The 72,089-nt window shown below is 38.1% G+C and overlaps 1 protein-coding gene across 1 annotated transcript; it reads left to right on the top strand.

The window, feature by feature from the left end:
* The first annotated feature begins 28,243 nt into the window (after positions 1 to 28,243).
* On the top strand, positions 28,244 to 64,780 carry LNPK (lunapark, ER junction formation factor). Its single transcript, XM_084264863.1, has 13 exons — positions 28,244 to 28,284; positions 31,848 to 31,929; positions 33,156 to 33,197; positions 34,840 to 35,027; positions 37,682 to 37,740; positions 40,814 to 40,854; positions 47,549 to 47,629; positions 47,718 to 47,769; positions 54,281 to 54,499; positions 57,191 to 57,296; positions 57,970 to 58,040; positions 59,280 to 59,450; positions 63,849 to 64,780. Exons 2-13 carry the CDS (start codon positions 31,903 to 31,905, stop codon positions 64,043 to 64,045), a joined length of 1,254 nt encoding a protein of 417 aa, XP_084120989.1. The 5' UTR covers positions 28,244 to 28,284; positions 31,848 to 31,902; the 3' UTR covers positions 64,046 to 64,780.
* Positions 64,781 to 72,089: the final 7,309 nt, after the last annotated feature.

Genomic DNA, 72,089 nt, shown 5'->3' with positions numbered 1-72,089 from the left:
AAATGTACTTACTCATTTAAATGTGAGTGTATTTAACTGCTAGACAGATGGTCTACAGTGTGCACAATTATAAAGCAAGGGTTTGTGTATGTTGCCATATTTTAGACTCCAGATTTCCTGCTTCCCTATACATTTTTGCAAGCGGTTTATTTTTCCACACAAAATACTAACACAGGTGGAGAAGCAGTCTGGAATTCATTTCTTCTGCTATCAGAGATCCAGAGCATGTTCCTTCAGGCAACCTTCTTAATTTTCTGACAGGGATTTTAACTACTTTGGTACTCCAGGTTTTTAGGGCACTTTAAAAACCATTCTGAAATACTCTTTAGCGCACTGGGATCTTAAATATCTGTCAGATATTTCTGATCCTGTTCACTTTATTGAGTAAATGCTGAAAGAATATCTTGGTGCTGCATCACCAAAACTGAAGCAGCGATGAGAGCTGGCAATTTTTTAAAGCTGTAGTTCATTCACTATAAATGAAAGGAGGTCACAAAAAATGCAGAGAGTTGGGAAACACCAAAACCAAGGTTTGCGTTGCAAACAGACTAGGTTTGCTGTAGGCCAGTGTGGCCCAGGCACAGAGGAAGTTGTGTTCACTCACTGATCAGCTAATTAAGTCTGTGCATTTATCTTGCCCAAGTTGGGCTCTTGGCATTATTTCTCACGCAAGATTCTGATTCTGGGTGTGATACTGATTGGGCAATTCTCTGACCAGACTGTCCACATTGTCCCCGCTCTCATTGCTGCGTACCTCACAAACATTAACAAATGAACTTGCAGAGTGACTCTACAGAATGGGGATTAGATTCCACTTTGTAGCTGGGATCCCAAAGATCAGACACACGTGAAACCTGCATTCATTTTGTCTGTCCCATGGAGGATACCGAGCTGATAATTTTGGTGTAGTTACTGATGTTACTGTGATTTGAAATCCTTAACATGGAAAATAGTTTGTAACCAATTATGAAAAACTGGATTCAAATGTTGTGCTCAGCGTTGTATGGAAGTTCTATAGCAAGTCAGAGGTTGAACTATACTAATCAAGGAAGCATTCGTCTATCCCATGAGACCGTTCCTGCCCCTGCTTCACAAAGCGTTTCTAGCATCATTTAACTTCTCCAGCAAATGGCTGGGGTTTTACTGACATCAGCCTGCCACTGTACAGCCCTGAGTCACTTTCCAAGGGATGTGTATCTGCTCCAGGTGGGTTCAGCTGCTCATGCAGCACCAGAGATTAGGATTTTATCCTCCATGACTGCATCGTAGTGCAATCACAGCTGGTGGAACAACGTGGGATAAGGTTGCATTAATCACCCTAAACTTGTCAGTTCCCAAGTTCTGGATTCTTGATTTTTCCAATCATAACTTTGTTTTGCAATAGTTTTTTGCATACAGTTTTCTGGATTAAAGACTCAGTAAATTATCAGTCCTTTGCCCAGAAACCTCCCACCATGATCTATCAGTACCTGTGCCCATGCTGCGTGGACCTGTTAGGATAGCAAGCAGAGGGGAGTAGCATCCATACTTCCATCAGGGGCTCCATACGTACTGCTATTTACTAAGAGGAGAAGAACATCAGACTTCAACTGTCAGATCAAGAAGCGAGTCTGTCGTAAAGGACACAGACTTTTGATGCTTCCACGAACTCTGACCCCTTCTGTTCACATTAGGTTTTGCTCATCCCCTTCCCCCAGTGCAGTTACAGATGGTCACTCTTTCTGCTGATTGTCAGAGCTTAGACCTTTGATTGTCCCTAATAGTCACCGTGGGCCTCATATATAATTCAGTGAAATATCTGGGATTTGGATCAGACCTATGTACCTGCAACTGGGTTATATGATTTAACAGTTTGTTTGAACAAAAAAGTCAAGTTGCCTTTTTTGCTAGTCACTTTTAGCCATTTTCCAGAAATCTGGCTGTGCTTAAAGTTTGACCTGAGGATGAGCCACCCAGGTCAGGGGAAAGGAGAGAAGACTGGAAGAAGCGTAACTTTTTCACAGGCTTGTTAGATGCATAATTTAGAGTTTTGAGAGACCTGGGTGTTGTTAACACGAACAAATAAGCGAAGGATGGACTATCATTGTGGTTTGCTGTAGGCTTAGTCATTGTCACCGTGGGTTTTTCATTAGGCACCCGGCAGAAGCAAGTCCTAACAAGCAACAGAGTTAAAAGGGACATGAAGGATTTTTTACAAAATGCAGCCTGCTCTGCTGACACAAACTATTCAACTTAGGGGGACCTGCTGGTAGATCTGCAGTTACATGTTTGCAGTTCTGATACCGTGTTTGAGGAAGATACAAAAGGCATGTTGAGGCACTCAGCTCTTACATGACATAGAACAATCCCATCTCTGACTAATTTTTCTTCATCCACCTCTTTGTCCAATGCTGGGATACTGTGAATGCATAGTAGATTGGTTTCTCTGGGTTTTTGGTCAGATGGGTTTCTTTTTATGCCCCATGAGGTTTGTTTCACTGTCCAAACCAGGGAAATGTAAACTCTGCAACAAAGTGTGATTATCATTTGGGAAGAAACAAGACATTTTCAGAAGGAAGTATGGAGGTCCCAAAGCTCATCTGTGTATGAGAAGGAAATATGGCCAAGGGACTAACTGAATTCTGTGGCGTGGTCTTCACACAGATCAACAGGCACATTGCGTTGGCTTCAGTGTCTCCCAAATTTACTTTTGGCTACACTTCAGTGTTGATCAGCCCCCAGCCACACCACAGAACTATTTCAAACATAAACCAGAGATCATTTTATCCATTCACACTTAAGATCTGGAAAACAGAAGTGGGTATGCATCAGAGCTGTCATTCCAGCTCTTGGGGTTTGTCCAGCTGTGGGGGTTTGGGAAACTGCCATTGGAAAGACTGTAGCACTTTTATTAACTCTTAAGAGCTGGTCTGTTAAAAAAAAAAAATGTCAAAAATGTGAAATTCACATTTCTGCCAGTTTGTCACTTCCTAGACACGTATGGAAAATACTTGAGAGAGGAAAGTATTAACAATCAGTTAATTATCAGATTCAGACAAAGCAAAATTGGCGTGAGTGGGGGCTTGTGTTTTAGTATCTTCTCTGACTATTCGTGTGCTTACTTATATTTACAGAGTTGGCTATGACCTAATATTGCATACATATGTGTGCACATATGTAATGATATGTATGGAAATATAGGTATCTTAGGAAATTGTATAAATTTAAAGAGAGAAGATCACAACGGAGGAGGTGGTTTAGTGTGAAGGGATTTGATGTCTTTGAGAGAAAACAATGTCATTTTCTTAAAAAAAAAAAAAAAAAGGTGGCTCCTATTTTTTATTGTCCATCCTGGCCCTGCTGATCTTTGTGCTCTGTTCCTCATGGCAGATTACTAAACCACTGGAAGGGGACTAATCTGGTCAGAAATGTGAATGAGAAAAACAAGTAGGACAAAGTATTCCTGACTCTCATTTGCAGTCACTCAGCTTCATAGAATGTTAATGTTTTAGAAAGCTAGGAGTGAGTACAAGTTGTTTTTCAGACATGCACTGAATCATTTCTAGCTCCTAATAAAGCATTATTTGGTTGACAGTGTCTCTTAAAATATTGTTTGTGAAGCACAGTGTTACTTCATGAAATTTGCCATTTTGCTCCATGAAAAATAGCCCTTTTTTCTCAGAAAAAAACCCCAAACAACTCAACACAGACTTAGCAGCAGAATCTTTAATGTCAAGAAATGGGCAAGATGTCAGTTTTATGTGGCATCAGAAAGACAGATATGTATATTTCACCATTTCTCCTATCCTATTTATGATTGTTGCAATCACAAATAATGTAGCCTCGATCTAGTATCTACTTGCCCTGTGTGTATTGCTGCATCTTGCTCCAAGGGTAACAACGCTTTGTCCTATCCATTTCACTTCCTCAGGTTTTTATCTAGCATTTAACTCTCTCTCTTTTTCTGGAGCCCAGGAGCATGATGCTGTGGTACGTAGCACTCCCCTTTCAGGAAACTCAGCTGCTATGCAAAGGCCATATCCAAACATCCATATACAAGATTAACATATGTGACATGCTTCCCATTAAACAGCTGGAATTCACAGCTCTGCATGTCACAACTTGGACGGCACAATTCAGATACTAAAACTGGAGTGTGATGGAGGGTGGCATGCAGTGTGCTAGAATATGTCACAGTGCCTTCTCATGTTCTGGAAAAGCACCTTCTGTATCATGTTCTGAAACTAAACTCTTTTTTTGACTAAAATCAATACAAATCTTAGCTAAAATTGCATTTAGCTTTCATTAACTTAACCTCAGGTCACATACTGATGTACAAGCTATTATTTATATTCGTGTAGAAAAATGTATTGCTGTGCAGATAGGTCTGTGTAATGAGTTTGTGAACGAATATTCCATTTAGGTTTTCATAGACCTTTTGTGAATCTTTGAATGTTGGTTGTTCTGCGAATATTCCATTTAGGTTTTCATAGACCTTTTGTGAATCTTTGAATGTTGGTTGTTCTGCTTGAATAGATGATTATGCATATAAGTTCCCAGGCTCATTTTTGGTCAGAACATGATTTTTTGGGAGCTAAGCTTTTTTGGGAAAGTTTATCTTCATTTGCCTCTTTCTCCGTGTATTCTGTGTCACCTCCTAATTGCTTTCTCTTGACAGACCTCTGGACAATGCCCTACTAGGCTTACTTTGGGCTGCTACTAGAAGTTTTCAAAGTAAAACCTTTTCCTGTCCTACAGGAAATGAAGCATATGAATGCTCTTTTGGTCAGCTAAACTATTAGCCTGATGTCAGACTATATCAAAGAATAAACTGTACTTTCTCTTTTGCAAAGCAGTGTGCAAATCTAGCAGGAATCGTTTCCATGTTATGATCCTTATATCTCATCTGAATGCTAAATGCACGAAACTGGTTATTGATAATGATCCGGTTTGGGTACTAAAATATTTCAAAAATTTGCCCTCTATCTTTGAAAATACAACAATATTTGTGTAGTCATTCTGGTCTCACATAAATGTTACTCCAAGGATTTCTCTGTTCTAAGAGATCCTCTATAAGTTATCTCCTTTTTGAACTTTTCAGTCTGGAAGGCAGGGACTAGACCCAGCTAGTGCAAGAGCTTCTGTAAGAATTTTTATTGCATTACTGAGCCCACCAGGAACAGTGCCTTCTACAGGTTGAAAATACTGATGAGTTACAGCAAGAGAAGATAAATTATTACTTGAGTTTGGTTTGAAAAGCGTTCACCTGAGAACAGCTACTTTCAAAACTAGGCAGCAGTGATACTGCAGCAGATCGAAGTTAGGAAGTGTGGCTGGATGTTGGAGCAGCAGTGCAGGTGGGGTTTGCTATAGGATCCTCGTGGAGCATTAAGGTGGATGACATTTTGGTTGTGGCTCTGCTGGATCTCCCACTGCCTCCACCTCAGACCTGGGATCAAAATCAAGCGTGATGTCAGCAAGCACAATTTCTGAGATGAAAGATATGACAGATGAAGCACCTGGGGTAATGGCAACTGCAGTGCTGAAGGAACCCATGCAAGAAATGAACTACACAAGGCACTTTGCTGTGCTTGGATTGCATACAGCATTTGGGCTTGAACCCCATTCATCTTCCTGCACCCCTTGTAACATGTAACATATTAACACCCTTGTTGGTCACACTAAACAGATGAATAAACAGTTATTTTTTCCTGAATCTATTACAGCTGCCCTTTTACATGTAAAGATAGAAGGATTCACTGGAAAAGCAGGTGACTGAGGTAATATCCTGGCCCTAGATATTAATTATAGAAAAAATATTTTGATCTATACTTGACTTGCCAACAGTTTCAGCACTTGACCTACAAAAAGGGCTGTCAGGGACAAAATAACCCAGGCCCATTAGCAAATCCTCTGATTATAGCCTTTTACAATCTCATTATGACTGGCCCTGAGACAACATGTTGCAATGCATCTCTCGCTGGACAATCAGAGTGACTCATTAGAGCTACATGGCATGAATGCAAACACAAACAGCACCTTCCCACTCCTCAACCTCCTTTGAGTCAAGCAGTATCTGCGCTGCCCTGTCTGCAGCTCGTGTAGTCACACTCTAATGACCTTTAAACAAACCAGGGGTGTAACATTACATGACCCATCTAAAATCCTGGGTAAATACACCATCTCTTGATTGAACTATCTATTGTTACTCCATGCTGAGAACCCTCCTACCCTGGATACGCTGCCAACATCCAAGCCTGATGAGTTTAAAGCTAGCTCAAGAGTGCCTCCATTTGATTGTGTTTTAGAGATGTCCTTGAAATTGTCTGTGCTTTTAGATCTTGCTTTGTGTTCCTTTATCTGGTGAAGCATTCTATAGTAGATTCTATTGTTTCCCTTTAAATACTACTATAAATACTATTTTAAATAAGGAAGTTGCATATTGTCTGACAAAATAGACAGCTTGATTAATTGTTTCATATGGTACAGTGTTTCTATTAAGTTTTGATTAATTTTTGGTCATCCTTGGTCCACATTTTCAGCAGATATTTCAGTGTGGATTCAGACTATAGCTACTAGGACTGAACTGTTTTGAGTGCTGATCTCAGTGATGCTGTGAACAGAAATGAAATCAGGTCCCTTCTTTGTCTCTTTTATACCTAAGAGAGAATAGGCAGCAGTATATCAATATGGAAATAAATGCTACCGTATTACTTAAGTCTTAGATGATACATGTGACCTGAGTTGGTGTGTGGATAAACAAGGATTTGGGACATAAACTGGTAGTTCCACTCTTTCTCTGAGTGGTAGTCCAAGTGCCTGGCCAGAGCTGTTCATGCACGTGAAGTTGATCAGATGTCTACAGCCTCTGACAGTCATTAAACCCCAGGTTTAAATGTCGTGGTAGACACATGTTGAGATTCATTTGATGGAGGAGAAAATGAATTTGATTAATTAGTGTGAATGCATATACCATAGAGTTGTAGTTTTGTATGCTTCTGCAGAGGATATTCCAGTTGTCCACCTTTTCCTCCTTTGCTTCACATGGTAGGCTAAGCTCAGAACACATGAACTAACCTGGACAGCATCTTCTTGCACACCGGTCATAAATGGGCATTCAGCCCACAGGACTGAACTAGAGCTAGCGGAAGTCCTTCCACTACTTGCTAACGGAGGCACAGTCTGTGACTTTTGGGGTCAGGCAGGCAGAAGATGCTTCTAGGGGTTATTCGAAGCTGCTGTGACATTTCTCTCTTGCTCTTATAGAAAAAAAAACCAACCCAAAACTTTCTCTGTTTAAGTGAAATATTTTTGTTAAGGAAATCAAAGGGATATATTATGGTATTGTCAGGTTAGTATGTTCTTTCCCACATGAGCCCCCATCTCCTTGAAAAAGAAACTGTGATATTCTGCCAGTTGTGTCATCCAACTCAAGGCTCAAAGTAAGTTAGAAACGGTCTCAAAATGAACACAACTAAACCAGTATTTAAATAATTAATGGAAAAATAAGTATTTTGTCAGTGGTACAAACTATTGCATGTTGTGGGATTCCAGCAGGCGTTTTTCATTACAGTCGGCACTTTTCAGCTGAGTGCTAATCTCGTGGCACTGGCAGGTGGGAGGCCAATGTGAGAGCATGAAAACACTTCTCAGTCATCTTTCATATAATTTTAACAATCAGAAAAAGTTTTATTATTTAAACAGAGCTTTAATATAAACTTCATATTAAACTTTGCTTAAATAATAAAGCTTTTTTCTTCTGACTGTTAAACCGATATTAAAGCAGGTTGGAAACGAGTTTACAGTTTCTTTCACCAGGTTCTCACACTGCTAATACACATTTATAACTGCTCCCCAGCCTGTCTCTTTTGTGTATTATAAACTTCTCCCATTTACTGTTTGGGTGATACTGAGTACCCCAGCTGAGAGTTCTGTACAGTAAATGAGAGAAATTAATGATGCCCAGAAGAGATCTGCAGGGAAGCCACGATAGCTGTGTTATAGAATTCCAGTGTGCTTCTTGCTGGTGTTTCATAGCTTGGTCACTTGTGCAAACATTGTGTTCTTTGAGTTTCCAATCAGTATGTCCTCAGTTCTGGGGCAAGCAGGAAAGAACGGTTTCAGTCAGAGCTGGTCTTGAAGAGGACAGCATCAAAAAGAGCGACATGAAGCCTCCAGTGCTCAACATGATAAGGCTTTAAAAAAAGGTGCAACCTGCCTGGGGAATGGTGTGAGGTGCTCTGCAGTGTTACAGATGCTTTCTTTTCCAACAAGATGTGCTTTGTAGCTTTGACTGTAGATACACCAGGTATAACTGAAAAATGGGTTAATGAAAGGTTTTTTGTGGACTGAATTAGCACTCTGTCCTTAGTGAGGAGTGTCAAGCACACATTTGGCTCCAGGTTAGCAGATGTTGCAAAGTGGTCTGGTTTATAGTTGCTGCAAGATCCTTTAGTTGCAATTCTTTTTAATTTCCTTATTTTGTGGAAGGATGTTTTAGTAAGTTATGTTGGACCTTTGATGAACATGAAAATAAAATAGTTTGCATTTATTTTGACCCAGCCATTGCAAGGAATTTCGTTCTTCAGGTTGAGGGTTGTCATTCTTATTATGTAAATGTTATACTGATAACTGTACAAAGTATCAGACTTCATATTGTCATGAGGACACAATTGTTTAGTTTTGTAACCCCTTCATAGGATACATCTAGTCCCTCCCCTAACTGTATGTGTATATCTTGCTTGGATTTTGTAACTTCCTCTCTATAGATCTGGCTGTTAAGAAGGTCAAATTAACCCCACATTCTAATCCAACAATCTGACTAGAATTTACATTTCCTACACTCCATATTAAAACACAACACACCACTAAAAGGGTGGCAAATTTACACATTGTCAGCAGCTGCTGTTATTCAAATGAGAATCTGGGGAAGGAGACAGCAATGCTGCGCTGACAGGGACCACATAACCTTTTCTGTCTCTACCCCCTCACTCCCAAAAGACAGGCTGGACTTTTTGTTAGCTGGAACTTCTACAGGCCAAATGAAACTGCTTTGCTGGCTGAAGCAAGACAGCCACCACACTTTGCCTTGGCACAATTTTGAAAAGCCCAAAGGATGCAGCCTAGTGTTTTGAATTTTGCTTGTTAGAGGGCTTCTACCTTACCAATGAACTAGTAATTCTCAGGATTTCTGCTTCCACACCCCTCCTCCCCTTTTCCATTCGTAGCCCCTGAAGACCTTTTCCCGTTCAGCAGTATGGGAACAGCAGGTGCCTGAGATGCTCTGACATGAGTTCATGACTCCCTGGTTGAAAAGCAAAGCACTGGTTGTGCTGCTAAAAGACCGCCTGGGCTGTCTGAGATTTTGAAAAATTCCAGGTTTTGTGGGGATTCTTGCTTCTGTTGGAAGAGAAATTCAGGGTATTCACCATTTTGATGACATGTTGTGCTTCATATAATGTGCCTAGAGCACAGAAGAATAATCGTGCATAAGAAGAACGTCAAATCTAAGCAGAATCCTTAAAAACCACAAAATATTATGGGGAAATTAAGAACTCAGTTATCTTGTGAAGTTGGGTATGAGAATCATCCTTTCTTTTGCTTTTTAAATGTCAGTAGCTCTTCCTCACGTGTGCAAATAATTCTCCATGTACATAACATAATTCAGGAGTATTTGTCTTTTATTGTATTTATAATAAAAATATGTGTACAAGAACATGATGCCTCTATTTCTTCCCATTTATCTTGTGAAGAGTTTAAGTTATGAAATGCATTATTTATTACATATAATTACAATATAACTTTTATAAAGCCTCCTAAATGGATTATTTTCAGTGAAATAAGCAGAAAATGCAGATTTCTAAAAATCATAATCTCTTCCTCTTTTATACAACTCTTCAGCCAATGATGCAAAACTAATTCTGGAAAAATAGAAATGCTCACAGTAATGCTGTAAAATAGATAAGTTGTATTATCTTCATCTGGGAAATGGAAAAACAGCGACATGCCCTGGGTCACTAGCCCAAGACAGGGATTTCACAGCAAAACCAGAAACAAGTTTTGAATCCCAAGGGGGCAGTACTTTCTCCCATTAAACATCTTAAACCTGTTTTCTGCCAAATAATCCTAGCAGAAAAAAAGAAGGGGACAAGGTGTGCGTACGGCTAGTAAAATGTTCAGCATTTTGTGCAAAATCTTGTTGGAGGTTTCATTTGTTCATGACATGATCTGTTGCCCTTAACTACCCAGAAAACAAAAAATGTAGCAAGGCAAAATGATCCAACATGAACATTTGTTAATTTTATTTGTCTCCCTATGACTGAATGTCAGTATTTGCTATTTTTGTTTCTCTCACTTGTTTGGGAGCTCTTTCCTCCTCCACTATAAGCTTTCTCTGCAGCAAGTGACTGAACCAGCCGGGACCCTCAAGAGAGCACTGCCACGCTGTATCAGCACAAGTCAGTCATGATAGAGCAGGCACACCTCTCACCCAGGACCCGAGCTAATGAGTGAAAGCCTAACGAGGTCAATGGGAATCTCAGTTACATATATACTCCTTTGCAGAACGCTGGCTCAAGGGATAAGCACAACTCAAAACATCAAAATAAAGCTTTAGCAGGTGTAAACGAGGCATGCTCCTAGGTAAGTCCCTTGCTAAAGGAGGAAATTTCACTCCAAGGAGAATCCCACCATTTTGGTAATTCCTTCTAACTCAAGGGAAAAACACAAACATCTTAGCATTTCCTAAAAATCCGCGTTCATACTCTGGTAAAAAATACAGTGAAATTGGAATGAGCCATCTGAAATGATTTTCAAGCACAACTGGCAAACAAGGTGTATTTTTTTCCCAAGGCATTTCACTGAAGGAAGCATTCACTGGCCTTTTATCCTTTAAAGTCTGGTATTTACAAGTGGAGCTGCTGGCTCTCTAATTGCAGCCCACAAAAACATCACACAATCTGATCTAATCTCTCTCAGTCATTCCTACATTTAGTTTTCTGTGGATAATTTACATATACCTGAACTGAATTCTAACTCAGGTTAGAGAGGAAAAGAAAAGGACTAAGAAAATCCCTAAGGTGATTTGCATGCAAAGTTTTTCTAAACAAAAAGGTAAAGAAAACACTGCTCCATGCAGATACAAGAATATCTATCCCTACACTCCTATAAAAGGTCAAATGAGAGCCTGTGCCATGACACCTAAAACAAGTGATAACTATTCCCTCAGAATGGGTGCTTTGTACTCTGAGTGGGAACGGTTCCCAGTCACATCAAAACTGTCCTACATATGTAAAGGGCTTTAAATCAGGCAAGATGCGTTTTGCAGACCTGTCCATCTCCTGGCCCACATGAGAGCTTCACCACCTGGCACCCAGTGCAAGCTCAACCTGGACGCTGCCTTGCACCTTTTCAGCACCATGTCTTCTCCCTGGCTTTGGTCAGAAGAAAGCCCAAACTCTAGCTATCCAGTGCTGAGAACCAAAGTTGTAAAATAAAAACCACTGCTGGTAACAGCCATATACAAAGCAAGAAACAGCTCTCAGAGGGTAAATGTAGAGATCAGTTCACCCCTTGATCGGCAGTGAGGAATTTTATTGACTGAGGTCACATCTTCAGCTCCATGAATGAAGAAAAGTCTTCTCAACTTGTATCTTTCTCTGTGTGGATGGAAGATCACTCTCCCTGATTAAAATATATTCCCATCCTTACAGTTCCTGCCAAGCACCTCACCAGTCTGGGGAAATGCATGAAGTGGGAGAAGAGGGAGATGGCATAGTTGGGAAAGGAAGGTGAATGTACATAAAGGGAGTACGAGCCCTGTGGTATTTTCCTGTAGGACAAATATTTAACCCTAGCAGATCATGCCTGTGTGTGGGAAAGCTGACAGGGAAGAGATTTTCAATTTCAAATTCCCCTGGGTAAGTGAAAGACAGATGAACAGAAGTAGCGAATGGAAACAAAGAATCTGACTTTTGCTCGGTTGTGCAATTAAAGATTTTATAGTGGAATCAACCAAGATGTATATCAGAATTAAGAATCCAAGTGTGAATGCTTTTTGCTTTCCAAGAATCAAATGCAGCTTGTTAGTATTAATAACCTTTTAAAACTGGTTGATTTTCCCCAGATATCTATTTCACAGCAGATGAACTTCTCTTGGTTTCATCTGCAGAGTTGACACATGCCAGTGATACACGTGGAACGTACGTTCGAAGAAGCATTTTACAAACCAGCAGTGACACATACTTGCCTTTTCTTTCTGAACATATGCTGTCAGTTTGCTTCCTGGCTGTATGTGTGATATTTTTAAGTTTTCTACTATCCATTAAAAAACTAGCCAAGCCCTGGGACCTTTTGTCTTTCAGGTGCTGATTTCTTCTTGGTAATCTTAATCTGATTATTATTTACTCATTCTTATCCCTTTAATAGTACATTTTAGTTCATGGAAGTTTATTTGCTAACTGAAATTGGGTGATGTATGGTTATAAATCACAATAAACTGGGAGATTAAATATGCCTCATGAAGATTTATCGCAGCATCTCTGTTTCCTGTAAGTTCATCTTTGACCATTAGTGTTACTGTAATTAGCATTTTTAAAGATTCTGGTTTATTTGCATTTTCTACTGCCATAAGACAGCATTTAAAAGCAAGCTTTCTAATCTTTTTTCTCAACACAGCTGCGATGCATCAATGCCTCGCTGTGATAGTTATGAAAATTGCTATTCAACATGTTGTCAGCGTTCTACCTCACACCACTTCAGCGTGTACCTATCCTCCTTTTTCCGGCCTTCAACTCTTTCCCCAGTAACATACCTCCTAATTCTTTCAGCAGAAGTTTCTGACCCACCAGCTACTTTAATTTCCTTATAAAGACTAACTTATAAAGACTAACTGAACTCTCTTAGGATGGTCTTTAGTGCCGTGTGTTGTTCAAAACTTTTTCCCTGACAGTAGAAACCCAAAGTATGGATACTCTTCCCAAAGTACTTCCCTGAGATAATAGTTCCCTTAGAGAACATTGTGTTTAATAACTGCATTTTGAAAAGGTTTGGTATACTTTTTCAGGAAATGCAGAAGGCCTAGTGCAGCTTTATTGCATGGGAGCTCAGGCTGTTGACCATAACAGGAGTTCCAATTTATAGGCAAAAATGCTCTTAATGACACATACGATTTCAACATACACATTTGCTTTTGATTAAACTCTGTAACACATTGGTACACCCATGTAGAACTGACATTTGTCTTTATGAATCTCATGTAAAATGACACTTTGAGTCATGCATAAGGAATTTACAAGAAGAACATGACAAAACAATGTCCTTTTTGTGAATAGAGCCCATATTGTAAGCTTTTATTGCTTTACCAGTAATACATAATTAAATATGTCTACAAAGTCTGGCTTTGATCCTGGGGCTTTCTTCACTGGGTTTAAGCTAGATACAGTTCCTGTATCCATGACACAACTACATAGTAGGTAAGTAAGGTTTATGTCCAGCCTATACTTTAAAATTGAGTCTCTTGTGAATTCATCGTTCTCTAAACATGATCCCAAAGAACAGTTTAAACATACAATAACATTAAGATTTAAAGTCAAAAGGTCTAAGAAGAGATTAAGAGTGGAACATGATTGCAAATGGACAGCACCAGATGGGACACATCTCAAAGAGCAGTTGCTAAAAGGTGGTATGTACCACGGGGCATGTTCCTGCGTGGCCAGGCTGAACTATATACGCAGAACCAGCAGACCAGATTTGCTCCAGGGGTTCCTCCACTAGCACAATGGATTAAGCTCATCCCCAGTGAAGTTATGGAAAAGCTGAACAGGGGAAAAATAAATTTGAATTCCGTAGAAATAGAATGGAGATTTCATTATTAAAAAAAAATTATCTGTGAATCTTCATCCCTTCTATGTCATTGCTTTGCAAATTCCTCTAAGGCTTAACAGCTGACACTTACTTTGGTTTTAGTTTGTCCTGAGCAATCTCTTCACTGAGAAATTCTATGGGGCAAATTAGAACAATTTTGATTGAAGGCAACTAACTCCATCTTTCCGCAGTAAGAAGTGGTTCGATTTTCAGAAGTATTTAGCATCTGCAGTTCCTTCATAAAAATTCTGAAGGTAATAAATATCCATTAATTTTCTTGACAAAATTTAGTCTCCAGTGCCTCTATCATATTTTGCTTCATAGTATTTACTTTCCAAGGCTGATTGATTGGAACTATTCAATTCAGACTTCTTGAGCAATTAATGCCACTTAAATTTTCTCAGGTATCTGCATATGAAACCTGGTTCTCACATGTAGACTGACTGCAGGTATTTTGCAATATTTACTCCAAATTCCCTGTTTTGCAAATATTCTAATAGGACAGTCAAGAGAGCAAACATAAGAGAGAATGTGAATGCTGCCAAGGAGAGTTTGCCCAAGAACATCTGCAAAATCCCTCTCCTGTCCCATATTTTCAAGGCTGCAGTGTCTTACTTTGGACTTTAGAGACAGCTGGGCTGTGTATGGTAAGGTGGGGAATAGGAAAGGTGAAGGCAGCAAAACTGAACAAGAGGGATTTTTGTGTCACATGTGTGGAAATTGAGACATTTCTATGTCATTGTAGAGCTTGTTTTTCTTGGTTGTTTGGATGATGGGTGGGAAAAACCAGAGGTTGTGGAATTCATAAATACCATCACAGGAAAAATGCTGAGTGTTCATAGTCTCTTTTTCCTTTTGGGAAGAGAGTGAGCACTCTTAAGGAGGATCTCAGGCTCCTCAGAGCAGCAGCTGCCTTCTTGCAGAGAACCTTTACCAGCACTGCCTCTTTGTACCGCAGGAAATTCAAAAGTGTTTGATGAAGTTAGTAAAACTTTAATTTGTTTTGATGTTCAGGGTTCAATGTTCAGTTTGTATTCCATGTTCAGGGCTGGTTTCCTCTGAAGAGGCAACCCACAGCACTGGCTCTATTGGTGTATGGCAAAAGCTGGAGCCTACAATGGTGCTGAAGGCTAAGCCTGCCCAGAACCTGATGGCAGAAGAGGAAACACAAATGAACAACCAAAAATTAATTCATGACTCCAGGAAAACACCTACGTTTGCACAGTTAGAGCCATCTAACTGGCTGCATATGAGTTTTAGTCTTCATTTTAAGTACTGAAAATCGTTTCCAACGCCTCCTTAGAAGACCTCATTGTCCATTGCCCTTGATATTCAGGTTTGCACTGTTCACAGTAAATGCTTGTGTATCTGTATTTGACCAATGTTTGAAAATTTTAACTCCAGAAGTTAAGCTATTACACTGATGAAAAAATATGTCAACTGAAGAGGAGTTGTCCTTTAAGTTAGGGATGTGCTTTTTTCCAATTTGTCCAATAAATAAGCCTCTTATTTCACACATCCTGAGTGGCAATGTGTAAGGACTTAGGAAATAAATTCTCTAAAGATCTATCTGCAGTGAACATGTTCAACCTCCCCACAGCAGATGTGCTCTCTGCATTGCCTCTATAAATTTTTAGCGTGGGTTTGAATAGTCTTTTCCCTTTCATTGCAATTGCCTGTAACTGTAATTGTGAATCATGTGGATCCAGGCCATGGCACTGTGTGAGACCTGGGACAATGTTCCTCTGGAATTCCTAAGTTCCCAGTCTGTGCAGACAGCATGGGACAGAAAGGATGAGGACATGGGAATGCCTATGGAGGACTTTGGGTGTGAGAAGGAAAGTTTGGAGTAGGTTTGTTTGTGATGCCAAGAGGATTAAGTTTTTTTAAAAAAACCAAAAGTGAAATCTTAATGTTTTCACTTGAATGATTTCCTGGTAACCTATTCAGATTAGAAACCTTAATTTTTGACTTTTACTGTTTTTCCTTTCAATCAACATCAGATCTTCTAGGTATATTCAGAGCAACCTACTATTATACATAGTGCTCCCCCCGACTGCATTTCTGTGCTTTTTCTGTGTTCGCATTCTTCTTATTTGTGCTTTGTTTTACTGGATTTACAGTGCTTTTAATTTTGTAAAATCCTTGAAATAGGACCTTGTATTTATCACTCACTTATTGAACAAAATCCCTCATGTTGCTGATACAATGGAAAAACATCAGTAATTTACAATCTTTTGATATTGTAAGAGAAGCAGAATAAGCCAAGTGACTGTTTTATTTGTAGTAAATCCCCTTCACTGAGAAATTATATGGGGCAAATTAGAACAATTTATTTCTTAATTACATAGGAAACTACTATTGGGGTTATTCCCTCTAATTGAGCAACCAGATTATGTATATGTTGCAATGCCGCCCCTTTTTCAGTTTGTAGCTTCCTTTTCCAATGTTTTGCTTCAGTTTTACTTGGCCTGGATGTGACATGTTCAGATCTCTGCTTCTCTGAATCCTCCCAGTCCTCATTACATTGATAAACTTGTAAATTCACACAAAAACTGTGGTAGATTTCAGATCCGGCAGGTTTTTTCTAGGTGAGTATTTTCCAGGGTGCAAGGGATGCTGAGCTATCCTTGCACATCTGCTTCACTTTGTCTGGAGAGCTGATTGCCTCTGTGGTCACACTTCTCCCTTGGAGTTTAGACATCATTGACACCAGTACTTTCTTCTGCACCAAAGCTGTTACAGGACTTTTCTCATTTTGTAGACTTTGGATTTTCTCATAACTTTTGGTTTTCAGTTTTTGTGGGAAGGAAGCTGGATGCTGGAAGTTATCAGTGAATTTAGGGCTGACTTCTAATGTCTTTATATGACGGTCATTTATGCCCACTATTTTAAATTAAAGCTATGTTTCCTCTTCTTAATATCTTACCATATTATTATGTACTTACAGTGGTCATGTAAAATAGAATGTGATTGGCTAAAGTTTGCCTGGGAACAGGACAAGCAATAGACTATTCAACTGAGAGATGTATTATGTAGTGAAAAGTGCATCTGCAAAGCATGAAGGCTAAATACTTACACTTTGAGAAAGACCATCGTTTTCTCACAGGACAGAGGACATTTTTATTGTGCTAATAGCTGGCACTTAAAGTTATAGAGAAAAATGGAATCGGGTATTTCTGTAGGAATATTTATTTTGTAAAGGTTGCAAATATAGCTGTGACTTATCCTAGATAACTCATCCTGGAACTAATAGCTAAGCCTTGATCTGGTATTTTTTGACAGAAAAAAAACCTCTTCAGCTTAATTTGAGTTTGGGTATTTCAAAGTGGGTATTTGAACACTCAGAAAAAAAGACCTTTTCATTAATCTATCATTTTGGAAACAGTCACAGTAACCCACAACCACATACAAATACAAAAATCCTAATGGGACTATTTTCTTACCAAGCCTGTAATAGTTTACATTCACCTAATGGCCTGGGGTTATAAGCAAACTACTCAATTAGAGAATTTAGGCTGGTTGCCCACATATTTCAGAGCAAATTATCCCTTCACAAATGCAGAACCCCCTATATAAAACGCCTAAACAGTATTTCCTGTTAAAAAAAGAAAAAAAATACTATTCCCTAAATTCCCACCTTAAGCCTCCTAAGTATTTCTCTTTACGCTAGTGTTGCCATTTTATGGAGAAATATTTGTTTTTTGCCTCACATACCTCAATCTAGACCCTTTTGCTGGAATGTTTTTAACCTTCTGAGCAGCTAATACCACTCTTTTTGTTTCCTTTTCTTTGGCAGAGTACGATTTTATAAAGCATTTCCATCACTCTCCTTATTGGTGATAGTGGAACACAGAGGTCTTCTGAAAGCCTGGCATTTTGAAGCTTCAAGAATATTGAGTCTTCCTCTTCTAAGGGCACTTTGAATTATCTTTTAGTGCTTACTGTTTCTCCTACTGCTTCTTTCATTTAAGAGAGCTTGATGCTTTCAACCTATAAACACCCATTAAAAGTTCCTCACCCTGTTATGCTGAGCCGCTGCTCCTAATTGTGTACAGATGGGTAGATCATTCAAAGACAAAGATTTAAAAAATATAATGAAACAGATATCAACTCCTGATAACGGACCCGCTTCTGAAATGGAGATGTGTGGTTTTGACTGTGCGTGGGAATGAATGTCTCCCTTGCAGTGTCTGATGTAACAGGGCAAGTCCAACTCTGGTTCAAAGTAGGCGATAAGTTTCAGGGGTCTGATGGCACCACCATCAGGGTGGTTTTGAGGCTGTGGATGGAGGGGTTCCCGCCTGTGTTCCTCCCGTTCTGTTGCCTGCTTTCCTAGTCAGGTGAAATGACTTCCTGGGACATGTAATAAAAGCTGAAGGAATTGTTGGTCAGCGGATCTACAAGTGGTCGAGACCCAGACCCTTCTGAAAAAGAAAGTATTTTATACGTGTCTCATGAGTGCCGTCACAATGACGGCACTAGGGAACTAGGGAAGCGCTCTTTCTCTTTTTTGAGATCTGGGGTAAAGAATGAGGGTGCTACTAGTTCTTGTCTTCATGGTCTTTTTGGAAGCTTATGAAGGCTTTTTCCATGATTTCAATCAAGACAGAAGCTTTCTCTACCACAGAGCATGTAGATGGTCTCATGCAACATTCTGCTGCAGCCAAAGAACTGGTTGTGTTCACCTGAAGACAGAATCTAGTTCAAAATGTGAAAATGTATGTTGTGTGCTTTAAGTTAATAACTTAAAAGCCTTTTAGTAAAGCAATGATAGAACAAGGAAACATTTGAATGGCCAAGAAAGACTTCAGAACAGATGAGACTACCGTCTTTTACATGCTTAATGGTTTCAGTTCTAACTGCCTCCCCTTGATGCTTTATGTAGTCCACTCATCCTTAAAGGTCAGAACTTGTGGGATTTCTTCACTACGGCACCCAACACAGGCTGATACTTTTGAAGGTATGTGTGTTATGAAATAAGAGGAACAGAACAATCTCTTGGACTTGCTCAGGTAATACAGCAGCAACTGTAAATAAAAAAACACACTGTCTTGTAACTCTGATAGTCTGCAAAAGTCATGAAGGGTGAGAGTACAAAGAATAGATTAAGATTGCCAAGTAATGAGGGAGATTTGTGTCACAGGACTATCAGAGGGATTCAGGTCTCAGTCTTACATTATATGTGGACCCCTATGACTGCGTAGAAGCCTAATAAAGTCTTGGGGAAGTACCCAGCTAGAACATCCCACTGGGAGTCTGATGAAGGATTAGGGTCTAATTCATCCAACTCTCAAATAGAGAAGACGTAAATTCTATATTAAGGAAAGCACATGATATAGAATAAAAGCAGTTAAGCACAGTATGAAGAAGCAAATACTTGTTTTAGAGCTATATAAACTAATTTAACAAATAGGTGCCAATGCACATAATTTTGAAAGGAATGCTAAAGAAGTGTCTTTGGGAGAGCTTTAAAATCAGCAGACCGCAGGTGGCTATTGCACGAGCAGGCTGTTTCTGCTCTTAGGGAAATCAACAGCAGTTCTACCTGGAGGGAGTCATGAACTCAAGAAAATTCTTAACATCACCAGAAAATCAAAAGGCAAATATTCTTCTTTTTCTCAAATGTGCTCATTAAGCAGGATTTTTTCTATTAAGATGTAATTTCCTTATTAAAAAGCATGGCAAATTACTTGCAAAGCTCAGAATAATATCAAAGGAATATTTAAGCATTTTGGGACTTGGAATCAGAGCAGAAACTCTGGAACAAACTGGGTAAAAACAAAATGCCCAATCTCTCTGTGTGATAGAATTTGATTAAGGTTTATTGGCTTTTTACTACAATTTCCAATTTGACAGGCCCTACTAAAGCTAAAATTGAATTTCATATACAAAGCTTACGTGGTTATGTTTGTTATTAGCATTGTCTTCCCCAGAGATATTTGGATTTTGTTTAACTGAAAAATAAACAAGTTAAATGCCGAATTGCCTCGCTAAGACAGTTATATGATGTGGTCTTTTCCTTTCATTATAAAGATTGTGAGTTTTGGGATACATGTTTAGGAGTTTGTGGTTACTTTACTTTAAATCTAATACTATGGATTTATAATGTTTTTGTTCAATGTTCTGCTCTTTTCATATAAAGTTCTGTGTCCTGGACAATTTATGGCCAGACTTATCCAATAAACAAGTTTGTAGGAATGCATTTATAGATTGTTAGAAATATGTGTGGTGCCTGTACTTTTCTCAGCAATCATGTAATGATTTATTTTTACTGTTAATTTTTAGCTATATTACAACAAAAAGGGAGAGTAATCTGCATACTCCAGAAGTTATTTTCATAAAAACTAGAAAAAATAGGAAGATGCATAGGTCAAGATTAGAAATTTACCTAACAAGTATGGGTGAATTCCTTTGCTCTTGGATGCCAAGTCCAAGCCATTTCAAAGAGATTTGATTTTGCCAAGATTTGACAATTAGTAATTTCAGAAAATCAGATTCCCTTCAGTATCTCACATGAACACACAAAACCTTTCTGTAAATTTTCCTGGTAAATCAAAGAGTAAGCAAACAAACCAAATAGGAAAGTTTATGATCTGTCAAAACTTATACCAGATAGGTATCACTTAGTACATTACAGAACAGGAGACAGATAGTTGCACGTGTGGAAGTTTCCCGGAATCCCAGGACCTGATTTGCTAGCCATGAGTCAATCAAGCATGAAACAGAGACTGCACCAAACTTGTTACACCTTAAATAGAAGGAAAGAAACAAATGGCCTTTAGTAAGACACCAGTTTATTAGCAATGCACCAAATATTGTTATTTTTCACTGATCTTCTCAGTACACCACAGCAATAGTTCTGTTGTGAATATTACGAGAGGCTGTGATGTTTTGAAGAACAAATTACTAAGACAGGCAGTTAGCAAAATGAGAATAAGTAAGTTTTCATTTTGCAGTATGTTGTTTGGCATTAGCATCTACCTGCCTTAAAGTGAAGATAATTAAATAAAAGTGCCAAAGTACTATCCTTAGTAAAGAAGCAAAATCACCAACAAGCATAAAATGTGTTACAGAATTTTTTTCTCCTTGTCTGGCATGAAAGAACTGATCTAATATTGATAAATATATATGACTTAATAAAATAACTCAGACATAACAAAAATACATATTTTCCCCTAAAGCAAAACTCCTAGACTTCACTACATGCTATTTATATTTCCTGGTAACCATTTTTCTTAATAGGACTCAGTTTGATGTGCTACCTGTGTCGGAAATTGAGCCTTTTCTAGAACATTTTTTTCTGGTTTGTTTTGACTAAAAAACCTCAAAGCTTTATTTCAAGTCTTCTCTTCCCCCACATCCCACCTGCACTTTACCTTTGACTTGTCACAGTCTTACTATTCACTGGTTGACTGGTTGATTATGGGTCAGTTTATGACAGGAATATGGAGAGTAACCCAAAAATGTGCATTAGAAACCCAACTGACTGCTTGGAAATAGCAGTTCACAAATGTGTTTTTAAAATTCAAGATATGTTAATTTTACCTGAGCACCTCTATGAAACCAAAGCAGGCTTGGAATGACCTTGGAGTCATCACAGTGATTACAGTAGAAATTCTGGGGTTTGTCCACCTTCTATATGTATTTAATGAAATAGCTTTATTTTAAGAAAGGGAATATATTTATTTCTATATACTTCTAATAGAATTCACTCAAGCTCTGTTTCAGACATTTACTAGTATGACCTACTATGATAAAATCACATTGACTGGGAGCTTTGCATGTGAAGGGACTGTAAATTCAGATTTCAAAATCTCTTATCTAAACTTGAAGCAGTAGTAGTTGTATTAAAGGATACTCGGTAGCTGAAATACACTCTGAAATTCCAAACACTTTTGAATTTCACATTCTTTGAAAAGTTATTTGAAAATCACGTGTGTGAAAAAACTAGCAGAGGTTCTGCCATTAAATGTGAGCACAAAGCAACTGTTCATCGTCCTGCAGCTTGCAAGATATATTTCAAGGGGGGCTCTAATATCTGTCATATTTAACTGAATGAAATCACAGATACTTTTACATGTGGATTTTATTATATGAATTGGTTTATAAGCCTGCTATTTAACATGATTATATGAATTACGAACTGCGATTTTATTTCTTTTATAATCTTTGTAGAGCTTGCCATTATTTTTACATGTCTATGTCTGGCATTATGCACCTTTGAAACTGTGCCAAAAATATTTATTGTCCTATTTCTGGCATTCTGAGACTCCGTGGTTCCGTTTCGTTTCCACCCAGAACAAAGCTTATTAGCAGATCCAGTTCTCAGTACTTTGCTGAAAACAATTTGATATGTAAATTTAATACTTCATTACAGTAAGCTCTTGTAACAACCGGGAGTATGTATGAAATGCATTTAACGCAGGCAATGTTCTATCTACCACTCTGAGCAGTTATCAAAAGCAAAATATATGTGCTAATTAGAACTTTCCCTCTCATTGCCTGTCTCCTCCAGCTTGACTAATAAGCAAGCACTAAAACGCAGTCAGGTTGAATAGAAATGGGACACTGTTCCCACACTTGTCTGTGCTCTGCACACACACACGGTGCCCTGGAAGGGAGGCTCGCTGCAGTACGAGCAGTGCGTTCTCATTCACCCCTTGAATTGCATTTACTCGGTTCCAAATTCCATTATTCTTAATCAAGTAAAAATCCTCTTAAGGTCAACAGGAGTTTCATTCAAATTACTTCATAATTTGGCCCTCATTTGGTTGGGTTAGTTCCCACTTTGCCCAGTAGGCACAACCATATTAAAAAGGCTATTGGAAAGCATTCTTTATTTTATTTAGCTTCGAGGAAATAGATGTTAATAAAATTTAAGGATGTACTAAATGTGTTTATTAAAGAGGAAGAATCCTGTTGAATCAGAACCTTAATTTGTTTAAAGAGCAAACTGCTCCAGGAAGCAAAAATAATATAGCTGACTTAGTACAGCTCAAATACTTTCAGTGAGAATAATCATGCTTTCATTTGGAGACTAGGGAAAATTGATTTAGTATGGTTTTTTACAGAACATTGAGTTATTGTTTATACAGTAATTTTTCTAACTATAAACATATATTACTCACTTTGAGCATTAAAGAGTCAGAAGCTTGAAGTCATGACCATCAGGGAAGGGAATGTACTTACACATGTATAATAACTGCTTCTAAAACTTCATACATGATTTGAAGCACAACTTATCTCAAATAGACGCTAAACCATCTTTCTTCTTCTCATGTGACAATTTCACACTAGGCTTCTTCTGTTTGTTCATGAGGTCTTAATGACAGAATAAACATACATTTCAGTCTTTTATGAGAAATAACTTTCCTGATTCATTGTGCCACAAAAATAATCCAAAGTTTAAACATGTTCCTAAACATACAGTCAGAGATTTATAGTGTTCAAATGAAGATGAGATTGCCATTCCTGCTTTAAACTTGAAGATCTTTCAAGTATGGAAAAGTTCGCGCTAGGGAATCAACAAAAAGGTATGGGACACTAAGAAGAACTTTTTTGTTGTTTTGTGTTTTTTTTTTTTTTTTTTAAATATGTTTGCCACAGAATAATAACCAACAAAAGGATAATAGTAATAATTGCACTACTAATAGCTAATAGCAATACTTCTATGGTAATAGCAGTAACAGCAACAATGACAGTAGTAATGGTAGCAATGGCAATAGCAAAAGCAATAGTAAAGAACAGTAAGTATTAATAATAGTATTAGTAATAATAATTATTAATAAAAAGAAAATGTCTTAATCACAGCAAGAATATTTTATGGAATGTAAAAGTTGATCTTGGCTTTTCCTGATGACTTTATGCAACCGTTAAAAGATTTTTATATGAGCCATTCACTTGAAATGGGATCTTTTGACCAGATATATTTCTTTTTCAGGTAATAATAATTTATCAGGAAGAGTCAGATGCAAAGGACTTCACAAAAACATTGGAGCACTGAAATGTGCTAGATGATGAAATGCCAAAAAAGCTCAGGCAATGAGAGTCACCTGTAATAATATAGATATCTGACACTGCAAACATTACAGTTGGATTAGAACATCAAAAGAAGCACATACTATTGCATTTAAAAAAATTAAATCAAAACTATGATATCTTCCTCATTGCTACTGTTGCAGAGTGTATTTCTAAAGCATATCATGCCAAAATATGGCATTAAAATCACCTCACCTTGGGAATGTCACCTTTTTTGTAGGCACTGAAATGATTAAAATGTCAAGAATTAAACACAATGTATTTGTTAATTAATTTTAAGCCTTTCTTGCAGCTTCAAGGCTGTATCTGCCTCATGGCTTCAGGCCAGAAGTCTTTCTAGCTCACCAGTTCCCTCTGCAAGGGCTCCGTCAGCCCCTTGAAATCTGAAAAGTTTTCTCTAGAATTTTTCGCAGTCCTACTGAATCTTGCATCTAAACAAGACAAGAAAGTAGTCTGGAATCATTGCAGTCAGTCCTGTCTTTTAAGAGTAAAATGTAGGTTTGATATAACTTTCACTGCAGACATGTCCTCACAAGGAAGTTATTAATTACATATATACACTGCCTTATCAAACATCTTACTAATTTTTTTTTTAAGCAAAGCTGAATCACAAAGTACATTCACAAATGTGTGTTAATTACTACAGATGTGTCATTTGCTAGGTGCCAGCATGCACTCATTCTGTTTAAGATGCAGAGGAAACAGAGCCTGGGCCCTGAGAAACATGCTCTATTGTTGGCTTGATTGAGTTTTGTCTTACACTGACTCCACCAACTGTGGTACGTTCTGTCGAGGATGGGCTGTCAGGACGCTGCAGCAACCCAAGTGCCCACACTGAGTCCACTCCACCAGCAGCAATAGAGCAGCTTTGCAGGTGGAGAGCTCAGCAGCGCAGAGTGCCTGGACTTCGTCCCTCACAGCTCGGGTTTACTTTCATCCCCAAGGTGCCCCCAGGGCATGAGGAAGTGGCCTGAAGTGAAGCTGTGCTCTTGCGGGATCCCCTGCGGTGTACAGCAATGAGTGCAGATTGGCTACCCTAGTTTTGGTCTGAGCAACGCAGCACGCAGCAGCACCTAATTCTCCGGCTCACGAAAAAGCTGGTGTGATGGCAGCACGCTCAGACCACAGCCAACAGTGGTATGGGGAGTGGAGCCTGTGACCTGAAAGCTACCTAGGTACCCTCATTTGTTGCAATCACATCTCCAGTTGCAGTGTAGACAATAGTTCTGTTTCAACATCTACATTTTCCCTTTATCTAACTGCATGGCCTCACTAGCCAGAGAAGTCCAAAAGAGTGTACTTTAAGAGGATGCTGAACATACTTTGGAAGACAAATCAAAAACCTCAAGTAAACACAAATTAGCAAAGCTAAGCTTCTCTTAGCTAGATAACATTTTCCTAAGGATGTATAGGACCACATATTAATTAAAAAACCAAATCAGACTACTAGGCTATATATATTCTTAACATATCTGAGTGTTATGAATGTTACCATGGGAAAACTCTCGTTGAAGGCAAAACAGTGTCAAAATGCAAGACCAAACCATTTAAAAAAAAGATGATTAATTGCTCAGTGTTCTACATATGGAGGGACTGTAAGTGCTAAATGCTATCTATGATGATGGGGAAAATTCTAAAGAGGTACTCTACTGTTAGAGAGATTATGCAGAATCTGGTTAAACACCAATACCACTTATAAAGACTTTGAATTTATTTAGGATTTTAAATACTCTGTAGGGGGCAGTTTTGAACCAGGTGAATGAAAATTTTAGGATGACCGATTGAAGTTACGGCTTTATTCTCACCAGCTACATGGGTACCTATTGTTGTTTTAGGTAGATCTTGGCTCTGAAGCAAACAGGTAGCTGCATACAATCATCACAAAGCTGAGGGACTTATCATCTGAGGGACTAAACTTTGATAATGGAAGTTAATAATACTTTTTAATTAAAAACAAGATAGACTCATAAATGTATAGTAGCTGTTAGAACTTCACGGAGGAGGCCGGCATTAAAAAATCAGTTCTGTAACAGCGCCCAAGGACAGAAGCACAGCCTGGATCTCCCTCACAATTCTGGTTCAGCCCTGAATCAGGGCTGGGTTTTGTAGTAACTTATGACAATTCTGGAAAAAGAGGGAGGAGATTCGTGGAGATGAGAGCATTGCCTACAGTATCTGAAAAAGCCTTTGAATATGATACTGTGATTATTTGGGTTTATTTTAAGTGGATACTATGCTAGAACACTAAAAAAGATGTTGGTATGCTTGATCTTCAGCTTGAAGATGAAGATTTAAATCAGCTTCTCTCCAGCAACACAAAACTTAATAATGACAGAATCAGCAGTCGATCATAGCTATATTTCATCTGAAATCAAAAGGAAGACATCCCATCAGCAGAGGAATAGTCACTGCTGCAAGGATTTAAGCAGATGTAGCTCTAGAGTGCCAGCTAAAGTGAAGGAAAGGCTCAGTCACTGAGTCTTTTTCCACTTGGAAATGAAGGTACAGTCTTGATGAGGAAAATAAAGCTTCAGATGTAGGTTATAGTTTTGACCTCTGTAACTGATAGTCGAACATTTCTAGTATAATCAGTGGCTCTGCACTGACTGCCATTATTTTGCTTTTGCTTTATGAACTTACATGGAGCCCATTCTAGACCATGATTTGCAGCTAGAGCTGTGACTCAGCTGACAGTGGAACTAGCCATCAATGTAGAAAGGTTCACTCTGAACACTGGCAGAAACTATAATAATTAATTTACCAATGTCAAAACTAAGAATGAATGCCTGGCATATGATCAGATTCATCAGTTCTATTACCTGAAGCTTGAAGCTGATTCTGTTGCCTGAAAAGGTGGTGAGTTATCTTGTTTGTCCTCGCCTGGCCTAAAAGCCTTGCCTATTCTGTTTGGATTTAAATTATTTTTCAAATTGATGGGTGTGGGTGGGATGGAGTGGACTTTCTTCATAGCAGCCTGTATGCTGCTGTGTTTTGGATTTTGTGACTAGACCAGAGCAGGTAACACAGCGATGTTGAAGTCGCTGCTGAACAGCACTTGCACAGTGTCAAGGCTTTTTGTTTTTCATGGCATGCTCCTTTAGCGAGTGGGAGATGGGCAGGGAGTTGGGAGGAGAAACAGCCAGGGCAGCGGACCTGGATTGGCCAACGGGATATTCCATACCATCTAACACCATGTGCAGCAACAAAGCTGGGGGAGCAAAATAAGAAGGCGGGGTTTGCCTTCCAGGGTAGACAAATTCTTGAGAGCCTGGCTGGGCACCCGTCTGCTTGTGGGAGGTCACGTTACTTCCCTTGCATCAGTTTTCTTTCCTCCACTTACTGCTTCCTTTTACCCCAATCCATGAGTATTCCTGTTTTCCCTCTTCCTAGCGTCTCCCCCATCCCACTGAGGGGGAGTGGGCAGTAGGCTGTGGGGGTGTTTGCTCACCAGCCACGGTCAAGCCACAGCTGGAAACCCCCCAACATTTACAGGCCACGTTACGGGGCATTGTTCCCTGAGTTGAGCAGAAGGACATAGGTTCTGTGTATGAGCTTCTGCTTCAGGGTGCTCTGACGGACTCAACCACATCCGCGCTCACACTTCTGCAGCTGCAGCAGGAGAACTTCCCAGTGGGGCGCCGAAGGCCCCGTGAGAAAGCGCCAACAGAACAGGCATCCTCTGTCCTTCATCCCCTCGGCACGGGGCATGCGGTGACAGGTGCCAGGCAGGAAAGGACACCAGGTTAGGAAACACCAATACAAGAGAGCTCCAGGAACGAGGGCACCGCTACAAGAGCAGTGCCAATTAGAGGAGTGCAGAGTGCTGCTTCCATCTCAGCAAGCCAAACGGCAGCTCTCCGGCCCCAAGGTCTGGAGCGCAGGACATGCCGCAGGGAGAATGCATCAGCACCGGACCCCTGTGTCAGCACCGGCCACACCGGCAACGGCTGAACGTGGGGCTGGCGGGGGGCCGCTGCACAGCCTCGCATGACAGTTTAACTCTCGCACCCCCAGGTTTCAGTACAATAACTATCAGAGAGAGCCAGAGGATGGCCGCGGCCTCCCCTGCTCCCCCGGCGGGAAAGCGGTGACCACCTGCGACACTTGCCCGCTTCCACTCGGCTCGGCGCAGGCCCCGAGGGTGACGGGACAGCCCGTGACGGGCCCTGGCTGCCCGGCCAGCCGCGCCGCGCCACCGCCCGACCACGCCGAACCCCGACACCAGCCGCGGCGCGTACAACGGCCTGGCCCCGCCTCGCCTCTGTTCCAGCGCGCCCCGCGGCGGCCGGGCGCTGATTGGCTGCCGGGGCCGCGCGGGGCCTGATGGGAGCGCCTCTCGGGCGGTTGGGCCCCTCCTTCGGCGGGCGGCGGTGGCGGGATGCGCGGCCCGGCCCGTGGCAGGTACGTGCTGGTGGGGCGGGAGCGGCCCGGCCCCGAGCGGTAGGGACTGGCTCTGCAGTGGGCGAGGTGGCGGGAGAGAGGCTCCCGTCGCTGCCCCCGCGTTCCTGGGGGCCGCAGTGGAGCAGGGCGGGTGGACGGCCGGTGCCACAGCTTCCCTCTGCCTCGCTGCGGGCAGCCGGGTGGGCCGGGGGAGCGCGGCGGCGGCGGGCCGGGGCGCAGCCTCGGAAGAGAGAGTCGCGGGTGCGGGAAGGGGGCGGCAGGCAGGTTCCCGGCCCGCCCGGGAGCGCGGGGGTGGCGGAGCTGTGAGCTTTTCCCGGCTGACCGGGAGGCTGGGCAGAAAGGCGGTGCCGGGAGCTGAAGCTGACCTCTGCCGCCGCCTTCGCTGTCCGCGGGCCCTCGGACCCGCTCCCCGGGCTTCTGGCGCCCGCTCTCTCAGGCTTCAAAACAAGGCTGGGCTTCAAAAAAAGCGCCTGACCCACCCACTCCTTGCTCCATCTCCTCGGAGCCGGTGTGGGAAGCGGTTTGTCTTTTAAATTCGGGCTTTACAAAGTGTAGGATTTCCATAGGGTGCTTACAAACAGAAATAGCTGGAAAATGAAGCTTAAAATGAGCAAAGTTCAGTATCCTGGTTTAACTGAGGGGTGCTAGGACAGGCTAGCAGTAGGCGGTGGGTGATGCGACTGGTTTTGCTTTGCCTGTTTCCTTCCGCTTGCAGCTGGAGAAACTTTTTATGGGCACTTGGGAAGTTTCTGAGGTCAGTAAATTGTGGTAGAATATGAATTTCGTGTGGAAATCTAGGGAGCAGAGCTGGAGATTGATTTTGAGAGGCAGAACTTATGCTCTTTGTAATGGTAAATACCTGAAAATATTTACATACAATTAAGTTAAACTTACAAAATACTTGATTTAAAGGGCAGTCCCTTCAGGGGAAGCATCTAAAAGTCTGTATGTAGAGACTCGATTTCAAGTTTCTAACTTCCTCTTTTCTGTTAATAAGATGTTAGTCTTACTAAAAGAAAAGCAAGTCAGTTATTAAAACTTGTTTTGGTGATTTTGATGTTGTTGAAGAGCTTTTACTCTTAAAACATCAACATGAAGCATAAAGAAACTTGAGACTGATGTGCTTAAAGTCTAATGAGATCACTGTTTTGTTCATTTGGATGAATAGGTTGGTGGATGACTTTTGTAATTGTGCATGATTCATCACTTTCAAAAGGAAAACTTTCTCTGCTATGGTTCTCTTTGGGTGGCACTTTTGCTTTGATTTTTACTGATGAAATTGCATGTTTTTGGGGTATAGGAGATGCTATCAGGAATTTTCTTGTTTAGAGATCCAGTAAAATTGGTAACAGTGTTTTCTTAAGCTTCTACATTGTGTGTTTCTTAAGGCCTCTATTTTAAGCCTATGGCTGGCAAATATTTTGGCTACTTTATTTGTGTATCAAATTGATAATATTTGTGAAATGAAGCCAAAGTGAAGCACTGTGTAGTGAGAGGCGAGGACAGCTCTGTGATAAGGTAATGTAGTCTTCAGAAGGAAAAAGTGCTGTGTAATATTTTGATGGTTAGAGCATGGGAAGGAAGGAGGACTCTTCCCACAAGCAGCAGGATATTAGTGATAGATATGTGGTGTGGCAGGTGAGGAAGAACAATGAGAGTTTAAAGCAACTGAAGATGTTTTGTGTTGTCATGCTAAAAAGCTGAGAATGAGAGAAGAAGGAAAATATCTGAGGTACTCCACAGAAAATTCTCTATCTCCTAACTAAAGGACTCAGTGACTAAACTGTAAATGTGAATCCAGTGTCCCTAATGCCTTAATGCCTCTTTGGGGAAGGGTTTTGGTGGTATTACTGACTTGCAGAGCAGCATACATAAAGCCTGTCAGCATCAGAGTTCATGTAAAATTATGCGCGTGGTGACACTTGTCAAACCTGTTTCTCTTCCAGATATTTGCCAGATGTTTTAAAAAACATATGTAGAGATAGCGCTGGGAATGTGTTATTGACAAAGGTCAGTGTCATGAATGGTTCACAGATAACCTGTGCCCAAAAGATCCTTTAACACTTCTGCTGCAGAAGTTCTCGAACTCTGTGGCCTAAAGGAAAATGGCGCACAGGAAGGCTGCCTGAGCACCTCTTGATATCCAAAACTGAGCGCTGCCATTGTTCCTAACAGCAGTGGCAATGCTAGAGAAGCAAAGGAGATTTGGGAACTTTGTGTGAAGTTTACAAGCTCCTTGATTGGCTATTTGTCATGCTGTTGTGTTGTTTTACCATAAAGATACTATCTGTCTCTGTGGCATTATTTCTGAAGAAAGTGTCTGCTCAGACCTACTGGAGTGCATAACACAGAAACTGTCCTGGAACTGCAATGTAACAACTGTATAAAATTCTCAGTGTTAAGAGAAGAGCAGTTTATTTCTGCTGTTTTACTTGGGTGAGTTGCTTGTAGTAGTGATTTTGAAAATTTGGGCTCAAGAGTCCAAGGGGTTGATTTTTCTTTAGCTCACCCCTTTGTGCTATTAATTTAGCAGCAGCAGAGCTAATTTGTCCACCTGTTCTAGCTTCACTTTGGTGGCATTTCAAATACTGATTTGCTTGTCTTTAAAGATTGGCCTTTGAAATTGCAGGGCCTATAGTTCTGGATTTTCAAGTCTTTGGCTTTCTTAGGCAGTTACCATACTACAGGAGTCTTTTTGCTAGTGAGCAACGTCTATCTTGTATTAATTTGTTCTGACAGTTTCAAAGTTTTGGGAACAAAATTTGGATTGAGATTTGGTTTCATTATATTTACTTTTTTGGCCAAAGTTAATTTAATAAACAAGCTATTAAAAAGTTGCTATGCTTTTGTTTCGGGAACCTAGATCCAGGTCATTAAATTAGTGCTGTTCATGGGTTCCAGGTTTGTGTAAGGTGAGCTGCTTTTGCACCTGTGGAATTGCTTTAGGGCCTTGTGACATACTTATGACCACACTGCTTTGCATGCAGGGAACACCTGCCAATGTAGTGCTCTCCCAGAGCAAATGAAATATTTTTGAAACTGATTATTTGAATTTAAAACTGATCATACAAAGGAAGAACAATCATACTACCCAGTATGATGTTCTTGTTTGGGAGCATGAAAAACAAATGGATTTTGTTGGAGCTGAAGTTTCTTATGAATAGTAGGATATTAATGCTGGATGCTGGACCTGAAAAGGAACACTGTGAATTATATTTGTGAGCAGATGAGGAAATAATTTGAAATTAGCTTCTTAAATATTCCTACTTAAGTTTTTAAAATTGTTTTTCTGCTGGAGGCTTTATTAGTGGTTATTTTGTGCCTCTATTTTTGAGGACTCCTGTACAGTTAAATATTTCCAAAGTAAAATTAAGTTTGGCCACATTACAGCTGATCAACTGACTCACAAGATGGCCTGTGAACGGGATTTAAAACAACATATAAGTAGATAACCAGGAAATGGCTTTATGTTGTATTTTAATTTCTTTAGAGATTGGAATAAATTAATGAATCTTGGACTAAGATGTTAGATTGCTGCTAAGTGCTTAATACTTTATTTCTAGTTGTGAAATCTTGTAGAAGATCGATAGCTCTGCCAACATTTGTCCACAATAAAAGATGGGTGGACTAATTTCAAGATGGCGGGTAAGTAAAATCATTTAACAGTATAATAATGTTTAGTCTAGAAGATGGGAGTGTGCAGAATGTGTTTCTTAGTGTGTTGTTTGACTGTTAATGCTGGTTCAATGTCAGTGCTAGACTTTTCCCGTTTGTATGTCACTTAACAGTCCAATAGTGATACATAATGAATGAAAATATTCTCTGCCAAATTGCTAATCTGAGGGTCTGTGCAGCTGTCCTTCTTTTCATTTGCAGAACGAGACCTGGCAGTGGTTTGGTTAACTAAAAACAATGTAGTTTTAATTCTTTCTGTAAACCAAAATAGTTAAGTGGTGCTTCATTGAGATAAATACAGCGGCATCTGTGACTTGAAAGATAGGTGGCTATTTTAGGTTAACATGGATACATTCAGAATATCATTCTATGTCTTCTTTACCAAATATTTAGGTTTCTGCGTGTACCCACATGAGTCTTTCTTACTAACCTTTTATTGGCTAGTATACTATTGAATAGTGTACTGAGTTTGAGGAAGGGGCACGAGTTTTTTGACTACTCTTCTGGCAGGTGTGAGTTGTTTGAGTCTGGGTTTTCCTTTGCATATTATTAGTTGATTTCATAGTCTCCCATACAAAACTCCTTTAAAGGCAAAAGCTTGGGTGAAATGTCAGTTTTCTGTAATAGACAAACTCACTTTCATGGTGATGCAGTGCGGGGGATATGGCTTTTAAATGTGTGGCCTGAGGTTGGGGGAAGACAGTGGCTTTGTGCTACTTGGGAATTAAGAATGATTCCTAGAAGGTGGATTCCAGGTTGCTCCAAAGGGGAATTTTACTGGAGATGGTAACATATTTCATTTGCTTGTAACTTAGAGCATGTGTGTCTGTCAAATGAGTAGTAAAAATAATGTAGGGCTTCCTGTGTATATTGTCTTTGTTTTGACTATTTCTTCCACTCATCGATTTTCCTCATTTTACTTGCCACCCCCACATCTGTTACCGCTGTACCTGCATTATAGGCTTTCATCTCTTGTTGTGTAGGAGAGGAACCTTCAATTAATAGTAATATCTATTGTAAAATGATAGTTATTCATAGTCCCTTCTATTTGTCAGTATTAAAGTAGGAAAACTCATTACCTTTATGTAAACTAGATAATATGCTAATGTATTACATATTTTTGTTAGGAAACAGGTAATCCTCAAAATACTGCCTTTTAAAAGAGGTTAACATTTTATTCTTTCTTTTGTAAGCAGGCAAAGCCTTCCACTGTAGAAGTGTTAGAAAAAATTGATAAGGTATGTATTTGCTCTTTGTGTCGTTTGATTTTGTTTGTTTTTTGTTTAGAAATGTGTCCTTTTTGCTGGCCAGGTGAAATACTGTCATGAAATTTAGAATTATTGCCCTAGGTTTGGCTGGGATAGAGTTAATTTTCTTTCTAGAAGCTGATACAATGTTGTGTTTTGGATTTAGTATGAGAATAATGTTGATAACATGCTGATGTTTTTAGTTGTTGCTAGGTAGTTGTAGTGTTTACACTGAGTCAATGACTTTTCAGCTTCCCGTGCTCTGCCAAGTGCACCAGAAGCTGGGAGAGCACAGGCAGGACAGCTGAAACAGGCTGACCAAAGGGATATTCCCCACCAAAGAATGTCATGTTAAGTGTATAAACTGGGGAAGCTAGCTGAGAGGCAGGATCATGGCTTGGAAACAGACTGGACTTTTTTTTTTTTTTTGCAGGTGGCAAGCAATTGCATTTGTGCATCACTTGTTTTATTATTAATCTTCCTTTGTTATTATGTTGAACTGTCTTTATCTCCCCCATTCTCACCCCCATCCCAGTGCAGGGAGTGGAGGTGTGAGCCAGTGGCTGTGTGGTGCTTAGTTAACCGCTGGGGTTATTTCAGTAATTATTCCAGTTGGATGTGCTAGGGATTCTGAGTTTCAGATGGACTGCCACCTTTTTCCCCTCTTACTATTAGTCAATTAAAAAAACCTCAGCAACTCTCTAATAGACAGGCAGAAGCTACAGTTTAAATATTTTTTAGAGAGCCTGAAATAGTAATGAATGTGAAGTTGGCTTGATTATACAACTGTGACTAATGGTTAAACTCCCATGTAACTGAAAACATCACTAATGCAACGTTTCATTCACCAGTCTTATTAGAAAAGCTTCAATGTATGGTCTTAAGAGTTGTAACTGTAGTGGTAGTAAGGAAGGTTGAGGCAGAATAACTGCATAGGTGGTTCAATAATCAATTGTGATTCTTAGCCAGAGTTTGTGACAGAAGTCTCTACTCTGTGGGGAAATTAACTGTTTTGAAATATGGTGTTGATATTTTTTGTTTTCTGTTTAATGAAAGTGTGAGTACTCCTGTTGTCACTTGAAATGCAGTCAAAATGGTAACATAGAGCATTGCTAGATCGCTTATTAATATGCCAAAAGCATCATTTATGTGTTTAGGATTTCACTCTTAATGTGGAGGAAATACTGAAATCATATGAAATGACAGAGAGGTTTCAGTAGTTTCCAGTGTTAGCAGAAAAGTATGAGAAGCATTTGAATTTCCATAGGTGCCTAATGAAAGTTTTAGGACATGAAGCATGATTGGTAACAATTTATGTGATCATAGATGGCCATTCATATGGTACTAGCGTTTCTGTGTGTCCCAAATATGCAAACAAATAAGAAAGTGCTGACCTGTAATATAGATTCCCGATAGAGATGTGCTACTGCTAATACAGTGCAAGTGGCCTGTATCATAACCTTCATAACTTTGATACCCTAAATATGTCACACTATCTTTGGGCAAATATTGTAGCTTATCAAAAAGCCACTTGACTTTTCTAATCAAGTATCAAATTGATATGGTTATTTTTAGCAAACACTTAAAGGCAGCTTAGTAAAGCCTAATAAGACTTTGCTGTATTTATTTACAGGAAATACACACGTTGGAAGAATTCAGAGAAAAAAATCAGAGGCTACAAAAACTATGGGTTGGAAGGCTACTTCTCTACTCTTCTCTTATTTACCTTTTGACCTGCGTAATTGTCTATTTTTGGTGTCTTCCTGATGAATGGACAGCAAGGTTGATTATGACACTTCCATTTTTTGCATTTCCAGTGATGTAAGTAAATATGCATCTTTCTCTCTTTTTCCAACTACTGTCTCTGATAAAAGGAGATGGAAAGTGTATCTCAGCAGGGGTTTGGGTTTGCTTTTGACAATCCTCAAGTTGTCATAACTTGCTGAAGTTTTTCTTTTAAAATAAATCCAAGTAGTTAGGTAGACACTTTGAGGAAAATGTCTCTCACAGGTCTGGGTTTAGTGTAGAACTAGGTCTCAGCATTAAAAGATGTTAGCATCTAAAGTTGCTTGGCTCATCAAAATTATACTAGGGCCAGAGAGACACCTTTAGCTGAACAGTTGCAAGGTAATGTAATGTAGCAGAAGAGGTTTTAATTATATTCAATCTTGGGTTTTATTTCTATTTATTGCTGTTTGGAAAAGTAACACTACTGTATGAAAGTAAGCTAAGCTAAGCTATGTAGTCTGTATGTGAAATGCAGTCTATAAAGTTGGGAATGAGGGAACTTAATTTTACAGATCATGTGACTGTTAACATAGAATTGACTTGAAAGGTCTGGTTTTATTCAATTAGCTATTTTTCTGTAAAGTCATTGATTGATTGGTTTCTTTTACCAGAAAATATCCTAATCTAAATGGATGTGAATAGGAGAAGGTGTTACTTACTCTTTTGCTTCGGTGCATGAGGATTAGTGTAGAAATGACTGTGTTACTGAAGATGATGGCTTCTCATGCTGTTGTGTGAATTTTCATGTTAGATTTTTATTCTCTAGCTTGTCCTCCAATTCTTGTGTGCTTTTTTGAATGGTGGGTTTAATACAGTTCTGAATTGGATATCACTTTACCAAGGTTTAGAATTAGACTGTTGTTCTCTCTTATGACTTGCAACTGTTTATATGTTTTTTCTCTTAAGCTGTTCCTCTTCAGCTTTTTCTTGGCAGATATGAATGGCAAGCAACTGCCAGCTTGTCTTTGCTCTCGGTCAAGAGGTGACTCCATGCTGAATGCCTGGTGCCACCCAGTAATAGCTCTAGAGATTTTTCAGCCCTAATCAAATTGGAATATGTCTGCCTTTTCCAGCTTGCAGTCAGCCACCAACTTACTTTTTGCCTTAGGTCATTCCCTCTGGGCCTCAGCAAGTTACTGGTGCTGGTGGAGTGAGTTAAGTTCTAGGAATATATCATATCATTAATTTCAAATACACATTGTAATATCTGAAAAGGTGAAGTGTATTAGCATATTATAGTACTACTCTTGAAATTATTTTAATTAGATTCTGTTTCATCTTGTATATCCCATTTTTTTAATAAATGTTTTTTATTTTGTAAAAGTGGTTCTTAAAGGAAAGTGGTTTTTTTTGTTTCATGATGTCCTACCACATATCTGTTAGCTTAGATTACAGCTTTAGATGGACTATGAAGCATACAATAAAAAAGAAATAATGCTTTTGTCTGCATAACACTGTCTTTAAGGCAATTTGAACCCTGTAAAATGGTTCTTTGATGCTTTTTGAAAAGACACATCTTGCATTCTGTAAGCAGGCAAAGCCATCCTTATTTGTAGAGTAGCTACTACAGCACACTTGTGAATGTACAATAGTTACATTTCTTTGTTTCTCTGGCCTTGCATAGTTTACTCTCATGTTCCACTTGTCTTGCCTAACTTGCCTAACTCAGGTTATATTAATACTTGAAAGCATTTTGAACTGGACAGCCGTTACAGAAATGCAAAGTATGGTCTTATGACTTGAGTTGAAACTATTTGAAATCTTGCTGCCTTCTGCCTGCTTTCTTATCCTAGTTGTTATTCAGAGAACCTTTCTAGCCTTTAAGAATTGTTTTGGTTTTTTTTAAATGAAAGACTGCTACTTCAGACTTGATTACATAGTGCCTAAACTAGGAGGGTTAAGGATAGATGCTTGGAAGGGCTTGATGTATGAGATTTTCCACTTGGCTTAGGTCCAATAACTTGCCAGGTAAAGCATCAATTTAATTATCAGCAATTCTAAGCTTTAATACAAATGAAGTCCTGATGATTGCAGAGAGACCTTACAAATATAAAATAGTCTTAGATCAGTTTAGCTTTATCTTGAGCACAGATGAACTGCTCCATTGTTCCAGCGAAGTCAGCTGAAACCCTATGAAAGGTGAGTGGAGTCAGAGCTCTAAAATCACCAGGAGTCAGATCAGTTAACTCTGTTAGGGAGAGCATTTGTACAATGGTTTTCATTTGTATTGGATTCTTCCCACAAATCTCCTGGGTCTTAATTCTGGGCCTTAACTGGTAAGCTTAGTTTTCTGTGTAACTGTGCATCATAAATCTATCAAATAAGAAGTGATGACTGAAGTAGTTTTCAGCTAGTTGCACATACCTAGATCTTTTTTTTTTTTCAAGTTCCCCCAGAACATTTTAGCAAGCAACAGTGTTACTTGGTGCTTCTTCCTTACTTCTAGGAGTAGCAATACCTGGTTACATTTTAATACATGGGAAGATTTTATTTAGATCATGGTTGATGTTTTATTGACAAGATACTAATTTAATTTTCACTTTTCTGTATAAATATTGTTTGAAGATTTTTTATTTGTATTTCCAAAATTAAATCTGGTAAATCTTCTGCATTATCTTGTTTGTTAAATAACTTCAGAAATTGTCACTGTGATGTATTTTAATATAACTTTTCTTTCTGTTTTAAAGAATCTGGTTTATAAGAACACTGCTCATTTTTTTCTTTTCCAAAAGAACAGAAAGGAATAGTAAGTATTTTCTGTCTCCTTTTTTTTTAAGGATGTGGAACTAATTGGGAGTGATATGTGCTATGAAAATGTAAATATTTTGGATAATTTGGCTTCCAGAAAAGAGTAGCCTTTTGGTTGATGTTGAAATGCTTAGTGTTAGCTAAGCTGCTGTTTCTACCACACAGTTCTTAAAAGAATGGAAACAAAACTGCGCAATCTTTCAAGTACAGAATTATGAGAACTTTCTCCTGTCTCTGCATGCTTCAAATTCTAATGGAATAAAACGTGGTGTAGGAGTCAGGAAAAGGAAGTCTAAACAATAGTAGTGTTCCCTTAATGTGTGTCTTGCAAGTATTCCAGCAGTCTTAATCTCTTATCTTTGAGACTTATGGTAGATGTGTGTGTTTGTCACAATGTCTCTTTCTCTTCCAAGTTCTCCAAAGCATACTTAATGTTTTCCTGAGAGGAAAAAGGATAAACAGGTGGTTTTGTGCTGTTTTGAGAGCTGAGGAAAGTTGGGAGTCATGTTACATAACCAAAGTAATGCATGTGTTCAAATATATAAAAAGTTGTTAAAGAATATGCAGATTCATTTTAATACAGAATTTAAGAACTGCATCTTTGGCACTTGTCTGCAGTAGTTAAGAATTCATTTGAGACTTTCTTTGAAAGCAGTCTAGCCTGTAACAATATCTCATGGTGATGCAGCAATAATACAGGAAAACCTCAATGTTGTGCTGTGTTTTACGACTTGCAGAACAGCATGATGTATTTAATTTGTGACAGCTTACGAGTTAAACATCACTTTCGGAATTTTTCTTAAACTTAATGTTTGTATCTGATATGCAAGCATAGGACATACATTTTTATGTAGAAATAAAATTGTCCATATATTCTGTGGTGCTGCATGATTCATTTCTAAGGTGAATATATATTTGCATTTCATGTCTGGATAAGAAAAAAGTGTGTATGTTCTTCTAGTTTGCTTAAATGCCTTCATTGCTGTGGTTAGCATACAAGCAAGTCTAGTACTTTAGTTGAACCTGTGTGTAAAAGATTGTAGTAGATGTTAGAGCATAGCAAAAAGAATTATTTCTCCATTGTTCCAGAGATTGGGTAAAAAGTGTTTTACTTCAAAGATTCAAGTCCTATATTTGGAAAAGAGAAATCAGGTACACAGCAGCAAAGCAAGAGAAAATGTAGCTGAGAGCGCAGTTAATACAACATATTGAGTCACCAGAGGTGATTATTTGATGCTACAAAGCTTTTGGATAACCAGCATACGCTGTTTTTTGGGAACCATTCACTGAATGAGGAGAATTTCTAATGAAGCAGTAGTAGATAGATTATGGAATTTCAGTTTTTAAGACTGATCTGGCAAACAACTGTTCAGGAAGGTTTAGGCTAATCTGTCCCAAAGTGCGGGGAAAATAAATGAGGTATCTTGCAGGTATTGACTTCTGCAATATGATTTTTTTTTTGTGGGTTTAATTAGGATGAGATATATTGGTTTCTTGAGAGTACTTGGGAGTAATTGCCATTTGGCCATGTTTAACGGGGCAGGTGTTTCACAAAATTCCTGTTGAACGCAGGAGGTAAAGTGATCAGAAATGCCCACAATTTAAACTGGTTGCATTACTTTGTGGGAAGGAGGCTGTGCTTGAACATATTCTAGGCATTTCTGTACTTAAAGCAGCTTCTGTTTAAGTAACTGCTAACAGCTGACTTTATTGTGCTATTTGTGTGGCTGTATGACACCATATTGCATTGCAGTGCATTTCAAGGTGTGTTACACACATTTCTGTGGCTGTGTTACAATATAAATGCAAAATTAGTTGGAGGGAGGTACCATATTAGTTTGAAGATGCCCAGTTCCTGGAATTGTCTATATTTGAGGTCTGGCCCAGTGTTAAATATGGCCTTGTTCCATGTACTATTTCCCTTAAGAAGGGATCTTTGTAGTTACTTTTTCATTGCTTAAACTTTCAAATATGTAAATACCCAGTTTTACTATGTTGCACATTTAATAACATGGTTTATTTTATGAAAAGGGTTTTCTGTCTTCCAGAAAAGTTTTAGTAATTAATTTCAAGTAGTGGTAGCATTCCTGAAGTAACTTTGTGTCTTATAGCATACTGACATATTTTTTGTCTTGCATATATTTATATATGTATAGCTTGAGTTTTGATTTTGTTTCTTGTAGCTTTCTTGAAAACTGAAAAATAAGTCAAAATAGGTATATCTGCAGGAAATTAATTGCTGGCAACCAGTAGGGCTGAGAAGGGGACCAAAGTTGTCAAGTGTTTTGTTAAACTCCTCTTGCTCTGAATAAGACAGTGGTGAAAATGGATTTATCAAGAGAATATCTTCTATATTAGGTGATGGTTTATTACAGTGAGCTTCCATGAGTGCCAAGTGCACGCATTAACTTAAAGGAAAATCCCACATGAATTTGACCTTTCATCTGCCCGTTCCTTTTGGAGAGGTTAGGTGCTGTGCTTACTAGTTGTAACACAGTCTCTTTACATTTAGTAGTAAAATGACCTTTTAGTAGCTTTCTTACAAATCTGTGGGTTTTACTGTAGCCTAAAAGTATTGAAAGGGTGAAATAAATTGAGATTTGAAGCTCAGAATTGGCCTGGCATTTGAAACTAGCATGTGCTAAGAGGCTTATGTGAAATACTGAAGCTAGTAAATCTGGTACTCAAATAGATATATTAATACTTAGACCTCAAGCTTTTTTCTGTAGTTTGACTCATGAGATTAAGTGTATTTGGTCCATTGTTGTACCAGTTTTAATGTAGGTCAAAGCAGGGCACTGACTAGAATTGGTTTGCGTAATGAGGAAATGGTACATAAAACTTTTTAATAGTTACAACTGTAAAGTGATAACTGTGGGCTATAACTTATAAGCAGTTTCAGAATTTAGAATGATTTATTTTCACATAAAAGCCTTAGTTACTTTACACAGAGTTTACTAATGTTGTAGGGTTGGCAGTGGTCAGTTTTTATCTCACAGGCTGAAGTCAGTGTTTACAGTGCTGAAATGTTCTTAATAATTGTAAACTAATCTGAGCTGTCCTTCTTTTAGATGATGCGCTGGAAGATTTAAAATCTCAAAAGAAAAAAATAGTAAGTAAAACTTCAAGAAATGCTAGTTGTTATGGTCCACTACAGTGCTTTTGCATCTCTGCAAGCTGAGTTTGATTGTATTATATAAATGAATAGTGGAGGGAGGTGAAACTATTACCATTTTTCTGTTTTCATGCATTTTTTTAGTACTACACAAGGTTTTCCTTACCCCCAAAACGACAAAGGACTACTTGCACGTGAGAATAAATTGTCTCCTCCTAGATTAATTTAAACCTACTGTTTTAGCATTGCTAGGTACTGTATAAAGTGATTTGTGTTTAGTCAGAAAATGAAAATGTATGCTTTGATTTACTCATTGCTGATGACTACTTTTATTTAAAGTGTTAGATTGTTTATATCTTGAATGCATCACCTCTGATTTCCTTTCTTCCTCCATCTTATTTTTGTGCTACGTATTTCTTATGTTATTTCCTCTAAAAAGAAAAATTTAACTTGTCATGTATTCTATCTGTTGCCTGAGGTCATTTGGTTTTTTAAGTTGTCTGGCTAATGGTATAAAACTGGTGTATGCCAAGTATTTGCTTCAACTGGATCAACACTTAATCTCAGTAAAACAAATTCAGGATGGAAAAGATTCCAGGTCTTGGATAGCTTGCACTCTTTGTGAAGTTTGTAACACAAAGTTGTTTCTTCTCTACTTACGGAATGATTAAGTTCTCTGCTGATGTTGGTGCCTTTATCTTCCTTCTACTTTGCAAGTTAGAACTTAAAAACCACCTCCAAAACAAAAAAGCCCTCAAACAACAAAACCCACTCAATCAAGACCTGAATGCCCCTTCCCCCCCACCTAAGAAAACAGTCCCTGTTCCCCCCAAAACCACCAAACATTGTATTATGAAGCTTTATTGTTAATGAGATCCTGAAAATGTTTGCCTTGTGAATTTTGCTATTGTGCTAGATTAATAGAAAACCTACAACAATGCTACCAAAAATGAGTCTGGTAAGAGCCTGGTGTTACATGGCCTTTGTAGGGCAAATGGTTTTCACTTAATTTCTACTGTCTTTGATCACTTTTAAAATGCAGGTGTAAAAATGATACCCTGGAGCCTAATTATGTCATTGTCCTTTGGTAAAGAAGATTTGCTAATATTTATATCTGCTAATCTTTATATTAAGGAATCTATTAAATGGAAGTGACCTTTGGTTGGAGAGGTGATAAAAAGGGGTTGAGAGGCTTACGTTTTCAGGGAACAAAATAAATGAATACAGTAACTATTATTTTATGAAAATTGCTTAACTGAAGTTAGTCTCTAATTTACATAGTGATTGAGCAGCTTTGGAGGGGAAGTTTTTTGAACAGAAAGAGCACCATGGAAAACAAAACAGCTTTTGGAGCCTTAAATGTAAAGCCTTCATTTCAGTTAAGTGTTTTTTGTAATCAAGAGAATCATATTCTAGAAGAACGGAATTTTTTGTGAGAAGCACTTTAGAGAAAAGGCATTGAATAAAAGATTAGTCAAGAAAAAGCTGGATTGTAAAGGGAACAGTCTTTTACTTTGGGAATTAATGCTATTGAAACAAGATGTAAATGTATTTTGTTTATGCAAAAAATCAAACCAATGTATTGTAGAAGAGCAGGCAGTAGTTAAAAATTAAACAACTGCATGAGTACTTTGGGAACAATATAAAAATTATAGTGAAACTATAGAGAGTTTAAACCTGTAAGTATAAATTGCCATTAGTATATATGCATGTCCAGCTTTAATGATTAAAGACAAACTTGCAAACAAGATTAGTAAAATAGAGTTCTGGGCAATCCAACAATGCGTAACTCAGATATTTTTCAATCAGAGGGGAATAAAAAGTATGTGATTGCCTCCTGATCTCTTGGGTCCCTGGTTCCTTGCAAGGAACCAAAAAGAGAAGACTTTTTGCAACCTCTAGAATCAGGGTGATGTTGGTATTTTTAACTCAGAAGATTGGGGATTTTCATCATAATTTAAAGGTATTCAGTTAAGAATTAAAGTTAAATCATCATACATAAAACCTAAAATGTTGAGAGGAGCTGAAAGTGGTTGCAAGTAATGAGACAATGCAATTTGTATTTTAGGTAAACACTCATAAAATTACATTCTATAATAATTTGGTTTGGATAATGTTCAGACTTTTTTTGTTTTGGATTAACTTCTTTAGGACTATCTATATATTAATAACTGTAGCAACACTGACTTTTTAGTAAAACAAAACCCTTTACCAAGTAAGATAATGGGGAGGGGGGAAGGGAGAGGTTTCTTCTGTTGGATTCTGTTTTGTTACTAAGTTTGCAAATAGGATTAGTTACTAAGATATTTACATTGTGATCCTCAAAGTATCTGGGATAAGTAAATTATGTATTTCCTATTCATTTGTCATGCAAAGTGTTGTCTAGGCACTGCCACAACAGCGGTGTGTCTTCACTGCATTGCAGCTCAGCTAGTGGCTTGCTGGAGAAATCATATATTAAACACAATTGTCTTTGAAAAATGTTCCAGTACTTAGGTTTTACAGACATGTGGCCCTCTTTTTCCCCAATGACATCACTTGCATGCTGAAGGGTACCTGTAGTGGAGTAAGCTCCTCATCTACCAGATCTAATGTCCAGGTGGCTGTGCAGTGAGCTGCTCAATGGAAATTCAGTTCTGTTCAAAAGCTTTCAGTCTTTGGAGGTGTAATCGTGTGGATACTCATACTGACAAGCACAAATGTGGATACTTCTTCTGGAAATGCCCTTTAATGTTGCCTATCTTGTACTTTCACTCAAAGCTTGTGTAATACTTATTTTCCACTGAACTGACTGTGCACTACCTTTTTCCTAGTGAATGCTTTAAAACATGTTGAGTGTTTCTTTATGGACTGGGAGTAGGGATTGAGTGCATTACTTATAACTAAGGCACTACTTCAAGACAACTTTGTTCCCTCCTTGATAGTAGGGCACACTCTGGTTGTATTTGTTACAATGTAATTTTGGCCTTAAGAATTCTCAGTTAATGAGGATGTCAGCCCTTAAGCCTGAATGTATATAGATGAGCAAGTTCAGAGGGTTAAGCATATTAAAGCAAGGGCACAGGACAAGTATTAAGCTGCTACAAGTGAGAATTAGTGGAGATTTTACTTGGAGCAGTAGTCCTAAAGATGGGATTATTCTTAGCCTGAGGACAGAGTTGTGAGGATAGTGTAGTAATCACTTTGCTAATGTTAGAATTAAACTTTGCTGAAATTTGCTAGGCTATACTGTAATAGTAAGCTAAGTGTAATATTAGGCTTGGGCAGACTTCCTAGCTACTTCAAGTAAGCATTTAGAAAGTTGCATTTGTTAATTTTCCAAGAAAAATGGAAGTCTGATTTCAAGGCTGCCTTGGAGTTATGTTAATAACGGAGAGGGGAAAAATGCAGCACGTGAATTTTGTTACTTAAAATAACTGCTGTTAATGAACTTCATACCTTCTGTCTTCCAGGCATTGAAAACTAGGTGTTTTGATAACCTTCAGTGCATGTTCAAAAACTCGGAGTTGATTGTGATAAAAGCTCAGTCTCGTCTACCCAGTATATGCTAGAGTACTGCAAGTGTGCAATTAGAAACTTAAACTACACTTAAAAATCATGATTGAGGTATTTCTTTCAAGCAGTGTTCACACAAAAGGGTTGCTTCGGTTGTTTCACTACTTGCATGGATCAGAGTACGCTTGCAGAGTGCAGAGAAGACTTTATTGTTGCTTAAGTGATTTATTTCCTATTTTCAGGAAACTTCTGCTGTGTGTACTCACATGTCTATAGACTGAAATGAATCTTGTGACTGTGTGAACATAAATACCTCACCATAGTTGGGTTTAATGTACCAAGTAATTAAATTTAAGAACTTGTGGTAGTATGGTGAATATGTAGCTTGCACCGTGCCAGTACTTGAGGCTTCCAGTTGCTAACTTGCATTTACAAGAAGCTTAAAATACTTTACTCGTACTACTTTTCAATATGGGCAACTGATATTGTTGCCACAGGAATTCTGTTTGGTTGCCAGTTGGAAAGGAGGCCATCCATGCAATTATTCATAGGAGAGAATGCGGTACATGACCATGCTTCTTCATTAAGGTGTGATTAATTCAATGAAATAAGTTTGAAAAATCCTTGATTAGGCTGGTATTAACTTTCTTAGAGACTTCGCTCATGATCCTGGTTACTCAGCACTTCATCTTGATAATAATAGGTTATGAATAGGCACTTGGCAGATAGTAGAACATGTTTGGGGATTTTTTTTTTTTGTGAGAAAAGTTTTGGGTCTGAGGAGTGTATATTAGGGAGAAAGAGCAGGAGGTGTCAAGCAATTTGCTGTGTTAGTAAGCCAGTGCTCAGCACTAGTTAACCTTTTCAGGGTTGTGCCTCAGGATGGCGAATAATCCAGAAGTCAGTATATTGATTTGCATTTATAAATGAGTTTGCTGTGGCACTGCATGGGCCTGTGTCTTCTGCGCAAACGTGGAGATAATACGTAATTTTTTCAAAGGCTCTGTATTTGCTTTTAGTAATTGTACTAATTTGCTCAAAGAGTAAGTAACCTTTGACCTGTTTGATTCCTTATTTGGTGTTCTCAAATTTCAATTGATTTTGCAAAAATATATCCTACAAGTGAAACCATGACAACTGTGAGTGTGCTTATAGAAGTCTTGATGATTTCTGTATGCTTCCAAGAAATTTTTAAGGAGTCGGTTGTGGAACTTAATTCTTGTTCAGATTCAGCTTTATTAGAGTCATAGAGCTATAGAAGAATTTCAAAATATAAAGAGTAATTATCCAGTAACATGAAGAAATTATATGAAGAATAATTTTGACATCTGAATCTTGTGATGAGAACTGGATTCTTCCCTTTCAAAATAATGTTACTGATTTTGCACAACTTGCATACCCACAAATAACTGCCATCCTATCTAATACTGCTGTAGCCAGAAGCACGTTAGATAAGGATAGTGTCAAGCGATGGTGGAGCATTCTGGTTTTTCTCTTCCTAAAAGTCACTTTGCCCCACCGAAGATTATTTCTCATTTTCCTGTGTGCCTTCCAAGACAGTTGCCTGCATTACATGTTCATTGATGTAAATGGTCTCAGGGCTATTTATTTTGCTTTGGTTGCCAGATATTGACAGTGTTAACACTTCCCCACTCTGCAGCTTCACCTCACTAGCCTTACCGCTTCATATAAAGGTCTGCCTTATGGTTTTTACTTTTATAAGCAATAAATACTTTATTTTTCCTATTAGACCCTTATTTTTGATCTTATTGCACTGTATGGCATTTGTTTTATGAAGTTAGTGGGTTAACTCCAAAGTCCTGCTGAAATACAAGTTTAGGAAATTGATTTTTACTTCCCTCTTCACTCCCTTTTGTTTCAACAGTCCTTAATTAACAGCCTGGGTAGTATTCCTTGCTTTAGACTTCTGGTGCTGTGTGTAGGAGTAAGCTGTTAAATGGATACACAGCATCCATTAAATTGGGTGAATTTTATTTAGCTTCTGAGGTCTGTCTAAAGGTGAAATCCCTACAAGGTCTGTATATACAGAATGGCTGAAACTTTAGTTTCTTGCTAGCTAAATAATGGTCTAAAAATCATGTTAATGTGGACCATTTGTTATTTTAGCAGTGATAAATGAGTTTGAGAGAACTTAATTTTTTGACCACTGACCTTTTCAGTTTTGCAGTTTATGCCAACAGCAAACTTAAGAACAAACAAACAAACCCCCCACTTGTAGCTGAAGGTGCCCATTACTCAGCATACCTAGGAGAAAAGGTCTGCTTAAGATACTGTAAAATGCATTATAATTTCTATACATATTAGCTATTTGTCACAACTTCAAGTATCTCCATTTTAAAGTTAAGCTTCTGATGTTGGCTGTTAACCACTAAAATGATACTTTACTAGTGATTACTTTTTTAATTAAACCCATGTATTAGCTATAAAGCCACTTGAGTGCATTGTAAATAAAATGCTGTAATAATGAAGTGCTTTAATTACACTCCCTAAAGTATGCATAGTTCTCAGTAAATTTTTTTATTTAAATTCTTACCATGTTCCCTTGTTTCTGAAAAGCAGTTTGAATTGCTGTAAAGATGGAGATCCAGCCTTTAAAGTCATTTGAGCAAATTCCATGGCTGTTCTCTAGTTAGTGAGTTTTCACGGCATTTGCAGCAAGCTAATTGCTTCTGCTAATAAATAATCTAAAATCGATGCTGACAGCAGTTAATTGGCACAGAGACTTTATTCTGTAAAGCACTTGGCTAACGACCTTCCTTAAATTAATAGCATTAAGTGCTATGAGGAAATAAATCTAAGGAATTGCCTGTCATTCGCTTGTCATGTCTAATAACTTCCAATAATGATGGCTGATAGATTTTTGCACATTCCATTATTGAAGTTGGTGCATGTAATTATTCTCCTCATTATATGTAAACAATTAGCAATATTTGGTGTTTCCTTGCAATAAAGCTGTTAAATACAAGTAGCCCATTAGAGTTTAGGAACTATTTCTGAAAGCAGAATTTAATTTCCATTGAATACAACAAATTCACAAGTATCTGAACATGCTGCTGACTCAATGTACAGAGCTTCACCTTTTGGTAACATTAACAAGCCACTTGTAAATGGGGGGATATGAGGGGAAAATACTTTGAAGAATTCTGTATCGATGTGTGGAACCTTTTCTTTCCAGCTTGAGGAAGTAATGGAGAAGGAAACATACAAGACCGCTAAATTAATCCTTGAAAGGTTTGATCCAGAATCAAGTACAAAGGTAAGACTCTTGGTGTTGATACTGATTTAATAGGAAAGTTTCTATGGAGCTCATTGTTCAGATAATGTTATTTATAATTAATTGGCAGGAGGCTGAATTGCCGTCTGCTGGAACACCTGCAACCCCAAGACCTGGACAAGGTAAGAGCCCTGTGAAATGGCTGCTCTTTAACATAGATACTTGTCTTTCATAGCACTTACCACTCAACTCAAGTCTCTTTATGATAAAATTTGTAGATCAATTGACCTTTATTTAGGGTTAATAGACTGTTTACTAGACTATGTCCATTACTGTTCTGTATTTTCTGGATGATGTTTATTACTAAATGCTGATGCTTTTCTAGACAGCAGGAATTTTAATGCTGCTTGATGCTAAAGCAGAGAGAAAATTAACTTCTGGCATACTTTCAATTTTTCTAGAATACTAAGGTGCTTTCAAATCTTACATAATATTCATTGACTTAGCTTTTCAATTCTGTTTCTATTTCTGACTAGTTAAGACATTTTCGTAATACGGTGCCTAAGCTACTTTTATGTGGTGGATGGAAGGATTCCCCAAAGCTAGTGCAGAAATAGGGTATTTTCTACATGGCAGTTCTTTTGTTTATGGTGTTCCATTTAAAGGTGCTATTGGATAAAAGAAATAGAGAAAACTTTCATGTATTTCAAGGAGCACGTGTTTCTAGATTGTGCCTGCAGGTTTCAAGACTGAGGTGGTCTTGCCCCAACACTTTCCCAGTAGATTGTTTGCATTAAAAATATGGACTATACATTTTTAAGTTAGCTATTTATGCAAGCGAGCTACTGTTAAGCTTTTCTTGAAGTTGAGTATGCTGTACTTAAACTGCAAATGCTAGTGTTAACACACTATAAAGGCCACTTTGTATTATACTACTGCAGATACCTATCAAGGCCTTTCTCAGTGAGTACTAATTTGCTGTTATAACCACCTAGGGGCTGGTGCAGAATCTGATGTGCACAACTTTCCATAAAATAACTGGATTGCTTTAGAACATGTATCAGTGTTGTCAACTTCGTATCTAATTATGAGTAACCAAACTTTTTATTTATCTTTTTGCTCTTGGTAATGTATTTGGGTGCAGAGCACCTGGATTTACTAATTGTTTATAAACTGCATGGTCAAATCCACGTTGTTCTTGCTTAGCGTCAGATTTGTTATGAAAACACTTTCAGACCATCTTTACATGTTGACATAGACAGTGAGTAGTTGCAGTGCAGTATGTCAGCAGTAAAGCTTTTGTCTCTTCTGGTCCTAGGCGCACCAGCTTTTTCTCAGACTTGCTCCTTACCTGCCTCCCTCCTAGCATTCAATTTCTGCAGCATTCATTTTTTAAGGTTGAAAGGCCATTCTGACACCCTGTTCTGTTCTTTGTCTTAATATGACTCATGGGATGGTTGCCAAGAAAGTTTGTCATACCTGTAATGTTTAGGTGATCTGTGTTTTTGGTGGTAGTGTTTTTGTTATTTTTGTTTCATTTTTTTATTCATCTTTCCTTTTGAGATGTGTTAGCAATTACTCCAGAAGTAGGGTGACAGAAATGTTTGTAGAATGCAAGTAATACTGATCAGGGGATGAAAGTGCCTGGGAATGTTTGTTTGTGTAGAGTTGTAGAGATATTTAAATGGACAACAAGAAGTCTTTAGTCACCTTTTTTGGGAGATCATGGGCATTTTTGAAACTTCTAAGGAGTTACAGGATTGTACTTTTCCCCCCCTCCCTGGGCTGTGTAAGTAGTGATCATTACAAGTGAGATAATTAGTTAACTAACAGAGACTAAACAGTCTGTTGATCCATGGTTCAGATTTAGTCAAAAGCAGGTTAGTTGTGTTCATATGAACAACTTTTTTTCTTTGGATACAAACTAGCTAGGTAGCAGAACTTGTTATCTTGAACTTTGTAGCTGAATCTCTTTTCAAAGATGGTAAATAATGACCAGTTTTCAATCTGATTACATAGTGTATGAGCAGTTGATGAAAGGGTAGTGAGTTGGTATGTTTTTGATTGACCAGTGAACTTGTGCATTGTACTAATTAGTACCTTTAATCAGCATTACATAAGTGGGCTCAAAAAACCTGGTAGCATCTCAGTTTTTATATGTATCAATCTCTTTTTGCAGTTTTTGTGACTTTTGACATGTGTTTCTTAAATAATTGTAGTTTTAACAGATGACTTCAATCTTGAGCTTGGCATAAGAATAAACTAGAGTACCAGGTTAGAGACCTCAAGGATCATCTGCTCCAATGTTTTGGCAAGAGCTCCATCTGCACAATAGCATTGTGTAGACAAGATGGCCCAGCATCCTGTACAGCCAAATCTTAAGTGTCCAACACTGGGGAATCTACCTGGGGAGATTATTTCAATGTCCAGTTCTCATTGTGAAAAATTTTCCTATAGAGCCTAATTGAAATCTCTCCAGGAGTAGCTTGCACCTGTTACCCGTTTCTTTCCCTTCTTTACAAGGAGTTAAGTGGATGTTTTAATCTTTGTAGCTATCCTTTAAGTACTGGAACATGGTGATGAGATCATCGCTAAGCTTTCTGTTCTTCAAGCTGAACAAGCCCCATTCTATCAGCCTTTCATCATATGGCAGGCTTCCCAGTCCTTTGATCATCCTGGTGACTCTCACCTAGACCTTCTCTAGCCTGTCTGCATAAGTTTTTGTATAGTGGAGACCAAAACCGAACACAGTATTCCGTGAGTGGCCTGACAAGTGTGGAGTAGTGTGGCAATTTCATCTCTGTTGGTGATGCCCTTGTTGATGCAACCCAGAAACCTTTTGGCTTTCTTTGCTGCTTTGGCAGTGGAATAAATATTTACCAACAATACCCTGTTGTTGCTACTTGCTCCCTTCATTGTGCTAGTACAACTGGTAGCAAAGCTTCATCGTAAATGAGATCACTCCATGACCTGAATTAAAAATCATGCCATAACAGATGGATGCAAGCTGTGGGATGGGTACAGGCATGACAAGGAAGATTTTTGCCACTAAAGGCAGGTTGTGTGAACTGTATTTTGACCTGCAGTGTGCTCTAGCTCTTTAAAAATGATGAATTCTTCTCTAAAAAAGTCATGGAGTTTGGAAGTGAGGAAGAAATAAAATACTTTATGCTTGTAAACATGAAAGATACAGCTGTCTCACCACTGGCAATGTCTTAATATTCTTTAAGAGGTCATACTGAATCATCAGATATGAGGATCAGCCCTAATAAGTAATGTGTCTGCTGACTTATCTGTACTGTTCAGTGCCTGTAACTGTAGAATTTGGACTCCAGTGTGCTTGTGTTCTAATTTTAAGTTATTTATCTGTCTTAATATAGTTGGCTTGCAGATGTGCAAAAATCATTCAGGGAAGAGAAGTTCTTGGAAAATTAAAAAACTTCATTAAAACTTCATTCAATAGCTGTATCAGCATTGTGTCAGCATTGAGACTTGATGGGCATGTTACTCAGTTAAGGAACTTGGGTTATGGAAATCTGGAAATTTGCAAGAGGCTCACTCTCAACACATTGCATCTTGACTAAGGCAATTTGAAAAGTATATAGGTCATATCCAGTTACTGCAGAAGCATGTTAAGGCTGTTACTGTGGAAGAGGACAGCAGGTTTAAAAGGAATTAGTGGAGTAAATGTGCAACAGGATCTATATGTAATACTGGAATGATTAGAGGGCTGTACTTTCTACTGTCTCTGATAGTGCCTTTATGGAGCCTGGGGATGGTATTTGAGTTGTAGGCAACAAAACATTCAGATTTCTGTGTTGTCATTAAATAACGTATACAACCATGGTACGAGTCATGAAATACTGGGGTGGAAGGGCTACTGATCTTGTGAAGGAGAGCATCTCCTTTTTCTCATAGTGTAAATTCTGGCAATTTATCTGGGGAGCTGCAGAGTGTTGGCAAGTTCTCTTAAGTATGAAATAAGAACGGGTGAAAGCCAAATTAACTTCTAAATGGAGGGGGAGAACTGTGTGCACACCCCCTTCCTGCCCCCCCTCCCCCCAACCTAGTAATCATCATACAGAAGCTAGCAAAGAGTCTTAGAATTATGTAACGAAACTAAAACTACTGAAGCAAATCTCTGTAATACTATGAAGTACTTTTGCTCTTACAAAGATGTTGAACCTAAAATATGGGGAATCATTGAAGTAGCAGTAGCTGTTTAAAATTGGGAAGTCTTTTTAAGGTGGCTTGCCAAAGATGACCCTCTAGGAAGAAGAGGTAAAAGGGACAAAACTCTTGCAGGTGGCATGGAAATTGCTTAGGAATACTATATTGTGGGCTCAGAAGGAACATGGATATATTCATGTCTTATCAAAACAGACTCCAAGCAGTTAAGCAACCAAAATTGGCATGCTCAAGCCTCGTGATATAGGTAGAAATTATAGTCATGATCTTTGACATTTTTATAGTAAAAACACTATAAAGCAGGCTTTGTCATGAAGAAGAATGAAGAAAATCTTGAGTAGATTAAAATGTCTTTAGATATTTAATGTGATCTTGGAACAAATGGAGTAGGCTTCATATTGATCACTTTAAAAAAAAATAAATCTGCGAGGCTGAGAAGAGTTGAGAAATTGCATACCTTTATCTTGATTTTTGAAAGTAGTACCTGAGTGGAAACTAACACAAACTTGAACATATGGATAAATAAAATGGGTAATTAAATCATGGGTCAGAATCAATATGTTTGCAGATGAGTCATGCCATTTGGTTAGGTGTTGTGGAGAAGATAACATTATTCTAGTGCAGGTAGACTTGAAAGGTTACTGCTAAAACTCTAAAAAAAAAAGTCAGTGGTGGAGCTCATCATAAATGAATTCTTGATTAAAATAAAACTTTCAACGTGGGAGCAGTTTTCAAAATAGAAACAAGTCACCAAGGAAACCTTAAAGGAATTTCTGTAACTGCTCCACTGATTTATCCTGGTTTCCAGATTGGAACATTTTAAATAGTGAAGGGGAAAAACTTTACTTGCTTAAATACAGAATCACTGGGTGATCTGACTGGGTGATCTGACTTGGATGATAAAGTTGTGTGACGTAATGTGGTCATGCATGTGAAGGTTTGGCAGGGGAAAACTAAATTTGTTCTGCTCTGAAGAAAATAAGCTAAGTAGATGTTTAGTAAGACTTTATGCAGTTCTAGTCTTCAAACAGATGATATCAAAGTTTTATACTTTTTTCTGGTGTGTGTTAATCCTATTTATATTTGCAGATAAGTAGGCAAGAGCATAGCCTGTGTATGTTGCAATTTGGCACTAGATGTTGGCGATTTTCCAGCAGAACTTTTATGTTTGACCTAGTACTCCAGTGATAGCAACTCTTTCTTAGCTAGTGTAAGCTGATGTCACGCACTCCCTGCCTCCCCCAGTCCATAAAGAAGCTTAGTGTGATAGTACTGTGCTTTTGGGGCAGGGATTGTTCCTTTAGACTTCAGCACATACATCTACCTGTGGCTGGGTGCAATGGACCTGTGAACTGCAACTAGGACTTAAACTCTTCCAGCCTGACACAAAGTTAGCAGATAAAAAGTCTCTCTAATCTTGAAACTTGGGGTGATTAATTTAAAGTCCAAATCTAATGCTAAAGTCCACTTGTCAAGGAAATCAAGCAAGCTTACTCAAACTAACATGGATGCTAGACACCAACTCTGTAGGGTAAATATAGCCTTAGGTAGCAGGGGTGTACCTTTTAGAGACTAGGTCATTTGTTAACCATGTTAATGTCTGCAATCCTAGTGTTGCAATAGTGTATTACAAAGCCTCCCTAGAGATGATTAGATGAGATGAGAAATAGATGATAGCAACTGATGCTCGTGAGCACTGTTCCTTTTATTTTGGGGAATGGAACTCCAGATTTACATGAATAATATGTAATATCTGGACTATAAAATATTATTGGGACGATATTCCTATTGGTATTAATAAGAACTCTGGCTTAAGGTTAAGAACAGCTGAAAAAAACTGTTAAGATTTTTGTAATATCAAATTAACGGCGGTTCTGGTAGTAGAGTTGAGAAGAGGTAAAAGTAAGGATGTGTTCCAGCAGAGCCTGTTCTTGCTTTGTTTCAGTCCAGGTATTATGTGGGTTGTTGGTAGTGTTGCTGAAAAAAGTGACCAAAACTATGATTGGAATGAGGCATTACGCTTTCTTCTGGCTTCAGAATTTTTTCACTTATCCAAATGGAATTTTTTAAGTAACTCTGGATATTTTGGGTGTTGACCGAATAGTTTTTGGTCCTATGAAAAGCTAAATATTTTGAAGAATGTTTTAACTACAGAGTAAAACCAGTGGGCAATTCTGTCTGAACCTTGTAGTTTGAACATAGTGGTTTGTATCTCCCACATTCTGCTTTTAAAGAACAGATTTATAAGGTAGGTATCTGATAATTTTCTTCTAGAAGAATTTTCCCCAAAGTATTTAACTGGTAATGATTATTGCTATTAAAATACAGTATCCTGTGTGGGGTTTATTTCCATGGTGTGCACAAGCAGCTGGTGATCTTTAGTTATAGACCTATCTGGGTTTGAGTCTGTAATTTGCTGATTGGAATAACAACATTAATGTACTTTTACCAATCTATTGCTTATAATACTAGATGATAAATTTGGTGTGTGCATGTTCTTGTCAGAAATTCGTCAGAGGACCACAGCTCAAAGAAATGCTTCTACACCCCCACCTGCAACTCCTAAACAAGGCTCTCCAAAATCAGTGGTTCCAGCATCGCCAAATCTGCAGAGAGACACACCAGCTCTGAGTGGACCCCCAGAAAGAACTATTGTGCCATCCTTGCAGTCAAATGTTTTACCAAGGCGCCCTGGATCCCCTGCTACTTCAGTGCCTGGAATGGGTAAACAGAGCACTTAATGTTATTTACAGTTTATATTGTTTTCTCTGGTTACCAATAAAACAGGCCATTTTCAGAGAGTATGGAAATGGCATTTCATTTGGCAATAGCGGAGCAGTTATCTGATTAAGCAGGAGTTCCATATTCAATTAGCCATAACTCTTTACAGCTGGCACCTTTTGATGCTGAAACCTATTGCCTGAGCTCATTTAACTGTTATGGCTTCTTTGTTTAAACGGCAATAAAACTTTGCAGTATTCTGTAGTCAACAATATAGCATACCTTTTTATGTTCTTAGTTTAGAAGAGCTCTATGCTTATATAAATCAGGTACAGAGGAGAACACTTCCAGAATACATTCATGTTTCTCACTAAACCCTGCACATATTTTTTAACATGCATCTTGACATTTATTTAAATTTTTACTCTAGGAGGTATAGTCATGCAATCCATACTCATAGATTAAAGTGTAAAACACCAAATACACCAGGAAAGTGGTCGATGTTGTAGCTGAATTCTAAAATGTCACTGTTTTGGTACGAGTCAAAAGTTTAGCAACAGGTTGAGATCTGGTAGAAATGAGTCCTCCTTAAAGTTTGGTTTCATATCCTGAAAATGCTTTTCCCTTAATTTCTGGTTTGATGGTCAGATGATCTGGACTGTATTGAATAGAACATGCACCGAATTCCATAGGAAGGATAGTATAATTTTGGGAGTTTTGTGAGGACGTGTTCTTATTCTCATGGAGGGAGAAACTGTGTATTGGTTAGTTACAGGCCTTTTGTTTGTTGCATGATGCTTGGCAAGTTGGGTCAAAGATCTTGGGGATCTGAATGCTAAAATACCTGTTTGTATTGGTTAATGTAGTAGAATAAACCTGTCATCTAAGTTAAGATCTCTCATTTCTCTGCAAAGCCCATCAAGTCTTTTTTTTTGTTACTAATTGTTTACTTGTGTTATGAAACTCTTAAATTTGTTTTTATCCCTGAAGTGAATTGTAAAGGCAAGTTGTTATTAAGTCTTGATTATCTTGAAGTACCAGAAATCAGATCCTTGCACCAGGAAATCGGTCATTTGGTTACAAACCACGTTTACTGAAAACTGCTTACTGAAAATTCCTTAATGAGTTTAAAGTCGCACATTCCTTGTTTAAGAAGCTGGCTATATAATAAAATGATACCAGCTATATAATAGTTTTATTCTTAGAGGATGATTCAGGCACATTGAATAAGCTGGATGAAATTCAGCCTTTAGTGCAAAAAAGGTTTAGAGGAAGAGGAAGGAAAAAAGGGCTTGTTTGAAGGGACAGTTGCCAAGCCCGTTAATTAAAATATTTAATGTAGTTTTTGTGATAATGCTTTATAGGCACATTTTTTTCCCCTGCTAATTACTGGTGTTTTAACCAAATGTGTTATTTTGTTGTAGATAGCACTACAGTGGAAGCTACTGCAGTTGTCAGTTAATATGGAAGCCCTCTTCTCTCGAATTCCCTCGAACTTTGCAGGCATATAAAATCTCAGTCATGTAGCTGTAGTAAAAAGTATGTAAATTCAGTGTTTGTAGAGTAATGTTGTTGCATCTAAGTTTATACATGGGTTGCAACAAATATGAATAGCCTTAATTATCTCCACTTTAGAGAAGATTAATAATTCATTTTCATTATACTATATTTTGTAGGGGAGAATCAATTTAATGTGTATTACCACAGAGCTCCCATATGTTTGAAAATTAATAACCAGCAGGTAGTTGAGAGTTTGCCAAGCTTTGCAGAAATGACCGGTCTTTCTACAATGATTGCTTTTGATGTTTATATTAATTACTGGTGTCCATAACAGCATGAGAACTAGGATGGTTGGTTTGAGTTATTAGTAGGCAGGTAATTGAAGTTGTTCTTGGAGCGCGTTGTGATGTTTCGTTCTAGGTAACTTATTTTTTACCTTATTAACTTCTAGAAACTTTTCATATCACTGGTGATAAGAGGTCATATGAAAATGTTGTCTTCTGAATAAAGGGCTAAACATGTGTTTGAGTGCTAGCAAAGTATTCACAAAATTATTCTAGAGTTTTAATTTTATTGCATATTACATCAGTGCTCCATTTCTTTACTTTGCAAAAATGTCAGGTTCACATTTTTAATGGAAATACTGTGTCTTTCACGTTTTTGTGAAGCTCTTTAGGAAATGCATTTTGCCTGAGCTCTGGGCAAGTTTTTCAGAATTTATGAAGCATTTAAATGAAGCATTAGGCCCCGAGAAAAGATATGGGAAACATACAGCAAACTTGGAAAAAAGAATTGAAGGCCGACCCTGATATAGTTAAAAGCCTTTTTTTTTAAACCATATCTTTTTTGTGCCTGTTCTTATTGGATATAGTGAAAATAGCTGCAAGCCTGAACTTTTCTCTGAGGAAACACTGGTTGCTTTTTGTGCCTTGAGAATTTTACTTCCAGGAATTAAATTTACTTAATTCTTGCATGGCTTCAGATTGCCATGTGCTTATCTTAGTACAAAACCTGCTAATACTAGTTGATTTTTTTTCCTAGCTGCCTTAAGTATCTTGACCTTAACTATCTTGAGCTTCTGGATTTTAAATCTTAAAAGCTTTCCTGGTGAATACTGGGATACATGGCCATGTATATTAAACGAAATGTCACATATAATTCAGAATAATTTTGACATAGTTTGTGTCTTTCTAGGTCTTCATCCTCCAGGTCCTCCCTTAGCAAGACCTATTCTTCCTCGGGAAAGAGGAGTAGTGGATAGAGTTATCGAGTATTTGGTTGGTGATGGTCCTCAGAACAGGTAAAATTTTTGCTGCAGGAAATACCTAAACACTTAAGAGATAGGAGGCTTCCTAACCTTATTTCTTTCAAGCCAGATGCAAAGTAAAAAGAATTACCAGTTAATTAGTCCAAACTCTTCATAATGATATGGCTTCACCAGAGATTTCACTGTATGAAAAATGTAACATTTTGAGAAAATTAACTTCCACTTTGGGTGGTATTAGCTGTGTGATACAAAGAGAAAAATCTGTGTCAAAGTTGATGAATGAATTATATTTTGAACTTAAAAAAATTAAAATATCTTGGCAATTCAGCTTTATTACCATAATAAAAGCTTTCAGGTTGCCTTCAGAACTGTCCAAATAGATCAGGGCTTCCGTGTTAACCATAGTCACTTCTCATATTGACTTGATTCTAATGAAATGTAAACTTAGTTTGAATGTTATTTTCTGACAATGATAGTATTAAAAATATGTTAAACTGTGAGATTTAAACTGTACTTAAGGAAAGAAATTTCACTTTAAAAACCATTACTTAATATGCAGATTTAGTTTGCTCTAAAGGATAATAAAATCATTCTGGAAATTACCTTTTAAGAATAAATACTGAAGTTATTAGTATTGAAGGTAGAATGCATCTAACTTCAGTTTGTGAATACTTAAAGGTATTTCTCTATATAACATGTTTTCTAGGTATGCCCTTATATGTCAGCAGTGTTTTTCTCACAACGGTATGGCTTTGAAGGAGGAGTTTGAGTATGTAGGTAAGCGCTATTCTGTGGTAGACTCTAGTAGTTGGTTTATGTTTTGTAACTAACATGCATCATACTTCATTTTGATTGCAGTAAAGTACTTAACTGATGCTGTGAAATGCCACTTCATAAAGGAACAGTTTTCTAGTGACTTAGTACTCTGTATCTTAAGATTCATTTCAGGATTTAGAGAAAGTACTTTATTGCAACCTTCAGGCCAAGGACTTTATGTGTAGACAACTATTCAGTAGAAATAAGTCTCTTCCAATACATCCCTGAGAATTGCTACTGGCTATGAATGGTTCTCGGAAGGGTTTTATATTGAGAAATTATCTGACATTAAAATGTGCCTCTTTTACCAGATCTTTAACAAAATTTGGTTTTGGCAAGAAGATCTTGGGAAGGTATCGGAAAAGGAGTGGGAACAAGCCCTAGGGGGCTATATGTGAATTTATGGCTGACAGTAACTTAAGACAGACACAGCTCTTTATTGAACACAGATGTTTTATTTTGCCTTCTTTCCACCAGAAGTGGAAGCTTGATGCTTGAGAAATGAGGGGATCTTAGATAAATCTTCTATTTAATTTTGTTTTGCTTAATTGTATGTATAAATAAACAACACTGTAAGAATAAGCTGAATGTTTCCTATGGAACCAAAGATACATAGTATATGTGTGTGTCGTCTTAGGTCGAGTTCACAATTCAGCTGTAAGAAATTGCCACTTCCCCATTGTCTTCAGGCAGGGTGGGGAATATGCATTTGCCTAAGTTGTGTCCAGTATTTCTATGGAACAAAATTACTTGTTCTTTTAATTAAGCACCACTGGAGCAGAATGCTTCCCAAAAAGCAGAGAGAGACCTTGCAGAATCCGTAGCATTCCTTCACTTAAAGGGTGAGGGAAGTAGCATCTTAAGGGAAAGAAGATCTCCTACCAACTTAATTATTTTGTAGGAGAGGAGTGCCACATGGTAACATCTTGTGGTAGTGGATTGCATTATTTTAATCATTGTGGTCAAGTGTTTCACAGTGGTGGGCAGTACTCAGAAGTGCTGAAAGCAAACAGTTTAAGAAGCACATGTATGTTGAAGTTAGTGGAGCTGTCTAGAACACTTTGTGTAAACTTAGAGCTATTCTCTAGTCCTAAAAGTTCCTTAAATCTCTGTGTTGTGGACAGTTGGAATAGAGGTAGGAATAAAGGTGAAATGTAAAATTAATTAGTGAGGCTATTTATTGGGTGTGCTTTTGTGTAGCATTTAGGTGTGCCTACTGCTTTTTCCTGAATCCTGCAAGAAAAACGAGACCTCAGGCTCCACGACTTCCAGATTTCAGTTTTGAAAAAAAACAACCTACAGAACTGCGAACTGAAATGGAGCCTCTAGAGCCGGGAGAGAGAAAGCCCCAGGAGACACAGGAGACAGAAGGTATGTCTAGCATGCTGTCTAGATGAGGTTTTTTATATGAATAACTGAAGAAGTCAAACACTGGGACAGGCTTTCTAGAGAGGTGGTTGATGTCCCAAGCCTGTCACTATTTAAGAGTTATTTGGACAGTGCCCTTAAAGTAACATGCTTTAACTTTTGGTCAGGCAGTTGCTGGTCCCTTCCAACTGAAGCAGTCTCTTGTATCTAACTTCATAGTGCAGTTAGATAGAAGGGTGCAGTTCGTATCTTTTTTTAGTTCTTCCTGTCCCTGCTTCTAGCTTAGCTTGTTGATTCTGTTGTCTTCTGTCCTCTGATCTTAAAATGTCTTCATATTAGGCAATGTCTCATAAATGAGGCATGACAAAACTTTTTGCTCTATTACTGATAAGCAGATAGAAAAATAAGGTTGTAAATTACAGAAATAGTTAAGAAGGGGATATGTCCCGAAGTGGTTAACTTTCACTGTGTTCAACAGATCATTTGATTGAGGTGTGTTGGAATTTCTCCCTTTGTTCCTTTTGCTGTTTTCCTCAGGGCAGGAAAATCTAGTAAAACTGCCTTGTTTCAAATCAGGGAGTTCAAAGACAAATTGTCAATTTAAATTAGTCATAGTTCCTTTTGAGACGTTTTATAGTCTGCAGATACAGTAGGCATCTGGTGTACAGCCAACAGGAAGATGCAGTGTTTTAAAAGACTGCAGAAATTAGAATTTCAAACCAGAGAATCTCCAATTAGATGTGCTGTTGAGTACTTGATGGGATCTTACATTAGTTAAAACAGGGATCACAGGGAAAGCTGCTCAGTAGTGCACTGCCCCAAGATTTGGGCGAGAAATGCGCCAACTGTGGGAAACAGTGCAACATAAAGAATGCTTCTGCTTGATTATGTTTAACAGGAATTACAAAATAGCATTGGCATTTGCTTTCTGACACGGGAAGACTGCATGAGACTGGTAGGGTCATATCTAATTGTAGGCATCTCTGGGTATGGTCTGATGTGAAGGCGTTATGGGGAAGACTTAGTAGGCTTCTTTTCCTGTGCTATAGCACTTTTACTTCATTAAAAGTATTACTAGCATGAAAGTAAGACTGAAATCAGATGGATGAAGCTAAGATGGGGCAAATGAAATCATTTGCCCTCAAGTGATCAAATCTTCTTTTCAGTGTTTTGGTAGCTCTTTAGCTACTTTCACAGTTAGAAGATTCTTAGAAAAAAAGACTATTTGTTGCTAGGCTCTTCAGAACTCTGCTGACTTTTCTCTGAATCAAATGGGGAAACCCTTATGGGCAGATATTCAGGTCTTGGAGGTGCATGCTTTGGGCTTCTGAGTATTAACTGTAACTGCATGTTCTTGGAAGTTTTGGGAAAGGAGGGTGCTAGTTAAACTGGTATTATTATTGAAGGGAATGTTTATCAAACTGTGCTGTTAATGGGTCTGAGCTGCTGAGGCAGTTTATAGATGTAAAAAATGTAAATCCATAATAGTGTGAGATTTTCTTAGGCACTTGAGATGTAGGAGTGAAAAAAACTGTAAAATAAAAATAATTCTTGTTTTTTTGAAAACGGAATTTCATCCTATGTTTTATCCTGAAGTACTTGATGGTTTTATTGCAGTAAATGTGACTTTACCAATTTACCTGTAACACTGAAAATGACTTGTGTTTTTTTGGTGTGCACTTGTATTAATGTGCTGCTTTATGTAAAAAGAATAACAAAAGAAGCAACTATTGGGTTTATTCTCCAATTCTCTTTCCTGCTAGGAAGTGTGTGGTGAAATTTTTCAGAAGAGGCATAAGAAATAACTGGTATACTGACTTTTGGTTTTATCTATCTGATCTTTACTGCATATTAAACATCCCAAGACAATATAAACCATTCAGTTTTGATAATTAGTAAGCAGCAAGAATAATATTTTACATAACTCAGATATGAGATATAACTTACTGATGTAGAAGAGTCCAGTGCTACTCAATCAGTTTGTCACTGCATTAGCTGCCTGCAATTTCCCACTAAATAATCTCTTATGAATGAGGAAATACTATTTTAAGTAAATCACTTTTTCCATCAGAACCCTAATTTGAAGCATAACTGCTTACATGCAGTCATGCTTTAATGAACATCTTCCTTGATTGTATATTTAAGGTATGATGCTATCATTGAGGTATAGCTCTGGGAAAGGCTTTTGTTCACTACAGTAACATAGCAGCTGTCCTAGCAAGAATAGAGGATATCTTCACTTACAGATGTAAATAAACATTAACATCAGGAAACCAACTTCACCACAATGTTGAAAACACAGGGAGATCCAACTCCTATCTGTAACTCATTTAAACCATAGCTGTATAGCTCAAAAGAAACTGCAAGCTAATGTGATACAGAAGTGCTATAAATACATTTTTACAAGTCAGCTGCTTTTACTAATGAGTTCGTGAAGTTGAATCTCTTTTCAGTTGTGTGCTCATGCAGTGACAAGCATGTTACATGCAACTCCTGTGGCTAAGAGATCTGAAGAATGGTTATGGGGAGTACCGTTGGCACTGAACCTTGGATTTCTTTAATCTTCTGGAAATATGGAGTCATCAGCTGTCAGTCTGATGTAGATTGCTGGCACAAACATTGTGCTGCTCTGTTCAGCAGAGTAACTTGGGAAATTTTAGTACCGTGAATGAAGCAATATACTTCAGTTCTCTTACCATTATAGCTTGATCTTGAATTCCTTTCATCAAAAGCTAGTCTGTTCTTATGTACTTCTCTTAAAGGTGTTGATGTTTGTATCCTATTGAAAGTGCCAATGAGAACCACTTTTATCCTTTTCATTAATGTTGCCTTACCTATATTTAGAACTGTTAAACTGCAATCTTGATTCAGGTTTAGAATTTAGAGATGTTTTGAAGTTTGAAACTAAATTTGACTGCCTTAATGTTTTGTGGTGACTACCTGGTGCTGATGTTCAGAGGTCTTCATTAGATGCTTTTGAACTTCAGGTTTTACCATGGTGGGTGGTCAGCACTTTATAGAGACAGCTTCCTGTGTTGTCTCTAGATTTTTTTACGGACTACTATGACCATCTCGATTAAATATTTCATGACGATTTAATGCTCTTGCTTTTCAGGATTCTTGGAATACCATTGCTAGAATGTTTGAAAGGAGTTTCATTTAAAAGGTAGATGCAGAAACATGGTTGGTTTGTTCACAGTAATGCTGTCCTCCAGAAATAATACCGCTTCAAGTGCGTGCTCATTTAGGAGTTCTTAAAGTAGTGCTTGGCTTTGGGCAAGTATTATAGATGGAACAGAAACTTTATGTTGGAGTAAAACTGGTTGAGAACAAAAATAAGCTTGAGTGTTTGTTCAGGTCAGAATGGTCTGTGTTTAGTGGGTACTTTGTTTTGAGGGTTTTTTGGAAAGTTTAGAGCTTCACTAAGTTTAATCAAGAGTAATGTGAAGGGGAAGGTCATGTAGTACCTGATTTTCTTACAGAAGCAATGTCTCCTTAACTTAGTGGAATGTAAAGATGAAAACAGCATCATTCTCCTGTTCCTTTGAGTATAGGTAGTTACAACGTGCATTTGTTCAGGTTTTCTCCTTTTCAGTAGAAGATTGTTTGCTTTCTACTACTGCCTGATTGTCCCTGAGGCTGTCCTCAAGCACTTTGTAGATGCTCAGCATCTCATTGATCAGGCTAAATGCATAGTCTTTTTACCTTGATCAGGCTAAGAACGAGTCACTTCTGCAGAGTGTGTGCAGAGTTCAGTTGGCACTTAAGTTGAGGACTGCAGGACTGAAACCGTAAGCAAGTAATGGTTAGGCGGTGCTACAGATGAATTGAGAGGGCATGTCTCTTCCTCACATCCTATACTTCCTTTGACTCAAGCCTGAACAACAGGAATACATGACTGAGAATACAGTCATTTTCATTGCTGGTTTTGAGATATTAACCAGGAAAAAACAAGTAGAAAAACCTAGTTATATGGCTCGTTAAAGCTGCTTCTACCAATTACAATGTTTGGGTTCTGTGTACAGATTAAACTCTTACCAACTGTGTAGCTTTTTGTGCAAAACTGCCATTATGAAGCACCACAAAGCCAAAATTGTGTCTGATTTCTGACACTGTCTCACATTAATGAGTAAGCTTAGCAAGGTTCTGTTGAGGGCAAATAGATACAAGTAACATAAAATTTATAGTCGGTGTCTGAACTTTCTTACCATGGCATTTTCTTTTCCTTCATAGGTTTATCTATGCCCTTTTTTAAAAAAAAATATTTTGGCATTTGAACTTTATGCAGTTACTAGTCAAAATGTGTGTATGACTAAAAAAGGTTTTTAATTTGTTTTTTTAAAGAATATTAGCTACCTCTTCACTTCTGGAAATGGTTACTTCACAACTTTCTTTTCACAGAATCTGAAGAAGACACATCCCAGGTCACTGAGACAAATGAGACGCATGATAAAACACCAAGTCCAGAGCAGCTAAGTGATAAGATAGCCGAAGAAGTTGAAAAGGAGGAAGCAGAAAATGTTTCAACAACTGAAGATTCTATTTCAGAGTCTCTCTCAGCTGAACAAAGTGAAGAATCTTCAATGAAAGCAGAATAAAGTACTCCAAGTGCCTTCTGTAGCTAGTTTTTAGCTGTTGTTACTATTCAGGTGAGCTTTTTTTAATGATACAACTTAAAAATCTCGCTTGAGCTTAAACTGCCTCAGTATGTTAAAGCTATGTGTAAAAGTGGGTGTTGTAAATTAAGCATGTGTCTTTAAGTTAACATACAGAATGTATAGTTGGTTGAAGTCTAACAGTTGTAGCCATTGTTCTTTTTGCATCTTTGAAACCTTAAATTATAAGCTTTGCTAAGGGTGACCTGTAATTTGACATCTCTTTAGCTGTCATGTATAAGAGCAATGACTGACAGCAACTGACCTGAGTAAGTTTGGTCTAGTGAACTTAAGATATTTTTTTAATGCTTCCCGGTTAAAACCAATTAAGTACATTTTAAATACACAGATGTTTACAAGGTAAAGTGTCATCTGACATTTAACTTAAGCATATGTAAAGTGTCATTACAGTGGTGTTAACATTATTCATTGTTTAACTTTTTGACAGAATTCAGTTAAATGACACTCAGAAAAATGGCATCTCCTTTGGTATTTGCGTTGCAGATGAACCAGAGGCATGTACATACAAAACTGTTTTGTGTTTACATAAAATATAGAAAGTCTCTGCACTTGATTGTACTTGAATACAAAGCACTATTTATACCTGTACAATAATGACAAGATATAAGTGAATTTTGTGCCTTTGTGTATTTTGTTAAAGGAAAATAAAGACATCTAGCAGCAGAACTTGCGTTGTGGTTCCTAAAACTGAATAGAATTTCTGTTCTTCTGTATGCAGCTGTTCCATGCTTCGTAGAAGTTCATAAGGAACATGACACCTTGCAAGGAGCCACATCTGTGTGTAAGAGTGGCTTTGGTAGAATAGAAATAGATCCCTGATGAAAAGTGCATGTCCATTTCATGGAAGACTTTCCTAACTGTGGCTGAATATTTGCTGCTAGGTTACTGAAACATCTTTTGGTTTATTGTGTCCTTAGCTTGAAAAGCTATACGTTTCCTGTTAAACTTAACATAATGTGATACACTTCTTGTGAAATATAACAGTTGGGAACCTGGACTAGGATCTTTCTGGTGCCTAGAAATGAGGTACCTAGATCAATTAAGGGTTTTTTTTTTTTTAGAAATAAATGCTGACCATGTATACCTTGATTGATTTAGAAGTACTTGAGATAAAAATTTTAGTGTGCAAAGCTGTCCATGTATTTAAGTTACATGGAGGGAAGGAGAAACTTGAACACCACTTCTTAAAATCCCTTGTCTTGGCCTGAACGAACTGGTTTTATGGGGTAAAGATAGCAAAAAGTTAAGTCTTGGTAATTCAAAAGCCCTCTACAATAAAAGCATGTTTCTAAAAGTGCCCTCAGTATCCGTGTCTTTGAGAGACAAATAATATGTGAACAGCGATCATTAATTTTATTTTCCAAATGTAAGCTTTATTTTTGGATTCTTTGTGGTTAGTTTAAAAGCTCTCAACCCTTACATCAGTCAATTATTGTATTTAGATAAATGAGGAAACTTTTTTCTGGTTCACTAACTAAATTGCAATTCCTATTTTCATTAGTAGTCTTAATAGACAGAATGTAGGCAGGTAATTAAAGGAGTACTTGTGGTGTTTGGCTGTATATAAACAACAGTTAGTAAAAACAAGTAACTATCTTGCATGTGACTCTCTCATTTGGGGGTACAAAACAGTCCCTTTTCCAAACATGTCTTGGGCACGAGAAAAGTACAGGATGCAAAGTGATAGGGGAAATGCATTCTTGATTATTTTAAGATACTGCATTTTACATTCCAGAACTTCCTTAATATAGCAGTAATTTTGCCTGAAAGGTGGCATTATTTACTAATTTTGTAAGACTTCTGAGATTTAATCTTCTCATTGCATTTTGTACCTCACTAATTTATCTGTTTAAAGGCTCTTTTCTTTGGAGAAAGATAAACACAGAATACTTCAGTAATCCAACACAGTAAGTTGTTGGACATCATGAGCACTAAAACCAAGTAAAATTGATTTATGCTATAATACCTTGTATGAGGTAAGAATGACTATCACTTCAGAAATTAAGATTACTCTAGGCCCATGTATTTCCTTTTGAAAAATCTGTATTTTCAAAGTGTCAGGCTTCTTGTAGAGTTATTTTTAGGTCCTTCCCATGACAAACAGCCACTGAGCTGTAATGCATGTCATGTCTGTTGAATTGACTGAGAAAATAATCTGTTGATATTTGAGCTATATATTATGTTTTCTCATTAGCCTGCAAGTTGTCTATTTTCAGGTGTCCTGCTTTTGTCAAGGAAACTGATGTTTCTGAGGTGGTTGGGAATCTGAAATTTTTTTTAAAAAGGAAACTCAGTGTCTGATATAGGGTGTGGGGATATGAAAGTGTTATGTCTCCCAGCATTCTTAAATGTGACATTATCAACTTGCCACAGGAATGATTGATACTTTCTGATTAGTATGTCACTGAAGGATCAAGTAGAGACATAGTCAACCTGATGTGAAAATAAATACTTGTTAAAATATGAAAACCTAGCTTTGAGACCTAAGACTCCCCTCCTCAAAAATTCTAGGTAAGAATAGGAATAATTACATGACTGTTTTCCTTAAAGGCTTTCATACTAAAAGGGTCCAAGCAGTCATTCCTGTTAACTACTTCAGAAGGCTTGAAAAAGGTGTTAAGGGTGTCCTGGTATTTTGGTAGAGAAAAATCTATTTTTATCTTTCTCTTTTTTTTTTTGGGGGGGGGGGAGGGGGGGTTAAAGCAGCTATAGTAATTGAGGGTAAATGGTTACTTAATCTATAAATGAATTCAGGCTCAGGGATATAGACATGATAATAATAGACTCTGGGATTTCCTCAGTTTACAGGAAGGATTTACATGTTACTCCTGCTGAGTACGTATGCCCCTGTCCTGATATGAATGTGAGAAGAGGAATCTGTTTTTGCAGCAGTTGCTTCTTGGCTTCTCTCTACTGCAAGTGTAACAATAGTAAACAATGCTTGCCCAACAGGAAATGGATCACAGTCCAAAAAACCTGTCAGTCAACAGCAGTAGCCACACTTATTCATGTGTTTGTAACCCCCCAAAATTTGAGGATTATGTAAAAGGTACAACAATTTTATCAGTAATACTTAATCCAGTTGCATGCTGACTCTCAAAAGGATGAGATAGAAGAAAGTGGGAGGTAACACAAGAAATGCTATGGTTCCATGTTCTGTTGTCTTCTGACTTCCTAGTATGTACTTTACTATTATTTTAAAAGCTTGGTCTTGTAAAAAGCTCACTCTGAGGTGTTATACAAGCCCCTTTCTTCCTGTGACCTGGATGAAAGTAAAATTGAGTAGTAAAGTAATACCTGGCAAACTTGATCGTGCCACGGTTTTATTGCTTCTGAAATATTGTGAGTAATTGCAGAGATCTCCTATCCCAATGTAGTTTATAGATTAGGGAGGAATTATTTGGGCTATGTAGAATCTGCCATGAAAGACAAATGAGTGTTCTTGTTCAAAATAAATTGAAATGAGTCAGTTGTTCAGACTTAAGTTTTGCCAAGGAACCTGTGGAACAGGGAAATGAGGGAATGCTACTTCAAATTCTAACATTTTAAAGGAGAACACAATTACTCCTGGACATTTTGGTGGAAATAGTGGAATCTTGGTATGAAGATCCATTGTCTGGAGAGCTGTTTATCCTACACATGGGAAAAGCAGCAGGTCACAAGTAAATACAAACCAAGATGGTACAGAAGATGATTTACTTTATGGGCTGGTCTAGAGGCTATCAGAAGCATATAACTAGGGGCACCCATGCTTGCCTTGAAGTCAAGAACAGAAAGGTTGAACCTTGTGCATGAGTAGAAGGCAGTGGAAGGATTTAAAGAAAAGAATGCCAGTGAAACAGGTTTGGGAAGGTGAGGGAGATAAGAACTTTTTTTTTTCCACAATGGTTTGGCCATTACTACATGGCAGTACCTACCCCATGTTCATATGGCCAGAAATAACAAGAGTGCAGTTGACAATGTCATATCAGAGAAATGTGTTCGCTTTTAAGTAAGTTCCACAATAAGTGGATGATAATAATTTGGTTCATGGATTAGCTGTTACTAGAGCTGGCAGTATCAGAGCTGCTTTTATCCTTTTTTATATAAAAACTTAGAAGTTCTTTTCTACTTTTAGGATAGTGAAACTGTCAGTAACTAATTTTTTAATGTTAACCTTTGAAGGCTAGAAGGAACACTTCTGTGGTGTATGGTTCTGAACTTAATTCTCCACTTGGGTATCTGTGGTGGTGGACAAGTGAGTAAGCTAGAAGAAACTGTTCATTATTCAGTAGTGAAGTTTTTAATGTAAACTTAAAAAGGTCTTAATCTCCATAAAGTCTGAACATAGTACAAGAGTACTAAGAAAGCTATTCTGAATAAGCTGCTGCTGGAGTGAGGTTTGCTCAGTCTTCTACAATGAAGAAGACTACCCACAGGGTAAGGTAACGGCCTCCCTGTATGTTTTACTTGAACAATAACTTTTAAGATTTATTTTGCATGTTTCTTGGCAAATCGTTGATCAGTTCGCTATTATAAAGCAAAATCTTTAGGCCCTTGTTTCATTCCATGTCTTGCGGATTTTCCCTCCCCCCCCCCCCCCCCCCCCAAAAGCTTTGATTCCCTGACGGGAAAGTGTTTGTGAAACTGATGATTGCTGATCTGTGGCAGTGCTTTTCCAGCCTGTGGCCTCTGCCTAAAGGCCACAGGTCTCAGCTTTGTGGGGGATGATGAAGGTGAGGAGTTAAAACCAGCTCTTCTAATACCAATATTCCTGTGGGACTGATTGGCATAGGGCTGTTGGCTTCCAGGTTTTGATGCTTCATCACAGCTGCTGTCAGAGTACAAACTGTAAACTTCCATCAGAAATGTGCCATAGTTGAGGTTGCTTAAGTGTATTTCAGCTCTGAATTCTGGCTTTTTGAAGGGAAAGGATGACATCCTGAGTAGGTGGGGATTTCTAAACATTTGGTCTTTACTATGGGTTTGTTCACACAATAAACAGAATAAGTTGCAGTTTAACAATAGGAACTGCAGCCATCCAGCATTAAAAAAAAATAAAAATTGATATGTCCCTTAAGATCCTGATCTCAAGGAATTTGACTTCTCTCCACCATTGCTTTTGATTTGTGAACCTCTCTGGGGTCCTGTCAGGTCACATTCAATCTTTTCTCTGCAAGAGTAAGACCTAGAGAGGTGTATGATGGGCAGGATAGAGAGAAGGGTTTTAAAATGAAATGTATTGATTATACAATAATTTGATCCCAAACCATAGGGTTTTGAGATTAAAGCAAACACTTCTAAGATTCTTGATAGATTATCTAACTTGGCAACAGTAGAAAATCTAAAGCACTGAATCATAACCTTTTCAAAGTTGCATAAAATCAATTTGATCACGACTTAATTTTTACATAGAAGGGAGGGTCCTTCTGGATTCTCAAAATGCCAGTTATTCTCACTGTGGTCACAGTGGGAGCAAACCTGCTTGAGGGCTGCCTCTGTGCGTGCCCAGCATTGTGCTGCTACAACTCTCAGTAAACCATTGCTAATGTTTTTCAGGGGAACTTCATAAGCCCTTGCCACTGTGAAATCATGTGCTCTGTTTTTATTGTGTGACAAGAATAATTTGCTAAAGAGAGATTGCAACTGCCAGAGAAATACATGCAGCAAAATCCTGAAATAGTCAGACATAGGAGAAAACAAGGGGTGCAGATACTGGAGATCTGGCAATTTTGGGTGTTCCATACGTAGATTCAAATTCAACTGTAAAGTTGTAACTTAGATAGAAATAATAATTCTTTCTCTTTTTCTTTCTCCATTGTGCTGCCAAATGAAAATAGAGGTGTGGGATTTGTAGAAAACTCAAGCAACAAAGACCTTCCAGCTCTCCTGAAATGGTCTGCCCTCTAATTCCTTGCATTGATCCCTTCAAGGAGTTCTACTCAGTTGGCGAAACTTAATTTTGACTTGTTCAGCACACAAAGAAAAACATTTTACAAAAGCACCGAGAAAACTAATTTTAAAGAAACTATTTTAAATTATGTTTTGGAAGAAATGGGGAAGTTGGTGTTTCTTAAGGAATGTTTATATGTGTATCTTGTATTTTTTGTACATGGAACATTTAGTTAAACAGGGGATCCTGCCTGTAGTTTAAGTTCTTACTGTTTTGATAGCCTTCTTGCTGCTTTAGTAAAGGTTATATATGCTTATGTACTAAGTACATCTTATCTTTAACCAGAAGTATCATTTTAATCCTGACTGTGGCCTTGACCACTCCATTAAAATCAATGGCAAATGTTAATTAGCGTGCATTCTTAGGGTCTAATAGACTTAACGATATGTTTGCATGTAACTGACATGATAATTAAACTTGTGCTCCTGTTTTGAAATCTGGTATTTTGCCAGATTAGACAAATTTTAGAGTGTGATACTAAATTAAATAGGTGGCTGTTGGAAGGCATGCTGCCTTTGCTGTGTTTGTAATTTCTTGAGGAAAAACATGATTCTGAAAAAGCTATTGATTCATTCACCTGATCTGGGTTATGATGATGACTGGGACAAGAGGTTGCTCTTTCTTTGCATAGTAGTGATTTACAGTGTAAGGTGGCAAATCTTTTCAGTAATTCATTATGTGCTGGCTATACTCAGTCAGCTTGGATTTTATAGAATTGGTGTCCCAGCTTTTTCAGTGCAGCCCCCGCCCCCCAGTTGGACTGGCACAAGTAGGAAAAGAAAGTTGTTCAGGGTTGAGTAGGTTCTGATAAGACACATTTATCTGTGCTACAGCCATTTGTGAGAAGGGCCAGCTACCCACCCTCAAAGGTCAGGCTGGCATGCTGCTGCTAAATTTTGTGTGTGCACTGAAGTGGAGGCATGGAAGCCCTGCCTTGGCTCAGGGTGACAAAAAATTTGTGTGGCAACTTCAGAGGGGACTGTGGAGTTGTGAAGATGCTGACTTTGGCCTGCGATTGCACAGAGGTTTCAGGGTGGGTATTGCAGGTTTTATTGTATCTAAATGGTGATTTATGTCCTTATTCCTGCATTATTGTCCACAAGGTACTGCCCTGTGTCACCGGCCTGCGTTACCTCATTTCTTCAGACTGTTTCATTTTCATTAGTACAGCTGCTTTAGCTTGTGATCAGTCTAGTGCACCTCATTGATAATCTAAGGGAGTATTAGACACACAGAAGTGACACCTAAACCTGTCAGTCTGGCTTGATTGACCCCTCAGCTTCCAAAACATGGGTTCATTTTTTTAAAACCCAAGTTAGCCCGACATCCATTTTCACACACATTCTGGGCAGTTTAAAGGTTGGTCGGAATCGAATATTGGTCTTTCAAATTTGATAATGTATGAGTACAGAACTGTGACCTTTGATACGTAGTAATACATCAACATGACACAAGCAGTAAGTGCAGCAATTACCTTTACTACACTTGAGATTGTGTTTTAGTTTTCATCTTGTAAGCAATTATTTCAGGAAAAAAAGGATGCCTCTAAGTTAAGTATATTTTGCAAATAGCGTAAATGCAGAAATTAATCTTAGGGGACTTTTTGATTTACAGGTGAATGTTTTCAAATGAATCTTGGCTTTTAAATTAACATCGGTTCAGTGGTAGAAAGCAGTCTTGTTCCACTGACTTCTTTTACAACACTTTTTGTCCAGGAGAGTTTCTTTAACCTTTTATTTTGTTGTGTTCTAATGTAATCTGAATTTCATATTCTGATTTATGGCCAAATCTATAAACTGCAAGCAGTTGATGTGTCACGGTGTTCACGTTGCTCCCGTGATAATACGCGTAAGAGTTGTTGTGTGCATGATGATGATGCGGGTTCGCATGCTGTTAGGTGCCTTTCAGGAGGTATGAGACCATCTCGGACCCGTACCGCCTATTGATTTAAAAGGCAGGTTTAGCTGCTCCAGCAATGTTTCATCTTTTTCCTGAGCAGATCAAGATACATTTGTTTTAGTTTCAAGCCTTCTT

Source organism: Gallinula chloropus (assembly GCF_964237585.1).
Source record: "Gallinula chloropus genome assembly, chromosome: 5".
NCBI classification, from domain to species: domain Eukaryota; kingdom Metazoa; phylum Chordata; class Aves; order Gruiformes; family Rallidae; genus Gallinula; species Gallinula chloropus.
This window is presented reverse-complemented; position numbering and strand designations above follow the sequence as displayed.

Bases quoted from the DNA above. Each gene is read 5' to 3' on its own strand.
- LNPK (XM_084264863.1), top strand. From the start codon at position 31,903: ATGGGTGGACTAATTTCAAGATGGCGG. The intron at 47,630-47,717 runs GTAAGACTCTTG...ATTAATTGGCAG, and splicing joins ATCCAGAATCAAGTACAAAG to GAGGCTGAATTGCCGTCTGC. The intron at 57,297-57,969 runs GTAAAATTTTTG...CATGTTTTCTAG, and splicing joins GGTGATGGTCCTCAGAACAG to GTATGCCCTTATATGTCAGC.